General features: G+C 48.2%; 1 protein-coding gene across 1 annotated transcript; it reads left to right on the forward strand.

The window, feature by feature from the left end:
- The first annotated feature begins 401 nt into the window (after nt 1-401).
- Nucleotides 402-37198, forward strand: LOC137531602 (galectin-1-like). Its single transcript, XM_068251546.1, has 5 exons — nt 402-465; nt 5728-5877; nt 18417-18496; nt 23643-23814; nt 35209-37198. Exons 2-5 carry the CDS (start codon nt 5866-5868, stop codon nt 35350-35352), a joined length of 408 nt encoding a protein of 135 aa, XP_068107647.1. The 5' UTR covers nt 402-465; nt 5728-5865; the 3' UTR covers nt 35353-37198.
- Nucleotides 37199-72089: the final 34891 nt, after the last annotated feature.

Genomic DNA, 72089 nt, shown 5'->3' on the forward strand with positions numbered 1-72089 from the left:
AATGTTTAATAGCACAGCCCCCTTAAAAGCTGAAAACACCAATTTGCAGGGAATGTTAAGACAAAAATTGTGAACAAGAGGAAAAATTTTTTTTTCAAAAAGACCTTATAGTTTTTGAGAAAATCGATTTTGAATATTCTTCTTCTGATGAGCCGGTTCTTTTTGTATTGAATTAAATGAATCGATTCATGATTGCCGGCGCCATGCTCCGCGGCTGCACAGTACGCTTTGCCGCTAGCGCGACTGCGCAGCCTATTGCCCGCCTCCCGCCGCGTATCATGCTCCCCAAGTGCAAAGCGTACTGCGCAGCCGCGGAGCATGGCGGCGGCCATCTTAGAGGTGGAATCGATGCGACCCGTTCGGTGGGGTCGGGCCAAGCCATAGGGGAACGGAAAGACCTGCATTGATGGCGGAACGGAGCGGAGGATGGGCAGGACGTCCTCCGTGGATTCTGCTAATAAAAAGGTACAGTGTGATTTTCTTAATTTTTGCCTCGGAAGTCCTTTAAAACGATAAATATAGTTTTAAACAAATATCGGGCAGAAGGGGGCGCCATTATTTAGCCGGCGCCATTTTTCACTGGACGCGTTTACAGCTGTTTCCAACTGCCAAAAAACATGCAGCAGCTACATCACCTGCCAACAGTAAAATGTTCACTGGAGTTCCTCTTTAACAGCACTGTGGAACAGCTGTACACATGCTGTTTTCTTGGCAAAGACAGACGCAAACTATTTTCTCAGGCAACTATTATCTAGCGTCTGTACAAGGCCTGGCTTCACTTTACATAACCTGCCGGAGGACAACACTACATATTACTGCTAACAAAGAAGTTTTTTTAGGACAGAGTCTCCCTCAGGGTGATTGTATTATCTCTGAATCTGTCCATCAAGCAATTGCTCTTCAGTTAAGAGTCCAAATAACCCGGGGGCATTAGTTATGATGCTGACTAAAGACCGAGTATATTTCTCACAACCTAAAAGATAAATATAGGAAGAAAACTCGAGTCAGGGCCCGTTTCCACTATCACGAATCCGCATGCGTTGCCCGCATGCAGATTCGCACAGCCAATACAAGTGAATGGGACTGTTTCCACTTGTCAGTTTTGCTGTGCGTTTTTCTGTGCAGGATTTTTCTGCACGGCAGAGCCCTCAGAATTCGCTTGCATGTGGAATGCAGGCGAATCGCACGCAATGTATTTAATAGGGAAATCGCATGCGTTTTCCCCATGCGTTTTTTGCTGCGAATTCGCACGCGATTTCGCATAGGTACCCATGTTAATTAACACAGGCAGTGACATGGTTAAAATCGCATTACCCTAACCTATGCGAAATCGCATGCAAAATTGCGGCAAAAAACGCATGCGGAATCGCACCCGCAGGCGATTTCGCCTGCGGTGATTTGCCGGCGATTCCGCTACGCTATAGTGGAAACGGGCCCTAAGAGTAAAGCTCTATACATACTAATAATACAAGAGACAAGAATCCCCATTGAAGGTCTGCTACTTCTTAAAGAGACACTGAAGCGAAAAAAAATATATGGTATAATGCATTGGTTGTGTACTATGAATAATTTCTAGAAGATTAGCAGCAAAAAAAATATTCTCATACTTTTATTTTCAGGTATATAGTGTTTTTTCTAACATTGCATCATTCTATAATATGTGCAGATTACACAACACTCAGCACTCAAAATGATTCTTTCAGAGCAGTCTGTGAAGTAATGACCTCTCCTCTGGCAGAGAAAAAGTAAACAGTTCACTTACAGTTGAGATAATAAAAGTCAGATAACAGCCCTCTCCACGACTAACTTAGTCGGAGAGCTTAATGGCTTGTTTGCATAGAGATAACAACTGGAGTTTCTCAACTCTTCCTGTACAGGAAAAAATTAGACTGATGTATCTGATCTTAATGTTTTATTTCTTAGCTGTACTACACATACAAATCATAATATCATCATTTTTTTTCCGCTTCAGTGTCTCTTTAAAAAAAACCTGAACTGAAAATTAAAAGACAAAATAACCATACACAAGTAATACTTACCTCCTGTGTAGTCTACTCCTCAATCTATTTTTCCTCTCCTGTGTCCTGTTTGTCCACTGTGATCAATGGAATTCTCCGACCTCCATTTTGAAAATGGCCATTACCCCATAACAGCTTCCTGGTCAGCACACTGTTAAACTGTAACATCGCCCACTTGAGCTATAGGGAAACATGAACACATCAGTTCTCCTCTCAGCTGTAACTGACAGCAACTGATATATAACTGACAGCAACTGATATATTTCAGTTCTGACAAAATGTTGTCAGAACTGGAAGGGATCACTGTAAGAAGAAAATGGTGAGCTTCTGAGAGGAACTGATGGCAAGGTAACTATGTAATGTTCATTTCAAGTTACCTCGTGTTTATTTTAAATAATTTTACTCAGTACAGGTTCCCTTTAAGTGCATCTTAATTAGCCAATGTTATCACTTCAATGTAGTATAAGAACTTACCAACACAGTCTTATAGCATTCAAAACTTGTCCGTCCTACTACATGGAAGTAATAAAATTGGCCAATCAAGATTGGATGTGTGTACGCACCTAAGATAAATCAAATTACATCTGTATTTAAATAGCCAAATAGAATCCTAGCAAATTAAAATTACAAGGGCACAAATATAGAATCCGTCACTAGAGATGGCCCGAATTGTTCGCTGGCGAGCACTATTCGGCGAAGATCAGGAATTCGTGGCGCTATTCGACCGGACAGATAATCGACCGCAAAAATGCATCGTGTGTACCTAGCATAATATTATGATTGTAGTTTATTCTTTCTTAGCAATCTATCCAAATCGTGGACAAAAAACATGGGCACAATGACCAGACTTCCACTTCACATACAAAGACTGCCTGACACGTGTTTCACGACCAAAAGCCGCTTCCTCAAAGGCACATTGTGTACAAACATCCGTAGAATAGTGAACAATACCACCACGATCTGGAGTTTCAAATGGAGACTGCACTCAGCGGCGATGTCTGCACTCACATGAGTGTGCAGACATGAGTGTGCAGACATCGCCGCTGAGTGCAGTCTCTATTTGAAACTCCAGATCGTGGTGGTATCTTTTGCTATTTTACGGATGTTTGTAAACGGTGTGCCTCTGAGGAAGCGGCCTTTGGTCGCGAAAAACGTGTCAGGCAGTCTTTGTATGTGAAGTGGAAGTCTGTTCTTTGAGCCCATGTTTTTTGTCCACGATTTGGAGAGGTTGCTAAGAAAGAATAAACTACAAGAACTTTGGTTAAAAAAACAAAACAAAAAAAAAACAAAACACTGTTTTGCATGTCTGATATTTGTTATAATTTGATAGGGGTGAACCATACCACAAACTTTTTATCCTGTTTATGATATAATATTATAATGACAGATAAGCACCATTTGAAACTCTTATGCATTGCCTTATCTCTTGTTTTCTCCCGATTCATTTAGAGTGTAAGCTCTCAAGGGCAGGAGGCTATAGATCAATAATAATAATAAAAGGGGCTTGATTCACAAATCGGTGATAACCCAGTTATCACGCCTAAAAGACTTTAGGCGTGATAACCATTGCACCGCGCTGGTGAAAAGCCCCTTATCACACCTAGGGCTTGATTCACAAAGCGGTGCTAACAGTTAGCACGCTGGTGAAAAGCCCTTTATCATGCCTAAACTCAGTTTAGGCATGATAAGTTTAGGCATGCTAAGTTTAGATAAGTGTAGATAGCGTGCAAAGTCCCGCACGCAAAGCAGCGCCATTAAACTCTATGCAAAGTGCACTAGACTTTGCTAGCGCAAAACTTTTGATCAGCTGTGCACTGCGGTGCTAACGCAGTTGGGGCTTGATTCACAAAGCGGTGCTAACAGTTAGCACCCTGGTGAAAAGCCTTTTATCATGCCTAAACTCAGTTTAGGCATGATAAGTTTAGGTGTGATAAGTTTAGGTGTGATAAGTTTAGGCATGATAAGTTTAGGTGTGATAAGTTTAGGCATGCTAAGTTTAAGCGCCAACTGCGTTAGCACCGCAGTGCACAGCTGATCAAAAGTTTTACGCTAGCAAAGACTGGTGCACTTTGTATAAAGTTTAATGGCGCTGCTTTGCGTGCGGGACTATGCAAGCGATCTAAACTTATCTAAACTTAGCATGCCTAAACTTATCACACCTAAACTTATCACACCTAAACTTATCACGCCTAAACTGGCTTTTCACCAGCATGGTGCAATGGTTATCATGCCTAAAGTCTTTTAGGCATGCTAACTGGGTTAGCACCGCTTTGTGAATCGAGCCCTTGGTGCTTAAACTTATCATGCCTAAACTTATCACACCTAAACTTATCATGCCTAAACTTATCACACCTTAACTTATCACACCTAAACTTATCATGCCTAAACTGAGTTTAGGCGTGATAAAGGGCTTTTCACCAGAGTGCTAACTGTTAGCACCGCTTTGTGAATCAGGCCCGATAAGTTTAGGTGTGATAAGTTTAGGCATGCTAAGTTTAAGCGCCAACTGCGTTAGCACCGCAGTGCACAGCTGATCAAAAGTTTTACGCTAGCAAAGACTGGTGCACTTTGTATAAAGTTTAATGGCGCTGCTTTGCGTGCGGGACTTTGCAAGCGATCTAAACTTATCTAAACTTAGCATGCCTAAACTTATCACACCTAAACTTATCACACCTAAACTTATCACGCCTAAACTGGCTTTTCACCAGCATGGTGCAATGGTTATCATGCCTAAAGTCTTTTAGGCATGCTAACTGGGTTAGCACCGCTTTGTGAATCGAGCCCTTAAACTCAGTTTGGGCGTAATAAGTTTAGGCGTGATACGTTTAGACAAGTTTAGATCGCGCGCAAAGTCCTGCGCGCAAAGCAGCCAGCACCATTAAACTCTATGCGATGTTTCACGCGCACCATACTTTGCTAGCGCAAAACTTTTGATCAGCTGTGCACTGCGGTGCTAACCCAGTTGGTGCTATAGTTATCACACCTAGGGCTCGATTCACAAAGCGGTGCTAACCCAGTTAGCATGCCTAAAAGACTTTAGGCATGATAACCATTGCACCATGCTGGTGAAAAGCCAGTTTAGGCGTGATAAGTTTAGGTGTAATAAGTTTAGGTGTGATAAGTTTAGGCATGCTAAGTTTAGATAAGTTTAGATCGCGCACAAAGTCCCGCACGCAAAGCAGCGCCATTAAACTTTATACAAAGTGCACCAGTCTTTGCTAGCGTAAAACTTTTGATCAGCTGTGCACTGCGGTGCTAACGCAGTTGGCGCATAAACTTAGCATGCCTAAACTTATCACACCTAAACTTATCATGCCTAAACTTATCACACCTAAACTTATCACACCTAAACTTATCATGCCTAAACTGAGTTTAGGCATGATAAAGGGCTTTTCACCAGGGTGCTAACTGTTAGCACCGCTTTGTGAATCAAGCCCCTAAAGACATGATTGACAGGATACTTATTAGCAGCAGAAAAATGTATGTCAGATCTGTTGCTGCGATGAAATGGTATAAAATAAAATAAAAAAAAATAAAAAAAAAACAAGAAAAAGTGCATATGAAGTACTACCTGACTATAAAATAATTTTGAATACAGTTATCCTGGTGACAGTCCATCGCTGCCCTCATGCCATGTACCCGGAAAAACTAGTCTTAGCAAATCCCATGAGATTTAATTCATCTTACATCTTTTTTATTACATGCACAGACTTCTGCAAGCCTAGAAAGGGCTGGGAGAGCCAGGCCACACCTTTATTTCCTGATTGGCTGCAGCAAGAGCAGCCTGCTCTATATATGAAGGGTGAATTCTGCAGCTGTTCTGAAGCTCCTGTGACTGACAAGGACAATGGCATTTGAGGTAAGCATGAGCAGCAATAGATGCTGATGGCATTGGGGGATAATGTGGATATAATTATGGGTGTGGTTAATGGTTGGTATAATGTTGCTGGGTGTGGGAAGTGGTGGGTATAATGTTGCTGGGTGTGGGAAGTGGTGGGTATAATGTTGCTGGGTGTGGGTAGTGGTTGGTATAATGTTGCTGGGTGTGGGAAGTGGTGGTATAATGTTGCTGGGTGGGGGTAGTGGTGGGTATAATGTTGCAGGGTGTGGGTAGTGGTGGGTATAATGTTGCTGGGTGTGGTTAGTGGTGGGTATAATGTTGCTGGGTGTGAGTAGTGGTGGGTATAATGTTGCTGGGTGTAGGTAGTGGTGGGTATAATGTTGCTGGGTGTGGGTAGTGGTGAGTATAATGTTGCTGGGTGTGAGTAGTGGTGGTATAATGTTGCTGGGTGTGGGTAGTGGTGGATATAATGTTGCTGGGTGTGGGTAGTGGTGGGTATAGTGTTGCTGGGTGTGGGTAATGGTGGGTATAATGTCGCTGGGTGGGGGTAGTGGTGGGTATAATGTTGCTGGGTGTGGGAAGTGGTGGGTATAATGTTGCTGGGTGTGGGAAGTGGTGGGTATAATGTTGCTGGGTGTGGGTAGTGGTGGATATAATGTTGCTGGGTGTGGGTAGTGGTGGGTATAATGTTGCTGGGTGTGGGTAATGGTGGGTATAATGTCGCTGGGTGGGGGTAGTGGTGGGTATAATGTTGCTGGGTGTGGGAAGTGGTGGGTATAATGTTGCTGGGTGTGGGAAGTGGTGGGTATAATGTTGCTGGGTGTGGGTAGTGGTGGGTATAATGTTGCTGGGTGTGAGTAGTGGTGGTATAATGTTGCTGGGTGGGGGTAGTGGTGAGTATAATGTTGCTGGGTGTGGGTAGTGGTGGGTATAATGTCGCTGGGTGGGGGTAGTGGTGGGTATAATGTTGCTGGGTGTGGGAAGTGGTGGGTATAATGTTGCTGGGTGTGGGAAGTGGTGGGTATAATGTTGCAGAGTGTGGGTAGTGGTGGGTATAATGTTGCTGGGTGTGGGTAGTGGTGGGTATAATGTTGCTGGGTGTGGGAAGTGGTGGGTATAATGTTGCTGGGTGGGGGTAGTGGTGGGTATAATGTTGCAGGGTGTGGGTAGTGGTGGGTATAATGTTGCTGGGTGTGGGAAGTGGTGGGTATAATGTTGCTGGGTGGGGGTAGTGGTAGGTATAATGTTGCTGGGTGTGGGAAGTGGTGGGTATAATGTTGCTGGGTGTGGCTAGTGGTGGGTATAATGTTGCTGGGTGTGGGTAGTGGTGTGTATAATGTCGCTGGGTGGGGGAAGTGGTGGGTATAATGTTGCTGGGTGTGGGTAGTGGTGGGTATAATGTTGCTGGGTGGGGGTAGTGGTGGGTATAATGTTGCTGGGTGTGGGTAGTGGTGGGTATAATGTCGCTGGGTGGGGGTAGTGGTGGGTATAATGTTGCTAGGAGAGGGTAGTGGTGGGTATAATGCTGCTGGGAGAGGGTAGTGGTGGTATATTGTTGCTGGGTGAGGGTAGTGGTGGGTATAATGTTGCTGGGTGGGGGTAGTGGTGGGTATAATGTTGCTGGGTGTGGGTAGTGGTGGGTATAATGTTGCTGGGTGTGGGTAGTGGTGGGTATAATGTTGCTGGGTGGGGGTAGTGGTGGGTATAATGTTGCTGGGTGTGGGTAGTGGTAAGTATAATGTTGCTGGGTGGGAGTAGTAATGGGTATAATGTTGCTGGGTAAGGTTAGTGGTGGGTATAATGTTGCTGGTAGGGGGTAGTGGTGGGTATAATGCTGCTGGGAGAGGGTAGTGGTAGTATAATGTTGCTGGGTGGTGGGTATAATAATGCTGGGTGTGGGTAGTGCTGGGCATATTGTTGCTGGGAGTGGGTAGTGGTGAGTATAATGTTGCTGGGTATGGGTAGTGGTGGGTATAATGTTGCTGGGTGAGGGTAGTGGTGGGTATAATGTTGCTGGGTGAGGGTAGTGGTGGGTATAATGTTGCTAGGTGTGGGTAGTGGTGGGTATAATGTTGCTGGGTGGGGGTAGTGGTGGGTATAATGTTGCTGGGTGTGGGTAGTGGTGGGTATAATGTTGCTAGGTGTGGGTAGTGGTGGGTATAATGTTGCTGGGTGTGGGTAGTGGGTGATATAATGTTGCTTGGTGTGGGTAGTGGTGGGTATAATGTTGCTTGGTGTGGGTAGTGTTGGGTATAATGTCGCTGGGTGGGGGAAGTGGTGGGTATAATGTTGCTGGGTGTGGGTAGTGGTGGGTATAATGTTGCTGGGTGGGGGTAGTGGTGGGTATAATGTTGCTGGGTGAGGTTAGTGGTGGGTATAATGTTGCTGGGAGGGGGTAGTGGTGGGTATAATGCTGCTCGGAGAGGGTAGTGGTGGTATAATGTTGCTGGGTGAGGGTAGTGGTGGGTATAATGTTGCTGGGTGGGGGTAGTGGTGGGTATAATTTTGCTGGGTGTGGGTAGTGGTGGGTATAATGTTGCTGGGTGGGGGTAGTGATGGGTATAATGTTGCTGGGTGTGGCTAGTGGTGGGTATAATGTTGCTAGGTGTGGGTAGTGGTGGGTATAATGTTGCTGGGTGTGGGTAGTGGTGGGTATTATGTTGCTAGGTGTGGGTAGTAGTGGGTATAATGTTGCTAGGTGTGGGTAGTGGTGGGTATAATGTTGCTGGGTGTGGGTAGTGGTGGACATAATGTTGCTGGGTGTGGGTAGTGGTGGATATAATGTTGCTGGGTGAGGGTAGTGGTGGGTATAATGTTGCTGGGTGTGGGTAGTGGTGAGTATAATGTTTCTGGGTGGGGGTAGTGGTGGGTATAATGTTGCTGGGTGTGGCTAGTGGTGGGTATAATGTTGCTGGGTGTGGGTAGTGGTGTGTATAATGTCGCTGGGTGGGGGAAGTGGTGGGTATAATGTTGCTGGGTGGGGGTAGTGGTGGGTATAATGTTGCTGGGTGTGGGTAGTGGTGGGTATAATGTTGCTGGGTGGGGTAGTGGTGGGTATAATGTTGCAGGGTGGGGGTAGTGGTGGGTATAATGTTGCTGGGTGTGGGTAGTGGTGGATATAATGTTGCTGGGTGAGGGTAGTGGTGGGTATAATGTTGCTGGGTGTGGGTAGTGGTGAGTATAATGTTGCTAGGTGGGGGTAGTGGTGGGTATAATGTTGCTGGGTGGGGGTAGTGGTGGGTATAATGTTGCTGGGTGTGGGGGTAGTGGTGGGTATAATGTTGCTGGGTGGGGCTAGTGGTGGGTATAATACTGCTGGGTGGGGGTAGTGGTGGGTATAATGTTGCTGGGTGGGGGAGTGGTGGGTATAATGTTGCTGGGTGGGGGTAGTGGTGGGTATAATGTTGCTGGGTGGGGGTAGTGGTGGGTATAATGTTGCTGGGAGAGGGGTAGTAGTGGGTATAATGTTGATGAGTGTGGGTAGTGGTGGGTATAATGTTGCTGGGTGGGGCTAGTGGTGGGTATAATACTGCTGGGTGTGAGTAGTGGTGGGTATAATGTTGCTGGGTGGGGGTAGTGGTGGGTATAATGTTGCTGGGTGTGGGTAGTGGTGGGTATAATGTTGCTGGGTGTGGGTAGTGGTGGGTATAATGTTGCTGGGTGGGGGTAGTGGTGGGTATAATTTTGCTTGATGTGGGTAGTGGTGGGTATAATGTTGCTGGGTGTAGGTAGTGGTGGGTATAATGTTGCTGGGTGGGGGTAGTGGTGGGTATAATTTTGCTGGGTGTAGGTGGTGGTGGGTATAATGCTGCTGTTTGTGGCTAGTAGTGGGTATAATGTTGCTTGGTGGGGGTAGTGGTGGGTATAATGTTGCTGGGTGTGGGTAGTGGTGGGTATAATGTTGCTGGGTGGGGGTAGTGGTGGTTATAATGTTGCTGGGTGTGGGTAGTGGTGGGTATAATGTTGCTGGGTGGGGGTAGTGATGGGTTTAATGTTGCTGGGTGAGGTTAGTGGTGGGTATAATGTTGCTGGGTGGAGGTAGTGGTGGGTATAATTTTGCTTGATGTGGGTAGTGGTGGGTATAATGTTGCTGAGTGTGGGTAGTGGTGGGTATAATGTTGCTGGGTGGGGGTAGTGGTGGGTATAATTTTGCTGGATGTAGGTGGTGGTGGGTATAATGCTGCTGTTTGTGGCTAGTAGTGGGTATAATGTTGCTGGGTGGGGGTAGTGGTGGGTATAATGTTGCTGGGTGTGGGTAGTAGTGGGTATAATGTAGCTGGGTGTGCTGGTGGATATAGTGTTGCTGGGTATGGGTAGTGGTGGGTATAATGTTACTGGGTGTAGGTAGTGGTGGGTATAATGTTGCTGGGTGGGGGTAGTGGTGGGTATAATGTTGCTGGGTGGTGGTAGTGGTGGGTATATTGTTGCTGGGTGTCTGTAGTGGTGGGTATAATGTTGCTGGGTGGGGGTAGTGATGGGTATAATGTTGCTGGGTGAGGTTAGTGGTGGGTATAATGTTGTTGGGTGGGGGTAGTGGTGGGTATAATGCTGCTGGGAGAGGGTAGTCGTGGTATAATGTTGCTCTGTGGGGGTAGTGGTGGGTATAATGTTGCGGGGTGGTGGTAGTGGTGGGTATAATGTTGCTGGGTGGGGGTAGTGGTGGGTATAATGTTGCTGGGTGGGGGTAGTGGTGGGTATAATGTTGCTGGGTGTGGGTAGTGGTGGGTATAATTTTGCTGGGTGTAGGTGGTGGTGGGTATAATGCTGCTGTTTGTGGCTAGTAGTGGGTATAATGTTGCTTGGTGGGGGTAGTGGTGGGTATAATGTTGCTGGGTGTGGGTAGTGGTGGGTATAATGTTGCTGGGTGGGGGTAGTGGTGGTTATAATGTTGCTGGGTGTGGGTAGTGGTGAGTATAATGTTGCTGGGTGGGGGTAGTGATGGGTTTAATGTTGCTGGGTGAGGTTAGTGGTGGGTATAATGTTGCTGGGTGGAGGTAGTGGTGGGTATAATTTTGCTTGATGTGGGTAGTGGTGGGTATAATGTTGCTGAGTGTGGGTAGTGGTGGGTATAATGTTGCTGGGTGGGGGTAGTGGTGGGTATAATTTTGCTGGATGTAGGTGGTGGTGGGTATAATGCTGCTGTTTGTGGCTAGTAGTGGGTATAATGTTGCTGGGTGGGGGTAGTGGTGGGTATAATGTTGCTGGGTGTGGGTAGTGGTGGGTATAATGTAGCTGGGTGTGCTGGTGGATATAGTGTTGCTGGGTGTGGGTAGTGGTGGGTATAATGTTACTGGGTGTAGGTAGTGGTGGGTATAAAGTTGCTGGGTGGGGGTAGTGGTGGGTATAATGTTGCTGGGTGGTGGTAGTGGTGGGTATATTGTTGCTGGGTGTGGGTAGTGGTGGGTATAATGTTGCTGGGTGGGGGTAGTGATGGGTATAATGTTGCTGGGTGAGGTTAGTGGTGGGTATAATGTTGCTGGGTGGGGGTAGTGGTGGGTATAATGCTGCTGGGAGAGGGTAGTCGTGGTATAATGTTGCTCTGTGGGGGTAGTGGTGGGTATAATGTTGCGGGGTGGTGGTAGTGGTGGGTATAATGTTGCTGGGTGCTGGAAGTGGTGGGTATAATGTTGCTGGGTGGGGGTAGTGGTGGGTATAATGTTGCTGGGTGTGGGTAGTGGTGGGTATAATGTTCCTTGGAGAGGGTAGTGGTGAGTATAATGTTGCTGAGTGTGGGTAGTGGTGAGTATAATGTTGCTGGGTGTGGCTAGTGGTGGGTATAATGATGCTTGGAGTGGGTAGTGGTGTGTATACTCTTTCTGGGTGGGAGTTGTGGTGGGCATAATGTTGCTGGGTGGGGGTAATGGTGGGCATAATGTTGCTGGGTGGGGGTATGGGTGGGTATAATGTTCCTGGGAGAGGGTAGTGGTGAGTATAATGTTGCTGGGTGTGGCTAGTGGTGGGTATAATGCTGCTGGGAGAGGGTAGTGGTGGGTATACTTTTGCTAGGTGGGAGTAGTGGTGGGCATAATGTTGCTGGGTGGGAGTAGTGGTGGGCATAATGTTGCTGGGTGGAGGTAGGGGTGGGTATAATGTTCCTGGGAGAGGGTAGTGGTGGGTATAGTTTTGCTGGGTGTGGCTGGGTGTGGCTGGCTAGTGGTGGCTATAATGCTGCTGGGAAAGGGTAGTGGGGAGTATAACATTGCAGGGTGTGTATTAGTGGGTATAATACGTCTGTGTGTTAAGTGTTGGGTATAATGTTGATGGGTGTAATAGTGGTAGGTGTAGTGTAACAATGTGTGGGTAGCAATGTGTATAATTCTGTTGGCTGTGAGTACTAAAGTGGAAGTTGTAAAGTTTTTCGATGTTGGTGGCAGCCAAGGGAAGTGGGCACTCTGGCTACCTATATGGGAAGTGAGGGGACACCCTGGTTACGTATATGGAAGAGGGCACCCTGACTACCTATATAGTGTGGGTGTGAGCACTCTGGACAGAGGCGTATCTAGAGGGGTGCAGGCATGGCTCTTGCCATGGGCGCCATAGCACCAAGGGCGCCATGCCTGCCACTGTGCTGCAACGCTATGCCTGCCCCTGTGACTCAGATTTCAGATCAGATTAATTCTCTTATCTGGGGAACATGGCTACTTAATTTATATATGTAGGGTGCACTTGGCTTAGTGTTAGAAAAGAGGACAGAGAGGGAATAAGAAGAGATATTTCCAAAAAAGTAACTTCAGCAATATCCCAAGCAAAAAAACATAGGCAACCATAACACATGGACGCGAAAAAGGATGCTGTTTTTAGATGGGAGGGGGGGCGCAATCTCAGTGTTTGCCATAGGCCCTATATTACCCAGATACGCCCCTGACTCTGGATACCTACATACAGTGGGGGGTGCAATTTTTTACACCTTTGCCCTGGGAGCTAAGTAGCTTAGAAACTGCCATGCCTGGAACCCAAGAGTTCCTCAAGGACATGCAGGGGTTCCCTGGCATTTTTCTTCTTCGTGGTGAATTGCCTCAGCTGGCAGGTTGAGAAAGATTCAAAAGTATGTCCCTAACTTCTCAATGTCCTCTCCACTTATTTTGTTCCCCCATCCTGAATTCTAGTATAATGTTGTTCGGTGTAAGTAGTGGAGGTTGTAAGGTTGCTGGGTATGGGTAGTATGGGATATAATCAGAGGCGTAGCTAGGGTTTTCAGCTCCCGGGGACAAAGACAGTTATTGCGCTTTCCTCTGGACAAAATGGGCATGGCCACACAACAGAATGTGGTCAGGGTCATGGGTTGAGCCAAAAGTTATTTAGATATATGTGCCCCCTCACCCCATTCAGATAGCCAGATGTGCCCCTGTAACGATTGCAGAATAGTTTCCGTGGTCAGCGCACAAGATGCGCGCTGACACGGCGGAAATCCTCCACAAGCGTATAATTAACCACTTCGCATCCAGACCTTGTTTTCAACATATTGACCAGAGCAGTTTTGACAGTTTAGCTATGTCCCTATTTAATCAGAAATAACTTTGTCCCTACTTATGACACAGAAATGAAATATATATTGTTTTTTTCAAGACAAACTAGGCTTTCATAGTATGCCATTTTTTCCCTCAAACAATTTTGCTTTCTATGAATTTTAATGGTAAAACAAAGAAAAAAATAGAAAAAACATGTATTTCTCAGTTTTACCAATTCCCGTTTAAAAATAAAAAGTGCTACTGTAGATAAAAAACACACATTTTGTTTGGCTGTTTCTACTGTTTATCACAAAACTTAGATTATGTTCCTGTCACAATTTATGGTGAAGATATTTGATTCTGAAATAATGCTACAGAGTGTGTTTTTCACTATGAATGAGAAAATAAAAGTATTTTTAATGGTAAAAATCAATGTCATTAGCTCAGGAAACTTATATTCCCGTTCACCAATTAGTCCTGCATCAGATAGTGCCAGAAATGTGCACAGGAGCAAGCCCAATCCTGCACAATACTGCTTCAATACAGGTCAGTAGGTTCTACTGACCTGTGGCTTAGATGAAGTCCCAGAGGACGTATATCTACTGACCTGTGGACGAAGTGGTTAAGGTAGAACCCAGGTTAGGTGCTATGCACCTGTAGAGGGCAATTCCCACCAGCAGATGTAGCTGTGGAGTGCAGACGAGCACAGCTTCTACATGGCCACAGATGCCAGATGGGAATTGTACAGATAAAGGCAAAGTTGGGAACGATAGCCCTCTAAGAGAGAGAGAGCACAGAGACAGACTAAATGTGTACCCACCAAACTAGTCGCCACCCAGCGACGGTGAACACACATCAGCAGAAACAAAGTATGAACGCAATCGCGAGAGAGGCGATTGTCAGAAGTGACACAAGACCGAATCAAGACAGAGCACAAGAGTAGCAAAGGCACAGCAAACAACAATGAGAGATAAGGAAAATAACAAACGCTAGCTAAACGCGAACACCGCACTCATTCGCAACAGCGAACGCGTTTACGGCGCGGTCTCCGCACGATAAGCGCAACAGAGACAAGCACGCCACCCTAACTAACCAATGACACACAAACCCGAAATAGAGAACGCGAGCGCTTGCTTACGGTTACCTCACCGAGCCTACAGCAAGCGTTCGTATCAGACAAGACAGAGAGAAGGAGCAGCCAGCAGCAACCGCAGCTCTGGCCTACACTCCCAGAAAGAGTTCAGAAGGAACCACCGCTGCTACCGCTAGAGCGAGTGCGATCCAGACAGACAAACGAACAGAAACAGGAATAGGTCAGATAAGATCCATCGCTCTTCCGCCAGAGCGAGTGCGATCCGGGTTCAGGGACAGGAGAGGAAGGATCCACTGCTCTTTCCGCCAGAGCAAGTGTGAACCAAGTACAGGAACAGGCTTAGCAGGATCCACTGCTCTTTCCGCCAGAGCAAGTGTGATCCGAGTATAGGAATAGGCTTAGCAGGATCCATTGCTCTTTCCGCCAGAGCAAGTGCAATCCAGGCAGATAAACAGATGGGGCTACCAGTAGCAACCACTGCTCTGGTTAGCACCCCAGACAGACAGAACGATTTCCTGTCGACCACCGCTGGCGACAGAACAATCGCAGCAAAGAGGCAACACAGACAAAACAGATAAAGCAACCTGACTTGCACTAGAGGAGCTGCCTAGTGCAGTCCCAAGAATAACTCTAAGATAACTTTAGCAAACAAACAGGGCTGATACTCTAGGAGAGTTCATCAGTAACAAACCATGAAGGATGACCAGCAAAGGATTCTGGGAGAACCTGGCTTTTATAATGCCAGCCTTCAGAGGAGGCAGCTAGGCGATTTGCATAACAAATGTATGCAAATCCCTCAGCAGCAGAGCAGGTCAGGAACTTACAAAGAAAAGACAGGTCTCTCTTCCAGAGACCTGCAGCCCACAGACTAGAGGAATGGTCAAACAGCTGTCTGCCTGTGCAGCCAGCTGAGCAGATCATTACAGCCCCCCTTTAAATAGCCAAATGTATGCCCCTTTAGTTAGCCAAATGTGCTCCCTTCACCGTTTAGATAGCCAGATGTGCCCCCTTTAGATGGCCTTATTCTGCTGCTGTTAACACTTCTGCAGAGGAAGGGAGAGAAGCAGGAGCACTTCAGGCAGCCAGCGAGCCACCTCCCGTGCTGAGCGCCCTCACAGTGCTGCGCCCAGGGACATATGCCCCCCTGTGCCCACCCATAGCTACTCCTCTGGATATAATATAGCAAGGTGTGAGTATAATGTTGTTAGATGTAAGTAGTGGGGGGTGTAATGTTGCTGGGTGTGGGTAGTGGGAGATATAATATAGCAAGGCATTCATAGCTCTCAACTGTCCCTCTTTTAGAGGGACTGTCCCTTTTTAGGATCCAAATTCCACTGTCCCTCTTTTTTCCTTATTTGTCCCTCTTTCAGGGCTCGTATAGATTTTTGCAAATATATGTATTTTTCTACTGAACAATGTGTTTAACTGACTCTAAACTTTATTCCTATCATTTAAATGTATATATTTCTAATTTTCAAATGTTAAAATGAAAGAAAACTACTGATGATAGAAAGGACCAGCGTGGTCTGAATGCTAAAACTACATCTTTTGCTCATGAATTATTTGTGATATTTATGATAAGGGGTGTGGTTAGGATGTGGCAGGGGCATGTCTTAAAGGACACACAAGGTGGCATGCGACATGATGAGATAGACACACAAATTACTAGGCTGTGTTTTTTTCTTTCTCTGTCTGAAAAAGTTAAACAACAGGTATGCAAGTGACAGTTTCTGGCGGGTCAGGACCGGGTTGGACTGGGTCAGACTATAGCATAACCCCTTACTGATAAGTAATTACATCCATAAAATACTTTCCTGTCAGTAAATGGCTTCTAAGAGCAGGAAAGAGATAAAAAGTGTCAATAATTTATAAATTTGAGCTCTGGCACACTTCAATGAAGATGTCATTGAGCAGAGACAATGAAACAGTAAATACGTAAAAACTAGATTTTGTAACGATCGGAGACAGATACGGAATCCAATGAACAGGCAGGGTTGGCAACGGAGAATCAGAATAGCAAGGTACAGAATCAGGAGGCAAATACAGAGTCCAGGAATGAGCAGAGTTTGGCAACAGGATATCAGAAATAGCAAGGTACAGAATCAGAGTTCAGGAGGATAGTCAGGCAAGCAGAAGGTCATAACAAATAATACAGTTCAATTCCTAACGCTAAGGTGTGAGCTCCGTGATCATCAACACCTTTGGAAACTATTCTAGAACACAGATACTGACAAGGTCTGAGTGCTACCACGTAGTGATCGCAACGCCAGACACCAGAGAACTGACCAGCACCCAGTATATATACATCAGCGCTTCCAGCGCCTCCCCTAAGTGCTGGACCAATGAAAAGTGGTGGAAATGTCAGCTGACCTTCTTCTGGCTGTCATATAAACTCTGCCTCTCAGCGCGCGCGCGTCATTCTGAACCTGTGTGGACTATCAGTCCCAGCCACACCAGTCACGCTTTGCAATGTCTCTCCTGGCCTGCACGCGGGGTGAGCCGCACCGCTATCAGCAAATGCGGTGGCCTCCCCGCACCTGGTCAGACTGTCAGTAGCAGGCCTGTGCGCGCAAACCGCCACGTCAGACACGACGGTTTCTCCGCGTTCCGCTTTGCCAGCCGTGGAAACAGCCGCCTCATCCTGCGTCCATGCGGCGGCTTTTCCGCGTTTCTTCACAGATTTAAAATATAAAATAAAACTGTGGGTTATCTAAAAAAAGGTCATTTTTAGGAGAAAGAGGATAGATACAATTGTTTTTCTCATCAGTTTATTTTCACCTCGGATGTCCTTTAACCTTCTTGGCGGTATGGACGAGCTTAGCTCGTCCATGACCGCTAGAGGGCGCCGCTCAGTCCCTGCTGGGACGATTTTAATAAATTTTTTAGCTGGGGGGGACGATCGTCGCCGAGGCGCCGCTACCCGTTGCGTAAGGCCCCCCCTCCCGAGACCCCTGCGCAGCCTGGCCAATCAGTGCCTGGCAGCGCTGCGGGGTGGATCGGGACTCCCGATGACGTCACGACGTTGCCATGACGACGGGGGAAGCCCTCCAAGAAATCCCGTTCAGAGCGGGATTTCCGGATGGGCTAATGCGCCAGAAGCGATCGGAAAGGTGAGTAAGATGCCGTCGGGAGGGGGGAATCATGTAGCTAGCGCTAGGCTAGCTACATGGTTTAAAAAAAAAAAAATACTGCTGCGCTGCCACCCTGACGATCTTAATAGAACGCCAGGGTGGTTAAAGTGTCTCTCTTTCTTATCTCAAATGTTGGGAAGTATGCAAGGTGTTGTTTGATTTAAGTGGCAGATGGTGTAATGTTGTTCAGTGTGGGTAGTGTTGGATATAATATAGCATGGTGTGGGTATAATAATGTTGTTTGGTATAAGTAGTGGGGGGTGTAATGTTGCTAGGTGTGGGTAGTGGTGGATATAATATAGCAGGATGTCGGATTCGGCATATTGTGGTTTGATGTATGGGCAGCACGGTGGCGTAGTAGTAGTTAGCGCCCTTGCCTTGCAGTGCTGGGTCCCTGGTTCGAATCCCAGCCAGGTCAACATCCGCAAGGAGTTTGTATGTTCTCCCCGTGTCCGCGTGGGTTTCCTCCGGACACTCCAGTTTCCTCCCACATCCCAAAAACATACAGATAAGTTAATTGGCTTCCCCCTAAATTGGCCCTAGACTACCATACATACACTACACGATACATACGACTAAGGTAGGGAATAGATTGTGAGCTCCTCTGAGGGACAGTTAGTGACAAGACTATATTCTCTGTACAGTGCTGCATAAGATGTCGGCGCTATATAAATACTAAATAATAATAAAAAAATAATAATAATGTAAGTGGTGGAGGGTGTGCACAAAAGTTATATCCCTCTAAGGTCGGAATCTGGATTTGAAATAAATTTGTTAGATAATACTAATGGTCAATACTTTTGCCAGTGCCCTTGCTTCACTGTTGTACTGCATCATATTAAACAACATGCAAGGATAATAATTCTCACCTTCTATCTTCAACAGGGCGCGGTCGTGACCAATCTCCACCTGAAACCCAGACAGGGTGTAAGAGTGAAGGGGTTCATTGCTGAGGACTGTAAAGTGTACGTTTGCCATATACTTTTATACAGGTTACAGAAATCTCGATTTTTTTGTTTTTTATTAAACAACAACAAACAACATTTGCAAAGCGCTTGAGCAGGGCTCAGACCAGTATTTGGTTGATTGGTAAATTGTGGTACAGAGGAAGAATTCTACAAATCTGCAAATGCCAGGTTAAACACGCGGCTTTTCAGTCTAGATGTGAACAACTCCAGGGATGGGGCTGTCTTTGCTGGGTGTGGTAGGGAGTTCCAAAGGGTAAGGGCAGCATGACAGAAAGCTCTGGCTCCAAAGATTTTGAGGAGCACTCTGGGGGTGACCAAGTTTATGGATCCTGTTGATCTGAGGTTGGGAGAGGTGTGGTGAAGTTTCAGCAAGTCCTTCATGTGTCCAGCAAACAGCTTTAAACAGTACTCTCTCATCTTTTTACTCTACAGTGGGTTGCAAAAGTATTCGGCCCCCTTTAGGTTTTCCACATTTTGTCATATTACTGCCACAAACATGAATCAATTTTATTGGAATTCCACATGAAAGATCAACACAAAGTGGTGTACACATGAGAAGTGGAACAAAAATCATACATGATTCCAAACATTTTTTACAAATAAATAACTGCAAAGTGGTGTGTGCATAATTATTCGGCCCCCTTTGATCTGAGTGCAGTCAGTTCCCTATAGACATTGCCTGATGAGTGCTAATGACTAAATAGAGTGCACCTGTGTATAATCTAATGTCAGTACAAATACAGCTGCTCTGTGAAGGCCTCAGAGGTTGTCTAAGAGAATATTGGGAGCAACAACACTGTGAAGTCCATAGAACACACAAGACAGGTCCAAGACAGGTCAGGGATCAAGTTATTGAGAAATTTAAAGCAGGCTTAGGCTACAAAAAGATTTCCAAAGCCTTGAACATCCCAAGGAGCACTGTTCAAGCGATCATTCAGAAATGGAAGGAGTATGGCACAACTGTCAACCTACCAAGACAAGGCCGTCCACCTAAACTCACAGGCCGAACAAGGAGAGCGCTCATCAGAAATGCAGTCAAGAGGCCCATAGTGACTCTGGATGAGCTGCAGAGATCTACAGCTCAGGTGGGAGACTCTGTCCATAGGTCAACTATTAGTCATGCACTGTACAAAGTTGGCCTTTATGGAAGAGTGGCAAGAAGAAAGGCATTGTTAACAAAAAGCATAAGAAGTCCTGTTTGCAGTTTGCCACAAGCCATGTGGGGGACACAGCAACCATGTGGAAGAAGGTGCTCTGGTCAGATGAGACCAAAATGGAACTTTTTGGCCAAAATGCAAAACACTATGTGTGGCAGAAAACTAACACTGCACATCACTCTGAACACACCATCCCCACTGTCAAAAATGGTGGTGGCAGCATCATGCTCTGGGTTTGCTTCTCTTCAGCAGGGACAGGGAAGCTGGTCAGAGTTGATAGAAAGATGGATGGAGCCAAATACAGGGCAATCTTGGAAGAAAACCTCTTGGAGTCTGCAAAAGACATGAGACTGGGGTGGAGGTTCACCTTCCAGCAGGACAACGACCCTAAACATAAAGCCAGGGCAACAATGGAATGGTTTAAAACGAAACATATCCATGTGTTAGAACGGCTAAGCCAAAGTCCAGATCTAAATCCAATCGAGAATCTGTGGCAAGATCTTAAAACTGCTGTTCACAAACGCTGTCCATCTAATCTGACTGAGCTGGAGCTGTTTTGCAAAGAAGAATGGGCAAGGATTTCAGTCTCTAGATGTGCAAAGCTGGTAGAGACAAATCTAATTTTTATCAGTATAAGCTGATGATAGGGAGGGGCTGATCTTTCTGATCAGTTTTTTATGAATGGTGTAGGATGGATTGTCAATTTCTTGATTTATAGACCTAAGCAATTTTTTCAGAATTTTGAATCTTTTTTTCCCCTAAATGGGTGTCATAACAGGAAACAGTAAATTCAGGCACATGAGGCAAGTGGACAAAAAGGGCGATGCCATAGACTGCCATATTAATTATCGTTTGACGGGCGCCCACTGGGCAAAAAGGGCGCCCGCGTAAAATAACGTTTTATCATTACATTTTTTGCTAATTTATGTTTTCCACATTTCCCCACGATCATTGTCGTTAACATATTAAAATTTTATCTCTTACTGTTTGTAAAACATTATTATTCACAAAATAAAGCAATCAGTACGTAACGTAAGTTGTAATATATTTTATCCTTTACTGTTTTTAAAACATTATTCTCCACACAATAAAGCGATCACTAAGGGGGGTCTTAGGTTTAGGCACGACCAGGGGGTCTTAGGTTTAGGCACCATCAGGGGGGGTCTTAGGTTTAGGCACCATCAGGGGGGCATCTTAGGTTTAGGCACCACCAGGGGGGTCTTAGGTTTAGGCACCACCAGGGGGGGTCTAGGGGTTAGGGGTAGGTACAGGGAGGGTTCTGTACGAGAGTAGGGTTAGGTATAGTTTTAGTAAAATTTTAGTAATATTTACTAATGTTTTTCCACACTTATTACGAACTTAGTTATATTTAAATCATCGTTATAAACAATATTTTCAGATTTTATTATAAGAAGAAACAATAAATGAATGTTATTCACAATAATATACAATTGCAACGATTAAACATATATTATCGTTTTTTTTAAGAAACGTAATTATAAGTTTCACTTTTGAAACAGGGAAGATTAACGTTTTCACAGTTGCCGATTTCATACACATTATTTAATGATTTATACATTTGTAAAACATTATTTTTAAACGAAATACAGCACAATATTTTTTATAAACGCTATTGGTGCTTATCGTTTACACCCCGCACCCTTTTTTCCCGACACCCTTTTTTGACGCACATGTCATAACAGGTGTTGGCTACATTGGTCAGATTTCTCAAATATTACAATCAAAAAAATTGATTGTTATTCTCGAATTGAAAAGAAATACAAAATTTGTATGGTGTGTGGCCACTAGCAATGAGCAAGAAATGTTGTGCTGACCTTAGCAATTAATATCAAAGCTCCATATGTGCTATCGTCACCAAAATTGCTACGTATGTTAAGGGGAATTGGGCAAGTCAAAAAATTTTTTTTGCAAAAAGACCTTGTAGTTTTTGTGAAATAAGTGTTAGCACTAGCATTGTTACAGAGTCTAGCCCAAGATGCTGGCTTACTGAACAGGAACAGCTGAAATTCAATCCAAGGTCACCTGTGTCAAAGGCAGAGCCCAGAACCATTACATTATCCAGCCACTGTTCTATATTATAAATGCTTTTCAAAAATTCCTTGATGCTTTTTAAGGGGCCCTGAGCACTCGTTAAAAATGAAATTGTGACTTACTTGGGTCTTCCTCCAGCCCCCCGTAGGCCGCAAGGTCCCCTGGTGTTCGCCTGGCTCCTCTCCCGGTCCCGGCTGGCAGCTCTGTTATGGTACAACCTCAGCCTGAAGTTGTCAGGCCTGCTTCCTGATTTGCCGATCTGCGACATCACCCCGGCCAGCATGAGAGTCCTACGCATGCGCAGTTCAATATTAGAGATGGTGCATAGCCAGTTGGTGTGATGACCCGGGTCGGCAAAGCAGGCCTGAGTTGTCATGTCATTTTTTTTTTCATTTCAATACTTAATATAATTGACCATGACAACTTCAAGTACCCCCTGAGCCCAACTTAAAGGGGAACTTCAGCCTAAACAAACATACTGTTACTAAGTTACATTAGTTATGTTAATTAGAATAGATAGGTAATATAATCTTTTACCCACCCTGTTTTAGAAGAACAGGCAAATGTGTGTGATTCATGGGGGCTGCCATCTTTGTCATGGGGGCAGCCATCTTTTTGGTTGAAAGGAGGTGACAGGGAGCATGAGACACAGTTCCAACTGTCCTGTGTCCTGATAAGCTGCACACACTAAGCTTCAAATGTCAAATTCAAAATGTCAAAAAAAAAATTGCGCTAAAACAGCAGAACGAGGACAACAACAACAGAAATCCCATCATGCTTTGCACAGCATAAGGGGAAAACTACCCGGGCAGTTTTCTTCTGTGCAGCTAAAAATGAGGCTTGTATAAGAGAAACAAAGTTCAGATGCTGTGAAACTGTTAAAGAAACACCAGGCCTTTTCAGTGCTGCTGAGTCGATTTTTAGTCTGGAGGTTCACTTTAAGCACCCTGTGGGGTACAGGTACCATGTGTTGAGAGCCTAGGTTCTACAGTACAGATCTGTCATATGCGAAGATAAGATCGGTAAAGTATGAGGTGTTCTTGTGCATCGCACTCTGAAGGTGTCACTGTGCAGGAGACAGTTGTCATTTATGACTGAAGTGATGATCAGGGCCAGGCCGAGGCAGAGGCGAGAGAGGCTCCAGCCTCAGGGCGTAGTGTAGGCAGGGGCGCACAACTCCCTCAGCTTTCTTTCCCCTATTGTGCTTGAAGCAGAGAGAAATGAGAAGGGGATACATGGCAGTGACTGCAAGCCATATACTTAGAGATTAAGGTGTTGGGAGTCCTGGGCCGCCTTTTAGTCTAATAGCAATCAGTGTGTGACGGCTGGGGTGGGAGGGTGGGAGGGGTGGAGGGGCGCACTTTGGTGACCCGCCTTCGGTGCTGGAAGACCTTGTCCCGGCTCTGGTGATGATAAATTGGCTATGTTATTAAAGTTTAGGTTTATTTGATGTCTGATCAGTATCATGTCAGAGGCAGGCATCACAGGAGCCTATAGGCACAGATGTCCTGGCACCCTAGACTTCTCCCTCCATCAACCTACAAACACCCACCGAAACGCACTGCAAGTGTGCTGGCTGTCCCAGCTATCACTTCTCCCTTTCTTCCCATGCCCATCAAAGATATCTACGGGTGTTCCTTCACATTAGGTAGCCAGAGGTAGTGAGATCTTGTCAGTGGAATGCCGAGAGGCGAGAGCTGGGTGAGTAACCTCTCATTTATGCTCTTCTTGGGGCTGTGCATAGGGAAGGAGAGAGAGAGGCCCTAATGGAGAGGAGTAAGCCACCTTTCCATCATCAGGCATGTGCCTACAGTGCCTTATGGTAAATCCGGCCCTGGTCTGAGGCATAGCTGCTTTTATGTTTCACATAATGGAGCATATGAGGGATGGACATAATTGACTCAGTGCAGTGACTGCTCATTCTTTATTTTCAGTTTTTCCATAAATTTGGGGAAAGATGCTAACAGCTTTGCCGTACACTGTAATCCTCGATTCGACCATTGCGGAGACATCAAAAAATTAATCCTCAATTCACTGCAGGATGGTGTTTGGGGCGCAGAACTGAAGAAAGATGCCTTCCCCTTCCAGCAGGGGGCAGAGACTTCGGTAAGTTTACACGCTGGAAAAATAAAGTATGAGGGGAGTGAGAACTTTGTTTACAATACAGCCAGGACTGTCTCCCAGAGGCTCTCAGTGTTGATGATACTGGCAGATGCTGTTTACTCCTATCTGTTATTGCCTGATGAAGCGGGTCTGTACCCCGCGAAATGCATTGCACTTTGGAGTATCCAATAAAATAGTTTTGACTTACATTACCAGTACATACTACACTATATTGGGCACTTGGTGTTCTCTCTTTTTCTCGTCACTACACAAACAGCTGTTTGCGGTGCGTTACACAGTGAGTTTGGTCTGTCAGTGTGAAGCAGTACACTAATTACACTACCTGATTGATATATACACATGCAAGATGTTTTAAAGCACTTTAGGCCTCCAATTTAGCATGCAATGTGATTTCTGCCCTTAAACCACTGCTGTGCATCAAATCCAGATTTTTCCCCGGGACTTTTGGCGTGTATCACACTCCGCCATGCCCCCCTCCAGGTGTTAGACCCCTTGAAACATCTGTTCCATTACTTTTCTGGCCATCATAAATGTTTCTAGCTTTCAAAGTTCGCCTCCCTGTGAAATGGGGCTCTGGCTGGGAGAGTGGTACATAGTACATAGGATTAGTAAACAGGGGCCCTGGAACGAAGAACCCTGGCTGTGAGAGTGGTAGATAGGAGATCTGGCTGGGAGAGTGGTAGATGGGGCCCCTGGCTGGGAGAGTGGTAGATGTTGGCTGTGGCTGGGAGAGTGGTAGATGGGGGGCCTTGGCTGAGAGAGTAGTAGATGGGGGCTCTGGCTGGGAGAGTGGTAGATGGGGCCCCTGGCTGGGAGAGTGGTAGATGTGGGCTCTGGCTGAGAGAGTAGTAGATGGGGGCTCTGGCTGAGAGAGTGGTAGATGTGGGCCCTGGCTGGGAGAGCAGTAGATGGGGCCCCTGGCTGGTAGAGTGGTAGATGGGGCCCCTGGCTGGTAGAGTAGTAGATGGGGGGCCCTGGCTGGGAGAGTGGTAGATGGGGCCCTGGCTGGGAGAGTGGTAGATAGGAGCCCTGGCTGGGAGAGTGGTAGATTAGGCCTCTGGCTGAGAGAGTAGTAGATAGGGGGCCCTGGCTGGGAGAGCGATAGATGGGGGGCCCTGGCTGAGAGAGTAGTAGATAGGAGCCCTGGCTGGGAGAGTGGTAATAATGCCAGCATTTGTATACTGCGCTCTGAGCTGCACATTTCCATCCTGAGTGTGACTTGGGAATACCGGCAAGGACGGTAACACGGTCCCGAGTTTCAGCGGGTGCAGGGTGAACTGACTTTTGGCTTCACACTGTGCCCAAATTTGCCTTGGCTTGGACACTAGTAGATAAATATGAGATGTTGGCCTTTTTATCTATTCCCTGCACTCAGAAGCTGTTGAAATCCAGGAAAGAGTATTAAGGGTTTAATCAGGGCCGGATTTACCACGGCACTGTAGACACGCGCCTTCAGGCGCCTGATGATGAAGGAGCAGCTCACGCTGCCTTCCTCCTTCCCTATGCAGAATCCTCAGCAGAGCGTGAATGAGAGTTTTGTCACTTGGCTTTCGGCATTCCACCTTCAGTCGGGGCACCACTAGCTGGCTACCTAATGCTAAGGGACACCTGTAGCTACCTAGGACTGGTAAGGGAGAAGTAACAGCTAGTCCAGCCAGCACACTTACGGTGCGATTCAGCAGGGGTTTGTGGGTTTCTGGAGGGTGAAGTTTAGGGTGCCAGGACATCTGTGCCAATAGGCTCTTGTGATGTAAAGTCGGGCCTAGGTATAATTCATTATCAGTGAGGGTTATGCTATAGTCTGCTATAGTCCGACTACATACCTCCCAACATTTCAATGTCCCAAAACGGGACAATTAGGCCACACCCCTGGCCACGCCCCCAACCCCCTAGTCACGCCCACCCCAGGAAAAAAAAAGTTGTTTTTTTTTAAATTGTTAAATTACTCCCAAATGGGAGGGTGCCAGGGTGGTGGTGGTGGTGAGGAGAAGGAGGAGAGGGTGGCCAGGCAGAGAGAGGGGGGAAAAAAAGCCGGTATGCGGCATGGATGGCCGCCGCCATCATTATCCTTCTCCCTCCTCCTAATATGTCCCCCAGTGTCCCCTTCCCTCCACACAGTAATATGGGCAGCGGAGCGGGCAGTAAGTCTTACCACTGCCTCTCCGCTGCGTACCGGGATCTCCTCTGATCTTCTCGCTTCCTGTGACGTCACAGGAAGCAGGAAGATCAGAGGAGATCCCGGTACGCAGCGGAGAGGCAGTGGTACTGGTAAGACCAGAGCCGGGACAAGGTCCTCCAGCGCCCAAGGCTGAGACACCAAAGTGCGCCCCTCCATCCCTCCACCCCAGCCATCACACACTGATTGCTATTAGACTAAGAGGCACCCCAGGGCCCCCAACACCTTAATCTCTAGTTATCTGGCTTGTAGTCACTTCCATGTATCTCCTTTTCTTATTTCTTTCTGCTTCAAACACAATTAGGAATGACAGCTGAATGAATTTTGCGCCCCCTCCTACACTGCGCCCTGAGGCTGGAGCCTCTCCAGCCTATGCCTCGGCCCGGCCCTGGGTAAGACTTACTGCCCGCTCCGCTGCCCATATTACTGTGCGGGGGGAAGGGGACACTGGGGGACATATTAGGAGGAGGGAGAAGGATAATGATGGCGGCGGCGGCGGCCATCCATGCCGCATACCGGGCGGGCTGGTGCCTCGATCGGCTTTTTTCCCCCTCACTCCCCAGCGGCCGGGACCAGGGGGGGGGCAGCGCGGGACAGCGGGACGGCCCCCCAAAATCGGGACCGTCCCGCCGAAAACGGGGCGGTTGGGGGCCCTGCGACTAGGTCCGAATGACCATCTCTTATTCTCACACTAAACTTTCCTTCTTTGACTCCTAATGGAGAAGACACAAAACATTTATATTGCGCTTTTCTCCCGGCAGACTCAAAGCACCAGAGCTGCAGCTACTTAAAGAGACACTGAAGCAAAAAAAAGATGATATAATGAATTGGTTGTGTAGTACGGATAATTACTACACGGTTAGTAGCAAAGAAAATATTCTCATATTTTTATTTCAGTTATATAGTGTTTTTATATAACATTGCATCATTCTCTAATACAGTGGGATCAGAAAGTTTGGGCAACCTTGTTAATCGTCATCAAAAGGAGAACAGAGGCGCCAGCAGGGTAAAAGTGGATAAAACCTTTAAAATTTGCTTGGAGAAAGCAGTGAACTTACCTCCATAAAGCAGACACGAAAGACTGTTTGTATAATAGTAATCACATTTATTATATAGTACCCCAAACATGCAACGCGTTTCGCAGGCCACGCCTGCTTCATCAGGCAATAAACGTGGGGACAAACAGAATTTCAGCAGTAGCAGGAGTAGCGCCTCTTCTGATCTACAGAGAGTGACTTCTTAATCCTGAGTGAGGACAGGTCTAATCTCCTCACCCGCCTACACAGTGGTTGCCTTTGTGGTAACCCACGTTTGTGAGTATACTCTTCTCACTAATAATTATCTTTACTATATTTATGCTGAGCATACTACACTATATTGGGCTCTCGGTTTCTCGAACTTTGTTAATCGACATGATTTTCCTGTATAAATCGATGGTTGTTACGATAAAAAATGTCAGTTAAATATATCATATAGGAGACACACACAGTGATATTTGATAAATGTGCTATAATTGTTTAACCTCCTTGCCGGTTATCCCGAGCTCAGCTCAGGGCAACCTGCGCAGGACGATTTCTCAGGCCCCGCTGGGCCGATTTGCATAATTTTTTTCCCCTACATGCAGCTAGCACTTTGCTAGCTGCGTGTAGTACACGATCGCCGCCGCTACCCTCCGATTCGCCGCTACCCGCCGTGCCGAGCCGCCCCCCCCCCCCCGACCCCTGCGCAGCCTGGCCAATCAGTGCCAGGCAGCGCTGAGGGGTGGATCGGGACTCCCTGTGACGTCATGATGTCGGTGACGTCATCCCGCCCCGTCGCCATGGCGACCGGGGAGGCCCTGCAGGAAATCCCGTTCTCAACGGGATTTCCTGCTTACTCTGATCGCCGAAGGCCCTGGGCTCGCTACATGATTTAAAAGAAAGAAAAAAAGTTCTGCGCTGCCTCCTTGCCGGCGGGAATTAGACCGGCAAGGAGGTTAAATAAAATTAGGCAGGTGCATAAATTTGGGCACCACAAAAAATAAATGAAATCAATATTTAGTAGATCCTCTTTTTACAGAAATTACAGCCTCTAAACGCTTCCTGTAGGTTCCAATTAGAGATGGCCCGAACCTCCGATTTTCGGTTCGCGAACTTCCGCGAAAGGTTCAGTTCGTGCAAACTTTCACGAACCGCAATAGACTTCAATGGGGAGGTGAACTTTGAAAACTAGAAAAACTTATGCTGGCCACAAAAGTGATGGAAAAGATGTTTCAAGGGGTCTAACATCTGAGTTTTTGCATGGATGAGTGGGATAGACGCCAAAAGTGCCGGGGAAACATTTGGATTTGACGTAAAGCAGCGTTTTAAGGGCAGAAATCACATTGAATGCTAAACTGCAGGCCTGAAGTGCTTTAAAACATCTTGCATGTGTATACATCAATCAGGGAGTGTAATTAGAGTACTGCCTCAAACTGACACACCAAACTCACTGTGTAACGCACCGCAACCAGCTGTTTGCGTATTGATGGCCGTGCTGGACTGGTGCGCACCGTGGTGAGAGTGTAGGTGATGGCGGCTTTCCAACCCATATGGTCGCCGGGCTGTGGTAGCTCAATAATAGAACAATAATGACTGTCCAGCTGAACAAATTTGGTCTGTCCACAATGAAGCAACGACCTTATTATCTTCTTGTATGTAGGTAGGCATAGGTAGGTGCCCCAGTATAGGTAGATAGGCATAGGTAGGTGCCCCAGTAGTTAGCTAGGCATAGGTAGGAGTCCCAGTATAGGTAGGTAGGCATAGGTAGGTGTCCCAGTATAGGTAGATAGGCATAGGTAGGTGCCCCAGTAGTTAGCTAGGCATAGGTAGGAGTCCCAGTAGTTAGCTAGGCACAGGTAGGAGTCCCAGTATAGGTAGGTAGGCATAGGTAGGTGCCCCAGTATAGCTAGATAGGCATAGGTAGGTGACCCAGTAGTTAGCTAGGCATAGGTAGGAGTCCCAGTATCGGTAGGTAGGCATTGGTAGGTGTCCCAGTATAGGTAGATAGGCATAGGTAGGTGCCACAGTAGTTAGCTAGGCATAGGTAGGAGTCCCAGTAGTTATCTAGGCATAGGTAGAAGTCCCAGTATAGGTAGGTAGGCATAGGTAGGTGTCCCAGTATAGGTAGATCGGCATAGGTAGGTGCCCCAGTAGTTAGCTAGGCATAGGTAGGAGACCCAGTATAGGTAGGTAGGCATAGGTAGGTGCCCTAGTATAGGTAGGTAGGTAGGCATAGGTAGGTGTCCCCGTATAGGTAAGTAGGTGTCCCAGTAGTTAGGTAGGCATAGGTAGGTGTCCCAGTATAGATAGTTAGGCATGGCCTGGCTGGCACAGTAATAGCAATTACCAAGGTCCAGCTGCAACAGATATAATACAATACAATACAACAATAACATTTCTATAGCGCTTTTCTCCCGTAGGACTCAAAGCGCAGATAGGGCTGTATAATGCAGTGTCAGTGGGCAACAAAAAAAATCAGGAGAACATTAGTTCTCAAAAGAGCTGTTGAGGGGTGCTATTTTAGCAATAACAATCAGCCAGGAGCAAGCTAACAAGCCTACAAGAGCCTAACCAATCTTTCCCTATAAGAGTCTGCCAGCAGCTGTCCCTTCACTAATTAATGCAGGCACACGAGTGAGTGTAATGGCCAGCGCTGCCTCCCTTTTATAAGGGGGGGAGTGGCTCCAGGAGAGAGCGTAGCCTAATTGGCTACAATGTGCCTGCTGACTGTGATGTAGAGGGTCAAAGTTGACCCTAATGGTGCACTATGGGGGTGAACCGAACTTCTGGAAAAATTCGCGTTACATGGCGAACGCGAACCACTGGAAGTTCGCCTGGAACCGTTCACCGGCAAACCGTTTGGGCCATCTCTAGTTCCAATGAGAGTCTGGATTCTGTTTGAGGGTATTTTGGACCATTGCTCTTTACAAAATATCTCTAGTTCATTCAGGTTTGATGGCTTCCGAGCATGGACCTCTGTAACTCACACCACAGATTTCCAATTATATTCAGGTCTGGGGACTAAGACGGCCATTCCAGAACGTTGTACTTGTTCCTCTGCATGAATGCCTAAGTAGATTTTGAGCAGTGTTTAGGACCGTTGTCTTGCTGAAAGATCCAGCCCCGGCTTCAGCTTTGTCACTGATTCTTGGACATTGGTCTCCAGAATCGGCTGATACTGAGTGGAATCCATGCGTCCCTCAACTTTGACAAGATTCCCAGTCCCTGCACTGGCCACACAGCCATACAGCATGATGGAACCACCACCATTTTTCACTGTAGGTAGCAGGTGTTTTTCTTCCTCCGTGCCTTTTCTATGCCCACGGCACAAACAGAGCCGCTTGAGGTATGCTAAAGCTTATTTGGACAAGCCAGCTTCATTTTGGAATAAGGTGCTGTGGACTGATAAAACTAAAATTGAGTTATTTGGGCATAACAAGGGGCGTTATGCATGGAGGAAAAACAACACAGCATTCCAAGAAAAACACCTGCTACCTACAGTAAAATATGGTGGTGGTTCCATCATGCTGTGGGGCTGTGTGGCCAGTGCAGGGACTGGGAATCTGTTGAGGGAAAGTCGTAGAGCTCAATGGCTTTTTGGCATAGATAACAACTGGAGTCTCTTATCTCTTCCTGTGCTGGAAACCACATTAGACTCATATCTCTGCTAATGTTTTATTTCTTAGCAGTACTACCCATACAAATCATTATATCATATTATTTTTTGTTTCAGTGTCTCTTTAAGGCACACACCACAAAAGAACTGGATCATTAGAAAGCCTTGCCCAGAGACTCCTTACTGTTTTATGTAATGGCTTGAGCAGGGATTCAAACCCTTGTAAAAGGCCTCAAATCCCACATCAAAGGCAACAAGCCTTAACCAGTACACTATCCAGATGACTCCACCTCATCTGCACTGCTAACACTAACCTCCCAATCTCCTCTTTTAACACAAACATCTCCCCTCTTCACACCTAACACTAACTTCCGCTATCTGAGTTTGGCTACAGTGTAGTTGAACTCATTACTGATGCGTTCACTCATCCTGCCGCTATATGATTTTGGCTACCGTATATCCAAACTCATTACTGATGCATTTACTTGACCCACATAATGTGAACACAGTTCTAGAGATGAGCGTAATGATGTAATTACGATTTCGCGAAATTTCGCGTAATTAGTGTAATTACGATTATGGGCGTAAGTACATAATCGTAATGAAGAAGGATTTCGCGAAATTTCGTGTAAGCGTAATTTTCGCGTAATTTTCGCATTACAGTGGGTATTATGAAATGAATGCGTATGGCCATGCTCCCAAGCGGAAAAGTTGACGCATGTATCAATGTTAGGTAGCCGCCGACTTTAAGGGTTAATAGCAAAGCCCCCTTAAATGCTAAGAGCCTCAAATTTGGAGAATATATTAAGGAGATCAGAAGGAATAAGAAGACATTTTTTTTTTTCAAAAAGACCTTATAGTTTTTGAGAAAATCGATGTTAAAGTTTCAAAGTAAAAATGTATACATTTAAAAACCCGCCGACTTTAACGGTTAATAGCAAAGCCTGCTTAAAGTTTAGGAACACCAAATTCCCAGGGTATATTAGGGGATCAGTGGGAATAAGAGGAATTTTTTTTTTTTTAAAAGACCTTATAGTTTTTGAGAAAATCGATTTTTAAGTTTCAAGGGCAAAAATGTCTTTTAAATGCGGAAAATGTCAGTTTTTTTTGCACAGGTAACAATAGTGTATTATTTTCATAGATTCCCCCAAGTGGGAAGAGTTTTACTTACTTCGTTCTGAGTGTGGGAAATATAAAAAAAAAACGACGTGGGGTCCCCCCTCCCAGACCTCTTTAACCCCTTGTCCCCCATGCAGGCTGGGATAGCCAGAATGCGGAGCACCGGCCGCGTGGGGCTCCGCACCCTGACTATACCAGCCCGCATGGTCCATGGATTGGGGGGTCTCGGAAGGGGAGGAGCAGCCAAGCTTTCCCCTCCCCCTCCGAGCCCTTGTCCAATCCAAGGACAAGGGGCTCTTCTCCACCTCCAATGGGCGGTGGAGGTGGAGGCCGCGATTTCCTGGGGGGGGGGGAGGGGTTCATGGTGGAATCTGGGAGTCCCCTTTAAAAAGGGGTCCCCCAGATGCCCACCCCCCCTCCCAGGAGAAATGAGTATAGAGGTACTTGTACCCCTTACCCATTTCCTTTAAGAGTTAAAAGTAAATAAACACACAAACACTTAGAAAAAGTATTTTAATTGAACAAAAAACATAACCACGAAAAAAGTCCTTTAATATTCTTAATTAACCATTAATACTTACCTGTCCCTTTAAATAAATGATCCCTCGCAATATCCTCGGAAATGTTCTATCAGTTACAATGTAACAAAGTTATTTACAATGTAACAACTTTGTTACATTGTAACTACGCCGCACCCGACGTCACTCGCCGCTCAGCCGCCGCAGCATACACTTACGCGTCCGTGCAGGACGCTAAGTCCCCGCCGGCTCCCGCTGTCCACCCCGCCCACATCTGTCACCCACATGTCACCCACATGTGGGTGACATGTGGGTGACATGTGGGAGAGGCGGGGAGGGCAGCGGGGCCGGCGGGGACTTAGCATCCTGCACGGACCCGACAGAGCTCTGAGCTATATAGCTCAGAGCTCTCTAAGCATCTTTGTATTTGGGCTCCAAGGAGCCCCATTGGTCCTTAGCAGACCAATGGGGTTCCTTCTGATTTAAAGGAACCCCATTGGTCTGCTTAGAGAGCTCTGAGCTATATAGCTCAGAGCTCTGTCGGGTCCGTGCAGGACGCGTATGCGGCGGCTGAGCGGCGAGTGACGTCGGGTGCGGCGTAGTTACAATGTAACAAAGTTGTTACATTGTAAATAACTTTGTTACATTGTAACTGATAGAACATTTCCGAGGATATTGCGAGGGATCATTTATTTAAAGGGACAGGTAAGTATTAATGGTTAATTTAGAATATTAAAGGACTTTTTTCGTGGTTATGTTTTTTGTTCAATTAAAATACTTTTTCTAAGTGCTTGTGTGTTTATTTACTTTTAACTCTTAAAGGAAATGGGTAAGGGGTACAAGTACCTCTATACTCATTTCTCCTGGAAGGGGGGGTGGGCATCTGGGGGACCCCTTTTTAAAGGGGACTCCCAGATTCCACCATGAACCCCTCCCCCCCCCCAGGAAATCGCGGCCTCCACCTCCACCGCCCATCGGAGGTGGAGAAGAGCCCCTTGTCCTTGGATTGGACAAAGGCTCGGAGGGGGAGGGGAAAGCTTGGCTGCCCCTCCCCTTCCGAGACCCCCCAATCCATGGACCATGCGGGCTGGTATAGTCAGGGTGCGGAGCACCACGCGGCCGGTGCTCCGCATTCTGGCTATCCCAGCCTGCATGGGGGACAAGGGGTTAAAGAGGTCTGGGAGGGGGGACCCCACGTCGTTTTTTTTTATATTTCCCACACTCAGAACGAAGTAAGTAAAACTCTTCCCACTTGGGGGAATCTGTGAAAATAATACACTATTGTTACCTGTGCAAAAAAAACTGACATTTTCCGCATTTAAAAGACATTTTTGCCCTTGAAACTTAAAAATCGATTTTCTCAAAAACTATAAGGTCTTTTTGAAAAAAAAATTTTTCCTCTTATTCCCACTGATCCCCTTAATATACCCTGGTAATTTGGTGTTCCTAAACTTTAAGCAGGCTTTGCTATTAACCGTTAAAGTCGGCGGGTTTTTAAATGTATACATTTTTCCTTTGAAACTTTAACATCGATTTTCTCAAAAACTATAAGGTCTTTTTGAAAAAAAAAAATTCCTCTTATTCCTTCTGATCTCCTTAATATATTCTCCAAATTTGAGGCTCTTAGCATTTAAGGGGGCTTTGCTATTAACCCTTAAAGTCGGCGGCTTTTTTATATCATACGGAGCGTTACGGTTTAACGCGAAATTACGGTATGGTTTAATGCGAAATTACGGCATGAACGAAACGCGAAATTACGCGTTGAAAATTACGCTTACGGTATTTTCAATTATGATTTTAATGGCAATTACGCTACCGTAATTTCGCATCGTAATCGCAAATTTCGCATGCGTAATTATAGTAATGCGAAATTACGAAAATTTCGGCTCAACTCTACACAGTTCCCATTCATTGATCTAAGTCCCCCTGTGAATGACCGCAGCCGTCTGTTCAGACGGCTCTGCCATTCACAAATTCCAGCAGCACAGTCCTTCCGGTTTCCGTACTAATAGTACGCAAACTGAATTCACCACCGAGGACATCTTGTGGCCAAATTGTAAAATTACATCCCTTTTTTACAATAAATGATCCCTAGTTACCTTTTTTTTTCTTTTTAAATTAACCCCTGACCTCCCACACTCCCCTAAAGTTACCAATTTTATTTTATTTTATTTTTTTTGCAAATAAAAATTAAACAAAATTTACAAATTAAAAAATACATAAATACTTACCTTACGGACTGAACTTTTTTAATATGTACGTAAAAAGGCTATATTACAATGACTTTTATGGGCTTGTAATTGGGGATAGACCCAAAGCTGAAAAAATGCACCTTTATTTCCAAATAAAATATTGGTGCCTTACATTGTACTAGGGAAAAATTTTAAACGTTGCAATAACCGGGACAAATGAGCAAATAAAATATGTGGGTATTAATTATGTTAGCATTTATTATTTTAAAACTGTAATGGCCGAAAACTGAGAAATAATGAATTTTTTACATTTTTTTCTTATTATTCCCGTTAAAACAGAGTTAGAATAAAATGATTCTTAGCAAAAAGTACCCATAAAGAAAGCCTAATCAGTGGCGGAAAAAACAAGATATAGATTGTTTCGTTGTGATAAGTAGTAATAAAGCTATAGGCGAATGAATGGAAGGAGCGCTGACAAGGGAAAATTGCTCTGGTTTTTTAAGGGGAAAAACCCTTCAAGGTGAAGTGGTTAAAAAGTTCTTGCCATAGAAGCATGCCTTTATGACTGCAATTCTTCAAATGGTAAGTAAGGTTAATGAACTACGGTGTCAGCAACTCCTACTGTGTTCCTGAAAAGTCCAGGTTTGTTGGAACATTTACATTCTCCTATGCTTGTGGTGTCCAGTGAAGAACCGTAGTTACTAAATCTGTGTCTCTATGTCTCCTCTGTCTTTAGGTTTTCTTTAGGTACCTGGAGGACAACATTATTGTATGTTTGTCATCAGGAGAACAATTCACATTTCCATTACGCTTCCCATCGGAAGAGATCTCATATGTGTCCCTGGTGGGTCTCCAGCTCACAAGCCTCTCAGTAGAATAAAAATGAAACCAGCAGCAAAGACAGATCTTCTTCTCATCTGTTGACCTCACTCTCACCTATGTGGCAGCCTCTAACTGGAGAATGCTGCTGAAAAATGGCCATGAAGACCAGTGAAAGCAGACACATTAACATGTTTTTTAAAGTTAGATACTTACTTTGGTAGTTGAAAGCCTCTGGACAGAGCGGGGACAAGATCCTCCAGCGCCCAATGCTGAGACCCCAAAGTGCACCCCTCCATCCCTCCCACCCCAGCCATCACACACTGAGTGCTATTAGACTAAGAGGCTCCCCAGGGCTCCCAACACCTTAATCTCTAGTTATCTAGCTTGCAGTCACTGCCATGTATCCCCTTTTCTTATTTCTCCCTGCTTCAAACACAATAGGGGAATGATAGCTAAGGGAGCTGCACTGCACGGAACTGAACTTTCCGCATTTCCGATCTGAAATTGGAAAACTGAAATGGGATTTCCGTGGAAGTCCCATTTACCGCAACTCAGTAATTTTAGCCCAATCACAGAACTTGGAAGCATTGGACCAATCAGAGAAGGCCTATTTTTTAGACCACTCACAAAACTTGCATGCTACCAAGTATTTCTGAGTTTTGTCATTGGTTTAAAATTTCTGTGGTATTCCGATTACTGCGGCAAAATTCTGCATTCTCTGATTGGTCCAATACTTCTGAGTCAACTCCAAAGAATTTGGCCAGTCGGAATGCAAAAAAAATGACAAAAAAGACTCCTCAGAAAAACGGAACTCAGAAAATCCTAAATAGGCATTGGTGGAAATCAGAATTTCCACAGAATACGAAATCGGCATTTCTGGCCATCTGTAGCTAGCTTCTCTGGCAGCCCGTAGCTCCTGTAAAGGTTCCCTCTAAATACATTTGACTTGCGCCAGTCAAATAAGTTTCTTCTAATAGCTCTAGGCCAGGCATGGGCAAACTTGGCCCTCCAGCTGTTAGGAACTACAAGCCCCACAATGCATTGCAGGAGTCTGACAGCCACAGTCATGACTCGTAAAGGCAAATGCATTGTGGGACTTGTAGTTCCGTAACAGCTGGAAGGCCGAGTTTGCCCATGCCTGCTCTAGGCTGTGCATGAGTGCATCCTGACCGGCCATGCACAAGTGAGGTCCACCCAGTAGATCCAAGCTCAGTATCTCATGCACAGAAAAGAGCTGTGCACAAGATGCTGGGCTTCACTTTACAGGGCATGTGGGGACCTTCTTCTCACAAGTCCAGTCAGGATGCACTCATCCACAGTAACTTTTTGACTACTTTGCTGAAAAAGGGGGCTGTAGAAGTCAATTAACACGCAATAGACAATATCATTGCAATACAAGGAATGATATTCCTATGGGGCAGGATCCGACAGAGAAATGCTCAGCATGCTGTGCGCTAACAGGGTAATGTATGCATTTACAGTGACAGTGAGGCATACTTTCATTGTTCTACATGCCACACCTTACATTCGCAACACACGTCTTTTTGCAGCATTGCAATAGCTTCCATAGTCAGATTTATAACTTCCCATAGGCCAAGTGTGTTGTGACTCCCCTTCCTTGTGCAGCACCACCCCTCCCCTTCCATGTCCAGCCCCCTTTTCCATGTGTAACATCCATGTGCTGCAGCGCCACTCTTTCATGAACAGCTCCCTTGGACATTAGCTTTCCTTTTTCTTCTGTTGCTTCCCACTTGCAGCCACCTCTTTCATATGTATCAACTTCTTTGTCATGACCAGGTGCCCCATTGGGCTTCAGCCACCCAAGGCCCGGGCCTCATTGGCCTTTCCAGAAATCTGGCCCTGGTGGCATCACAATGCAACTTGCACAGTGTAAAAAGGCCCTAAGAGGGTCTAGGATGCCTCTGTACCAACCAGTGGCTTTCCTCTACTTTAGTATCTCTTTCCACTACAAGTATCTACTTTAAAAAGAATTAACAATATAATTTGGCTAAAGCCAAATTAAATGTATGGCAAATTGCTGTAAGGCTCATTTTCCACTGCAAACCAAGTTTGCAAATGCATTGCAAAGTGATCATGCATTTTTTTTGTTCTATTTACACCTTATAGATAAAACTGTAGCACTGTATGGACCATCACTGACAATAATTGCGCCAGACTCTTCCCCCTCATACATGAATGCCAAAGGAGAAAACCTCTTCATTCGTTGTATCCACCTGTAGGGTGCACTTGATGTGCAGCGATATAAACAACAAAAGAAGGGCCTCCTTATTGGTGTCTGGTTTCCTTTTACTAATTTCACAAAAGCACAGTAAAGGTATCACTTACATGAAGAGGGTCACAGTCCACTTAGGACCCTCCCAGGCAAATGTCGCTTCCCACTCCTGTGGTAATATCCCTACTGTGTCACAGCAACTGTACGATCACTGCCTGCTCTTTTCCCGGCCAGTTTCGGCTTTCGCCGTCATCTGGTGTAGAGGAGGGTGGAGAAGTGTCTAAATTTATAGTCTTCAAATATTTTTACCTGCTCCTATAGTATTGCTCTGTCCACTTCAGCTGTTTCGGCATCTGGCATCTCACTTCCATTCGTGTCACAATGCGTTCCACACATTTGGAAGCGCCTCTTGTCTGCAGCATTGTGTGGAGTGGAGTCCCCATCAAAACCAGTGAGAGGATTTCCTTTCTCCTTCCCATCACAACACAAAAACAGATACTCACCTAAGGAGAGGAAAGGCCTATAGAGCCTTCCTGTTCCCCTCCTGGTCCCATCGTTCCAGCCCTGGCTCCCCAGTGAGCAGTCTCCAAACGATGTGTCAGAGACTGCTCTCTCTACCACTGCCCGAGGCTTCAGCAGTCTTCAGTAGTCTGAGTGCTCCTGAAGAAGGGCCATTCTGTACTGCGCACGTGGGAGCATTCATTTCCATAAGTACGGATTTTGAACCCACGTCTCCTCTGTCTATTGTGCATACAAATTAAGGTTGTGATATTGGGCGCCTCTCTTGTAATTTTTCTGCTTATTGTTCTTTTACAATGTCAACAACAATGTGTAGGCATCATTTTCTGCATTGTGATTTATTGTACTTATGTGAGCTTTTCAATAAAATTCTAAATGACAAAAAAAAAAACAGTGGGAGACAGATTCCGTGCGCTCCACCTTCACACACCTGTGAGTAGTGTTGGGCGAACAGTGTTCGCCACTGTTCGGGTTCTGCAGAACATCACCCTGTTCGGGTGATGTTCGAGTTCGGCCGAACACCTGACGGTGCTCGGCCAAACCGTTCGGCCACATGGCCGAACTAAGAGCGCATGGCCGAACGTTCCCCGAACGTTCGGCTAGCGCTGTGATTGGCCGAACGGGTCACGTGGTTCGGACCCGAACGCGCTCTGATTGGCCGAACGGTCACGTGGTTCGGGTAAATAAATACCCGAACCACGTCATATCTCCGCCATTTGTCTGTGGGTTTAGCTTTGGGTAGGCAGGCAGGGTAGTTCGCGCTCCAGCCACGCTAGCCAGGGTCCCCCCTGTCATTGTGTCACTGCTGGGAACAGTAGTACACCGCTTGCTCAGCCACACTATATAGCATTCTGTTTACTGCCACTCTGTGTACCTCGCTCAGCCACACTATATAGCATTCTGTTTACTGCCACTCTGTGTCTGCTGGGAATAGTAGTACACCGCTTGCTCAGCCACACTATATAGCATTCTGTTTACTGCCACTCTGTGTACCTCGCTCAGCCACACTATATAGCATTCTGTTTACTGCCACTCTGTGTCTGCTGGGAATAGTGGTACACCGCTCGCTCAGCCACACTATATAGCATTCTGTTCACTGTTCTGTGTCTGTTTGGAATAGTGGTACACCGCTCGCTCAGCCACACTATATAGCATTCTGTTTACTGTTCTGTGTCTGCTGGGAATAGTGGTACACCGCTCGCTCAGCCACACTATATAGCATTCTGTTTACTGTTCTGTGTCTGCTGGGAATAGTGGTACACCGCTCGCTCAGCCACACTATATAGCATTCTGTTTACTGTTCTGTGTCTGCTGGGAACAGTAGTACACCGCTCGCTCAGCCAGAGTATATAGCATTGTGTTTACTGCCACTCTGTGTACACCGCTCAGCCAGACTATATACCATTGTTTACTGACACTCTGTGTACACCGCTCAGCCAGACTATATACCATTGTTTACTGACACTCTGTGTACACCGCTCAGCCAGACTATATACCATTGTTTACTGCCACTCTGATTCTGCTGGGAACAGTAGTACACCGCTCGCTCAGCCAGACTATATAGCATTGTGTTTACTGCCACTCTGTGTACACCGCTCAGCCAGACTATTTACCATTGTTTACTGACACTCTGTGTACACCGCTCAGGCAGACTATATACCATTGTTTACTGAAACTCTGTGTACACCGCTCAGCCAGACTATATACCATTGTTTACTGCCACTCTGATTCTGCTGGGAACAGTAGTACACCGCTCGCTCAGCCAGACTATATACCATTGTTTACTGACACTATATAGCAGACTATATAGCATTGTGTGTACACCGCTCAGCCAGACTATATACCATTGTTTACTGACACTCTGTGTACACCGCTCAGCCAGACTATATACCATTGTTTACTGCCACTCTGATTCTGCTGGGAACAGTAGTACACCGCTCGCTCAGCCAGACTATATACCATTGTTTACTGACACTCTGTGTACACCGCTCAGCCAGACTATATACCATTGTTTACTGCCACTCTGATTCTGCTGGGAACAGTAGTACACCGCTCGCTCAGCCAGACTATATACCATTGTTTACTGCCACTCTGATTCTGCTGGGAACAGTAGTACACCGCTCGCTCAGCCAGACTATATACCATTGTTTACTGACACTCTGTGTACACCGCTCAGCCAGACTATATACCATTGTTTACTGCCACTCTGATTCTGCTGGGAACAGTAGTACACCGCTCGCTCAGCCAGACTATATAGCATTGTGTTTACTGCCACTCTGTGTACACCGCTCAGCCACACTATATAGCATTGCGTACTCTGCCAGTCAGTGTGTATATTGCTGGGATCAGTAATACTCCACTCACCGTCAACCACTATATGAGCTCAACATGAGTTCCCCAGAGACCTCCGCTGTGAGCAGCACTCCCAACAACAGCAACAGCCAACGCCCCACGCAAGCTATAACATCCACCCCAGCAGCCAGTGGTCAGCAGCAGCCCTCCCCGGAGGAGAACGTTGTGTCCATCAGTCCGTCGCCAGAGCGATTAATGAGGGCTGCCATTGAGGAGATGATGGGGCCTGATGTGGAGGAGGAGGTCTGGCTCAGGCCAGCATCCCAAGTTAATGTTGAGGACGATGAGGGGTCTGTGTCTGGGGATGTTGGGGTGGCAGAGGTGGTGGGTGGGTCAGACTCAGGAGAAGAGTTGTATGATGAGGATGATGATCGGGACCATCTGTATGTGCCTCAGAGTCCGACCCCGGAAAACATGTTGTATCGTGTGTTTAGGTACTAAAATCTGCGTTCCCTCCCAGTAGTGTTGGGCGAACAGTGTTTGCCACTGTTTGGGTTCTGCAGAACATCACCCTGTTCGGGGTGACTATATAGCAGACTATATAGCATTGTGTTTAATGCCACTCTGTGTACACGGCTCAGCCACACTATATAGCATTGTGTTTACTTCCACTCTGTGTCTGCTGGGAACAGTAGTACACCGCTCACCCGCCACTGTATAGCATTGTGCTCTGTGTCACTGCTGACAATAGTGGTACACCGCTCACCCACCACTGTATAGCATTTCTGTACTGCCACTGTACTGCTGCCAGTCAGCGTGTACTTTAAGGATAAGTGAAATGAGGAAGAAATCCGGTGAAAGAGGGAGGGGCAAGGGAAGAGGTGTTTCCCCTGACGGTTCACGTACAGGCCACAGGGGAGCACCCAAGAAAACCCACTCAATACTGCCCATGTTGTCCAGGACAACAACCCTCACAGATCCAAAAGAACAGGACCAGATAATTACTTGGATGACCTCTCAAGCGTCCAGCAGTGGGTTAAGCAGCACCAGCACATCACGCACGAGGTCCGAGTCCTCAGCCAGTTAAAGTCTGGGCTTTCTTTGAAGACTGCACTGAGGATGTTACCATGGCGATTTGCAAGGTGTGCAAGACCCGCCTGAGCAGGGGGAAAAGTATTAACAACCTCTCCACCACCAGCATGAGCCGCCACATTCTATCCAAACATCCCACTCTGTGGGCAAACGCGGCAGGACAGGGTACCACCAGCAACACTGCCTCCCTTGGGTTCACCAGACTCACCACCAGACCCGCCTCAGCAGCAGCAGTAGCCCAGCCATTGCGTGGTTCACAACATTCACAAACATCAGACGATGCTGACACTGTCACTTTCCGGACTAGTGCTCTTGAGGTCTCCCAGTGTTCATCAAACACAACAACCAACAGCCCTTCGGTGTGCAGCGCTACGGTTGAGTTGTCTGTCTCTGAGATGTTTGAGCACAAGAGGAAATTGCCAGCAAATGACCCCCGGGCCGTGGCAGTAACAGCCAGCCAGCATAGCCAAGCTTCTGGCCTGCGAAATGCTGCCATATCGAGTGGTGGAGACAAACAGCTTCAAGGGCATGATGTCAGTGGCCATCCCACGTTACGTGGTTCCCAGCCGCTACCACTTTGCGCGCTCTGCAGTGCCTGAGTTGCATGAGCACGTGGTCAGCTAAATAACCCGAAGCTTGAAGAATGCCGTTGCCTGCAAGGTTCACCTCACCACTGACACCTGGACGAGTGCGTTCGGCCAGGGTCGATACATCTCCCTTACCGCGCACTGGGTGAACCTTGTGGAGCCTGGCAGCGATTCCTCACCTGCTACGGCGCGGGTGTTGCCCACGCCGCAAACAGCTGGATAACAACAGCAGCACCTACCTCTCTGACTCCTTCTCCTCCAACGCATCTCAAAGCTGTACCTCATCCGGAAATGCTAACCCAGCACCAGCAGCAGTAGGATCGTGGAAGCAGTGCAGCACAGCTGTTGGCATGCGTCAGCAAGCGTTGCTGAAGCTGATCTGCCTTGGGGATAAGCAGCACACAGGGGAGGAAATTTGGAGGGGAATAAAGGAACAGACGGATTTGTGGCTGGCACCGCTGGACCTGAAACCGGGCATGAAGCTAGACACCTGGCACGAACTGGCAATGTACGCAATAGAGGTGCTGGCTTGCCCGGCAGCCAGCGTTATGTCGGAACGCTGTTTCAGTGCTGCCGGAGGCATCATCACAGATCGGCGTATCCGCCTCTCCACAGAAAATGCAGACCGTCTGACTCAAATTAAAATGAATCAATCCTGGATTGGAAACGACTACGCAACACTCCTGGACCCCAACCAAGTAACATGACCGATGAACATCTGGGATGGTTTAGCGTTTCCGGTCCCTGTTTATTGAACCTCTCATCTGTATTACATTTATGACTGCATGGCGGCAAAAAGCATTGCTGCTATATCCGCACGCTTTTTGTCCTCATGCAAGGCCTGGGTTGTTGTGTCTCACAAAGCGTGGCCTTCTCCTCCTGCGCCTCCTCCTGTTCCATCACGTGTGCTGCTGCTGCTGCTGCTGGGTTACCGTTGCCGGTCCCTGTTTATGGAACCTCTTATCTTTATTACATTTATGACTACATGGCGGTACAAAGCATGCTATCCGCACGCTTTTTGTCCTCATGCAAGGCCTGGGTTGTTGTGTCTCACAAAGCGTGGCCTTCTCCTCCTGCGCCTCCTCCTGTTCCATCACGTGTGCTGCTGCTGCTGCTGCTGCTGCTGGGTTACCGTTGCCGGTCCCTGTTTATGGAACCTCTTATCTTTATTACATTTATGACTACATGGCGGTACAAAGCATGCTATCCGCACGCTTTTTGTCCTCATGCAAGGCCTGGGTTGTTGTGTCTCACAAAGCGTGGCCTTCTCCTCCTGCGCCTCCTCCTGTTCCATCACGTGTGCTGCTGCTGCTGCTGCTGCTGGGTTAGCGTTGCCGCGTGGTCCCTGTTTATTGAACCTCTTATCTTTATTACATTTATGACTACATGGCGGTACAAAGCATGCTATCCGCACGCTTTTTGTCCTCATGCAAGGCCTGGGTTGTTGTGTCTCACAAAGCGTGGCCTTCTCCTCCTGCGCCTCCTCCTGTTCCATCACGTGTGCTGCTGCTGGGTTAGCGTTGCCGCGTGGTCCCTGTTTATTGAACCACTTATCTTTATTACATTTATGACTGCATGGTGGTACAAAGCATGCTATCCGCACGCTTCTTGTCCTCATGCAAGGCCTGGGTTGTTGTGTCTCAAAGCGTGGCCTTCTCCTCCTGCGCCACCCTCCTCCTGTTCCATCACGTGTGCTGCTGCTGGGTTAGCATTACCGGTCCCTTTTCCTGGAACCTCTTATATGTATTACATTTATGACTGCATGCCGACAAAAAGCATGTTACCTGTGCAAAGAAAACAGACATTTCCCGCATTTAAAAGACAGTTTTCCCTTTGAAACTTTAAAATCGATTTTCTCAAAAACTATAAGCTCTTTTTGCTAAATTTTTTTTCCTCTTGTACCCACTCCCAAGGTGCACATACCCTGTAAATTTGGGGTATGTAGCATGTAAGGAGGCTTTACAAACCACAAAAGTTCGGGTCCCCATTGACTTCCATTATGTTCGGAGTTCGGGTCGAACACCCGAACATCGCGGCCATGTTCGGCCTGTTCGGCCCGAACCCGAACATCTAGATGTTCGCCCAACACTACCTGTGAGTGCCCTCCACTGGCCATACATGTGGTGGAGAGTAATATCCATGTGTGCTGGGAATTCTAAGTTGCCCCAATTACAGTGCATTCAAACAGAGTAGGTGGGCTGTAGTCATTATAAAGATGTACAAAACAGGGGTGCTCGGATACCCCTTTTCAAAATCCGAATTGATCCGGATACCCAGGTATCCGGATTGGATATCCGAATCCGAACTTTCAGATATCCGTGTTCATGCGGATATCCGAACGCATTATCCGGGCTATCCGGGTGGATTCGGATATCCGGATAGAAAAATGGAAGTGCTCTTTAAATTGCTTTAACGTTTTTTAGGGTAAATGAGGCATGTAGCATCATTATTTTTTAAAGGGGAACACTAATTGATGATGTGGGGACTTAAAATCCCCCCCCCCAAAAAAAAATGGCTGTCAATTAACATTAGGCCTAGGTTCCAGACATCGGTCGTGCAGCCCACATTGTGTCCAACCGCACAACTGGGACATGGCAGTTTTCAGCCAAGACACTTCCAAAAAATTATGCAGCAATTGTGTTTTGGGTTAAATATAGGTGGTATCAGTGGCCTGTGGCACCCTGGCCTGGCGGTGGGAGCTGCACAGGCTGCAGGGCAATGCAGCAGCAGCAGCATGTGTAACGTGTGCCAGGAGCATGTCAGACGTGGCACTTGCCAAGTGATACGTGGTACTTGTCAAGTGACATGTGCCAAGTGACACGTGCCAAGTGACACGTGCCAAGTAACACATGCCAAGTGACACATGCCAAGTGCCGAGTGACAGTAAGACAGCAGAGGAGAAGACACTAGTGCACACTAACTGTCACACTGGCACTGCTAACAGCACAGCAGTTCTGTAGAAAGCGAACACAGTAGTACTACTACTCTAACAACTACTAGCACTGACTGCAATACTACAGTACTAACTACACAATAACACAGTAATCCTATCCCCTAATCCCTATCCTATACCTAAGGCTAATAGCTGGCCATCAGGCAGCAGCTGGCCTGGTCTTTGCACAGCACACACACTGACACATAGCAGCTGCCTGCAGCACACACTCTGACTGTCATACCATGACATCAATCAAGCTAATTAACGATTTAACAATAGTGTAGTGATAGTAGTGAAGGGGTTAATCACGGAAACAGCTTTAGGTTTATAACTGTGTACAGCCCTTGCTAGGCCACCAGCACTGGAGCACATCTCTCAGTGAGCATTCAGCAAGCTAGGACGATATGTCTCATCATGGCAGCCCTCCTTATTATACAGGGGGGCTGGCCAGTGTTCCTTTCTGTGATTGGGTGCCAGGGTTTAGGCTGGGAGCCCTCTGATTGGCTCAATGAGGTCAGGTGGGGCTGGCCAGGGTTCCCCTCTGTGATAGGTTGCTAGGGCTTCTGCCGGGAGCCCTCTGATTGGCTCCAGGCCTTCAGTTCCTTAGTTACAGTATTTCGGATCCGGATATCCGCAATATCCGCGTTATGTGGCCAAATAAGTTCAGAGTAAACTGCCACCACCGCGGTTACCATGGGACCGTGGAGCCCACTAACTGACTAGTCCTGCGAATAAAACGGTTAAACACACGGTATTCTGTCTAGCCAACAACAAACAAACAGTAGCGTATCTTCAGAGACCCGGGATCAGTTCTGTGTGTGCTGATAAGCAGGGTAGCGGACAGTGAATGACTTGGAGAAAGTCGTTTATTCACGCAATATAAATAATCAATATATACAGACAATTATTAAAATCACAATTATTAAGACAGTAATAGCCAGTATGAAATAAAAAGGGAGAAAATACTTATGGTTTGTGGAAATATGTCCTTTGTGGGAAAATCAGAAAGTTCAAGCAAAACGGTTTCAATCAAAGTTCAGCAGAATTCTTTGTTCCAGGTTACAGAAGATGCCAATCAAGATGGCCGCTAGCACATGTTCCTTTTTTTCAGATGGGTCAGCAAGATGGCCACCAGCCCTATGTCCTCTGAGCTGGCAGCAGGATGTTCTCATATGGATGGAATGGGAGGACTTCCTTCCCAGGCAGCTCATTCACTTTTAATGGAGCTGAGATCAGAGGCGGGCTTCCAGAGTCGGCCCCCAGGCCGGACTAGGGTAATCACATCTGGGCAGGGGCTTTAGCAACCTCATAATCCTGACATGTTCCCTAGGCAGACCTGCGCGGCCGGCACACAAATAATAATTACATATTCTCGATCCCCAGAACCTACCGGTTAATATGATATCAAACTTGGGCATGTTTGCATGCCCGGCTAAAAAACGGTGGAATTCCCCGAGTTCTGATTCTGCCAGTGGCCCCAATTTAATATCAAAATACTCACAAGATCCGGACCAGCAGAAGGATATAACTCCCACAGCTCTCCGATATATGGTACTTCTAAAACATGCATAAAGATCATAACTCTATGTTTCCCTATCTTGGCTGAATGGTTCCGCTAAGTCTGCCCCCTGCTGGGATTAGCTTCCTTGGCTCTGAAAAGACTCCTGGTTTGTTAATTAACATCTGAGTGTTACCCCTCTGGCTTCATTAGCAAGTCACAGGGCACAGGCTTCATGAAAAGAACTCTGCTAACTACTCCCCTGAAGACAGCAGAGACTCCCCAGGCTGGACTGCCTGGTGTCCACAGACATGAGATTCTGATTGGGGCAGCGCAACGACAACCGAGGCAGGAAGTCGATTGCGGCTGCGTTTTCTGCGCACTGACGGCTCGTCCGTCACACCTCCCCTTTCCGATGCTGTGTAGGGGGTTGTCACCAAGACATCCTCCGTAGCAGCCATTGGCGCTGTTGGGTCTAGTTCCCCCTGACACCGGGACAGCCCATCAGCGTGTTGGTGTCGGCTGCCGGGACGGCGGGGAACCCCATTGGCGCCTGCGGCTCGGTTCACCTGGACAGGTCGCTGTCCGCTACCCTCAGGGTTAACCCGACATGGACCGTTCTGGACAGGGCGTTTGCGCCACTGCAGTCGGACGTGGTGTCTGCCGGGACTGCTGACAACGGGCAGTGGGTTGGTTAGGTCAACAGCCAGCCCACGCAGGGTTCCCCTGCTAAGTGGCTGTGGACCTAAGGGAACCCCGCGGGAATCCCTGGACCTTCCCAGCTCCTGACAGACGGCACATGCTCTGCAGCAGTTTGCTACATCCCTGTTCATCCGGGGCCAATAAAACTGTTTCCGAATACCGGCAAGTGTCTTGCGGACCCCTGAGTGCCCTGTCAGAGGATTACCATGTGCGGATTTCAGCACATGTCCCCTGAACGCACTCGGGACCACAAGCCATTTGGTATTCGCGTGGGATCTACCTGTAGGGGGCTGTACAGACTCACTGTACAGTCTCCCACCTTCCCAGTACACCTTGAAAGCGGCCCCGTCCGCGAGGGGCTCAGCGGCTTGCTGTCAGGCTTGGGTCACTTTGTAGTGCGGCTGAGAATACGGCGCTGTCAGTTTCAGCCAACTGGCTCATGTCACACGAGGCCAGCGGCTGAAAGGTCTCATCCCTGCGGTCAGAGGAGGGGGAGGAGGCCGGAACCCCCTCCACCTGTTCTGAGCTCGGGTTCTGAGCAGTGCAGCTGCGCGGTACTGCTAGCACAGGTACACTGTCAGAATGGCACAGACGGACATTACTCAAATCATCATTGCATGCAGTAATGACATTGACAGGTATAGACATTTTTTCATTACAGACAGGTTGTACAGGAAACTCAGGTACAGTTACAGCATCATCACAACAGACAGTCTGTACCTCAAACTCAGGTGCCTTTGAAGCAGGCACTATTGAACCTGGTACCCTTGAACTGGGCACATTCAACCCACCTCCCCCTGGTGCTCCCCCAAGTGTATAAAGTACCTGGTGGTGGGTGGAGAGTCCGTCTCCTTCCGTGAGCGACAAGGCGGGCGTGGCAGGTTCATAGTAGGACACAAGCTTGCCCAAATCAGTCCCCAGCAACACAGGGACTGGGAGATCCTTCATAACCCCAACAACCCTTTCTTGGATTCCTCCTACTCCCCAATCCAGCTTCACTCTTGCGGGGGCTATGTGAAAAGGGGTGCCCTCTACTCCAGTAAGGGCAAGGGATCGGCTGGAGCTGATGCTCTCCTTTGGCACAAGGTGTGAGTGAACTAACGTGATGTCAGCTCCAGTGTCTCGGAATCCGGTGACAACTTTGCCGTTCACTCTAACAAGTTGCTGCTGGTCGGTTCGGTCGCAGATTTCCTTTCCGCGGGCAAACAGGACAAAATCTGATGATCCAGGCTGTGGTTCGCTGGCGGGTTGCCTCTGCTGTGGGTGAGGTGCAGGTGATGCAGATGATCCAGGTGCTGGTGGTGTCTGTCTCCGCTCCGGACAGTCGAATTTCATGTGTCCGGGCTGGCGGCAGTAGTGACAGGTGACCTCTCCAGGGGCTGCAGCCCTGGGTGCAGAAGCTGTGCTGGATGGCCTCTGTGGCTGACGGCTCACAGGGGCAGGAGGGTCTGCCGAGGTATTGGGCTGACCTCCTCTCCAGCTGGATGGGACAGTTCTGCGGGTATCAGCCACCCGGGTAGTTGCAAAAGTCTCAGCAAGGTCTGCAGCGACAGTGGCTGAAGCCGGCCTGCGTTCTAACACAAACTGTCGTACATCAGCAGGGCAAATGTTCAGAAATTGTTCGAGGACTATCAAGTCCTCCAGGACGCCATAAGACCCTTTGGTGAGGCCTAGTGTCCACTAGAGATGGGCGAACAGTTTGGCTGTGTTAGCCGAACTGTTCGGGCTGCCCAATCTGTCATTTATCTATGCCTCTTACTACTTCCGGGTCGCAATGACCCGGAGTAGTACGTCTGCGCTGCCCGGCGGAGCGCGTCCTAGCGACGCGCTCCCGTTGCCGGGCACTTTCTGCGCATGTGCGTGACGTCACTCATGACGTCACGCACATGCGCAGAAAGTGCCCGGCAACGGGAGCGCGTCGCTAGGACGCGCTCCGCCGGGCAGCGCAGACGTACTACTCCGGGTCATTGCGACCCGGAAGTAGTAAGAGGCATAGATAAATGACAGATTGGGCAGCCCGAACAGTTCGGCTAACACAGCCAAACTGTTCGCCCACCTCTAGTGTCCACTGGCGGAGTGTGGTGAGCAAGCTGCTGACCACATCTCGGTACGAATCAGAAGACTTTTTCTGCCAGGCCCTGAACTTTTTGCGATAGGCTTCTGGCGTCAGCTGGTACTTAGTAATGATAGCGTCTTTTATAGCAGCATAATCATTATCCTTTTCCGCAGGCAATTCTGCGAAAGCATCAAGCGCTTTGTAGCGCAGCAGAGGTGTCAGATGTCTGGCCCACTGGTCTTGGGACAGACGATACTGACGGCATGCTTTTTCAAAAGACCGCAAAAACAAGTCAATGTCTGTGTCTTTCTCATTATTAGCAAATTTAAATTTTGCACTTACGGGTGGTGCAGCTCCTTCAGCAGGGAGGCTGGGCGGTGAACTCCGGCTGGCCTGTTGCACTTTTGCCATGTTTAGCTCATGCTGTCGTTGGCGCTCCCGTTCTCGCTCAGCGGCATCCCTCTCCGCGTGGCGTTCTGCGGCTGCAGCAGCAGCGGCTTGCCGCTCCCGTTTCTCTCGCTTTTGCTCCGCCATGTACTGCAGGTACTTGTCCAGGTCAGTCTCCATCAGCTTTCGTAATGCCTGCTGCATTACCGGGTCAGCACCCCTGGACAGTTCAGTACTGGCCAGTTCCGGGCGAGTATTTTCAGAAACTCTGGGGTTGGGGTCCATACTGACAGTCTCTGGCGTATCTGTTAGTGCAGGGCCCTCAGGATGCACAACCTCTGTACGGTCAGGATTCTCAGTCTCTGGTTCCCCTAGACTGTCAGATGGGCTGGTATCCACTTCAGCGGACACTCCCGGCTCCCGCAGTTGCTGGGCATCCCATCTGGACAAGTCTGCTATCAGGTCCCGTTTGTTCTTGCGGAGGATGCCAATGCCCCTCTCTTCGCAAAGATTTTCCAGGTCTGCTAGGCACATGTTCTGGTAGTTCCCGGACATTTCCATGCCAAATAAAATAAAACTTTTGGGGAGGGGTACTGGCTACACAGTCTCTCTGTATATATAAAAAATATATTGCCTTCCAGCTACACCAACGAATTAGTTCGTTTCTTGATAGCGCTAGCGCTATCTTAGATACTTTCAGCACAACACAGGTCCCAACCGCTGCCTAACACTGTCACAGGAGCCCTAGTGGCTGACCGCACTTAGCCTTCTAAACGTTGCCAGCGCACAGATCGTGCGAACTCTGGTCGCAGTCAATGCGCAGGAACCGTTAAGAATTAGCCGCAGACAACTCAGAAGGGAGCCTGTGAGACACGGGTGATTTCGACTTCACCCACTGGTTCAGAGTAAACTGCCACCACCGCGGTTACCATGGGACCGTGGAGCCCACTAACTGACTAGTCCTGCGAATAAAACGGTTAAACACACGGTATTCTGTCTAGCCAACAACAAACAAACAGTAGCGTATCTTCAGAGACCCGGGATCAGTTCTGTGTGTGCTGATAAGCAGGGTAGCGGACAGTGAATGACTTGGAGAAAGTCGTTTATTCACGCAATATAAATAATCAATATATACAGACAATTATTAAAATCACAATTATTAAGACAGTAATAGCCAGTATGAAATAAAAAGGGAGAAAATACTTATGGTTTGTGGAAATATGTCCTTTGTGGGAAAATCAGAAAGTTCAAGCAAAACGGTTTCAATCAAAGTTCAGCAGAATTCTTTGTTCCAGGTTACAGAAGATGCCAATCAAGATGGCCGCTAGCACATGTTCCTTTTTTTCAGATGGGTCAGCAAGATGGCCACCAGCCCTATGTCCTCTGAGCTGGCAGCAGGATGTTCTCATATGGATGGAATGGGAGGACTTCCTTCCCAGGCAGCTCATTCACTTTTAATGGAGCTGAGATCAGAGGCGGGCTTCCAGAGTCGGCCCCCAGGCCGGACTAGGGTAATCACATCTGGGCAGGGGCTTTAGCAACCTCATAATCCTGACATGTTCCCTAGGCAGACCTGCGCGGCCGGCACACAAATAATAATTACATATTCTCGATCCCCAGAACCTACCGATTAATATGATATCAAACTTGGGCATGTTTGCATGCCCGGCTAAAAAACGGTGGAATTCCCCGAGTTCTGATTCTGCCAGTGGCCCCAATTTAATATCAAAATACTCACAAGATCCGGACCAGCAGAAGGATATAACTCCCACAGCTCTCCGATGTATGGTACTTCTAAAACATGCATAAAGATCATAACTCTATGTTTCCCTATCTTGGCTGAATGGTTCCGCTAAGTCTGCCCCCTGCTGGGATTAGCTTCCTTGGCTCTGAAAAGACTCCTGGTTTGTTAATTAACATCTGAGTGTTACCCCTCTGGCTTCATTAGCAAGTCACAGGGCACAGGCTTCATGAAAAGAACTCTGCTAACTACTCCCCTGAAGACAGCAGAGACTCCCCAGGCTGGACTGCCTGGTGTCCACAGACATGAGATTCTGATTGGGGCAGCGCAACGACAACCGAGGCAGGAAGTCGATTGCGGCTGTGTTTTCTGCGCACTGACGGCTCGTCCGTCACAGTCTCGCTACATGAAAAAAATTTTTTTTTAAAACGGCTTTGCTGCCCCCTGGCGGATTTTCATAAACCGCCAGGAGGGTTAAAGGAGTTGTCAGGCATATTTGAATAAAATAAACCCTACTTACCGGGGGTTTCCTTCAGCCCCAAGCTCCCAGGACCTCCCTCCCTGCAGCTCTGCCCGCAGCCGTTTGCCGGAGCTCCGACCCGGTCCCCGGCGATGACGTCAGAGCGACCTGGAGGTCGCTCTGTACTGCGCCTGCGCTATCGCTGCTTTCAATCACCGCCACGTGGGTCGGAGCGGACTGCGCAGGCGCAGAACTACTACCACCTGCGCAGTCCGCTCCGCCCCACGTGGCGGTGATCGACAGCGCCGATCACGCAGGCGCAGTACAGAGCGACCTCCAGGTCGCTCTGACGTCATCGCCGGGGACCGGGTCGGAGCTCCGGCAAACGGCTGCGGGCAAGGCTGCGGCGAGGGAGGTCCTGGGAGCTTGGGGCTGGAGGAAGCCCCCGGTAAGTAGCGTTTATTTTATTCAAATATGCCTGACAACTCCTTTAAGGGTGCCATACATCAGCAACTTGGCAGTGTATTTTTGGTGAAATGCTGTCAGATCACATATATTTTTGGGGGGATACACTACAGCAGAGCTGAAAGTATCCCAGCAGACCTTTAACACCACTGCTAAAGTCATGTATATTTGGCCCCACCCATGACCACGCCCACAGTCTGCTGCATGACCACGCCCATTTTTCGGCAGGTTTTTTTTTATGCCCCCTGCAAATTTCTGTCTGCCCCCTTATATGTGCCTGTCTGGAACCGGCCCTACCCACTTCACAACACCCCACACAATGTGACATGTGGCCTCTACACCCTTCCCAGCACCCCCACAATGTGACACGTGGCCTCTACCCCGTCCCAAACATCCCCACAAAGTGATATGTGGCCCCTACCCCCTTTCCAACACCCCCACATTGTGACATCTGGCCTCTACCCCCTCCCCAGCACCCCCACAATGTGACATGTGGCCTCTACCCCCTCCCCAACACCCCCACAAAGTGATATGCGCCCTCTACCCCCTTCCCTACACCTTCACATTGTGACATGTGGCCTCTACCCCCTTCCCAACACTCCCACAAAGTGATATGTGCCCTCTACCCCCTTCCCAACACCCTCACATTGTGACATGTGGCCTCTACCCCCTCCCCAACACCCCCACAATGTGACATGTAGCCTCTACCCCCTTCCCAACACCCCCACAATGTGACATGTGGCCTCAACCTCCTTCCCAACACCCCTACAATGTGACATGTGGCCTCTACCCCCTTCCTAATACCCCCACAAAGTGATATGTGGCCTCTACCCCCTTCCCAACACCCCCACAATGTGACATGTGGCCTCTACCCCCTTCCCAACACCCGCACAATGTGACATGTAGCCTCTACCCCCTTCCCAACACCCCCACAATGTGACATGTGGCCTCTACCCCCTTCCCCCCACACACACACACACACACAATGTGACATGGCCTCAATCCCTCTAACAATGTCATATGTGGCCTCGATTCCCCGCTGGTCAACTCACTCAGCTTGTGTTCCCCTCGATTGACCCCCCCCCTGGCTCGTTTGACGATTGATTCCCCACCAGGCAACTCCCTCAACATGTGGCCTCAATTCCCCAAGGCCCCCACCCCTGAAAATGTCCGATGTGGCATCAATCCCCTTTCCCCCTGTCCGCTTCCCCGCAAGGCAACTCACTCAAAATGGAATCGAGCGCGCGCTCTTGTACTGTGCCCCGCCTGGCAGCTGTGTCTCTGCTGATGTGTCAATTGCCATGGAGACGCAACGCATTGTACAGAGGAAATCTGCGACTCTGTCACAGGGGACAAATCGGACAGCACATGGGAAATTACATTGGGAGAGCCCGGTGGGCAAAAGAGACGCACTCAAGTGGCTAAAGAGCCACATGCGGTTCGAGAGCTGCAGATTCCGTCCACTGGTCTAGATAAATCTCTATCCATTCACACGTCTGATGAAATCCTGATTGGATGAAACGCGTCACGTGCTACGTAATGGTGATGCTCCTCGGCCGGTAGGCGTGGCTTTTCCCCCCGTGCCTCCGTAACCTTCCTCCCAACGGCGCAGTGTACAAGGTCCTGGGTCGGGTCGCATAAGGCAATCCACGCCGCACCCCGCAACCTACGGAGGAGAGAGCTGCTGCACCACGAGTCCCGTTGGGGAAGTGAGGAATTGCACGGCAGCCGGGTCCCCTAGGCTGCACACATGAGTGGACCAACATTTATACATATGGTTGGCTTGAAGCTGCTTGACGCTGGGGAGGTTTGACACAGAATGTGTCAGTAATGGCTGCGTAAGTGTTTACACAGAGGCGTGCTTGTCTGCACACGGGGGGAATCCGAAGAACTCCACTCATATGAGGCTGATCAGCGGTGCACCATAAATTTACAGTTCAAATTGGGCCTGAAGAAAATTAAGCATGCTGGAATCCCTGCGTTATAGGAAGTGCACTCCTATTAGGGACACATGTTATTAAAGGATGGAAGAGAGAGGGAAAAGCATGGCCTGTAGCGTTTGCAGCGTAGCCAGATAAAGCGTAGGGCCCACATGATAGGGCTAGCTTGGCAGGCAGAGGGTTAAGTGGCTTGTAGGGGCGGGCTAATGTTGTGGCCGGGAGCGCGCCCCTGAAGGTGACGCGCGGTGGAGGGAGCGGGGAAGTGACGCGCTAGGAGGAAGTGACGTCAGCGGGGAAGGGCAGACACACAGGAGACAGTGAGGCAGACGGACGTGTTTTCGCCGCTGCCTGTAAAGTAAGTTCGCCATGGGGGACAGTGTAGAGGAGCTCCTGCGGACAGTCAGGAGCGAGGCAGAGGCGCGCGGGCCACAGTGGGTGGCCATCCAGATGGCAGCAATGTCGGCAGGTGGAGCGGCTCCCCGCACCAGCGCGCGTGTCACCCGCCCCCCAGACAGACTCAGCCCAGATCCAACCCCTCGGGCAAACAGGCGGCCTGGCAGCCCCATGCAGACCCCGCCGGCACCCTCCTCCAAGCGGCCACCAAAACAGGGGCAGGGCCCGGCAGGAGCGCCAGCAGCGTCCAGTACAGGGGACTCTGAGCAGCCGGGACCACATGACATGCCTGCGGACAGGGAGCCTCACAAGGGGTCAACAGGAGACGCGCAGCAGCCTGGGCCATCGGGACTCAGGGCATCCGCCACCCATCATAGGGCAGATGAACAACAGGGCCCCTCAATATCCCCAGGGTCCGCTGTTCACCACGGAGGCGCGGCTGTGCCTTACCAGGCTCAGGCCAAACGCCCGCACAGCAAAGGAAAAGGAAAAGGGAAGAAGGTGTCCCAGCCACATGGACAGGCGCAGCGAAAAAGTCGCAGTTCGAATAGCAGGGGCAAGGGCGGCTCGCGCAGCTCGGCCGTGCGGAGCCAGCAATCTTCATCCGGCAGCAGATCTTCAAGCAGGCGAGGTGGTTCGGCCCCTGCCAATGGCGCCAGTCATTCCGGACGTGGCAATGAGTCGCCTGAGGACGAAGTGTCGTCGCATTCCGAGGAGGAGGCTGGAGGGTCTTCGGATCGATCCAGGGATTCGGCTGGTCGGGACGGACGTCTGGTGCAGCCAGGTGAGGCAAATTTCACTACTACACTTCCTGCTACCTTTAATGCTGGGGTTACAAGCGGCTTGGTACCGACCGCTTCTATGGGTTTGGTTACACCACAAATACCGAATGATAGTGCCATGGCTCCGGCATTATCTTTCGTGAACACGTTATTGCTGGGATTCGGGACGCGTTACAAGGGAGAGTGGGGGGTGGGGTGGCTAATATAGCTTCCCCGGCGGCGGCATGGGGTGCACCTGCGGTTTCGACCGCAATGGTGGGACCTGCGATGGTGCCTTCTCCCCAAGCGATACTTCCAATGACCCCGGTAGCATTACCGGCAGTCCCGGTGGTGAACCCCGTTGCGGCACCAGTAGAGGTTGCTATAGTGGCGGACAAAGAAAGTGACACGGTTAGGTTGTCAGACTCGGCGAAGGGTGAGGTATACCTTTGCTTGGAAGCCTCATTGGGCACACACTTAAAAAAAGAGGTAAAAGAAAAAATCTGGAAGGGCGAATATGTCGAGATTTTTTCTTTATTGCAACTTTCCAAATTTAATTTAGATCGGGGTAAGCCGGACGACAGCAAAAAAGAAGAAGAGGAGCGTAGGCGTTATAGGCTTATACCACGCACACATCAAAATTGGTCGCAAGCTTTCGCCATTCTAGCGAGTGTGATAGGCGAAAAACAGCCGGAATGGTGTTCGGCTTTGTTCGGCTATCAGGATAGTATCGGGGAAGCTTATAGGTCATACGGAGGCAATTCGTGGCTTCGCTATGACGAGGAGTTTCGTCAACGGAAGGCAGTGCGTCCGGAGATTCGCTGGGACCACAAGGATGTCATCTTATGGATGAAACTGATGATCCCAGCCAGCAAAAGTTCCCAGCCCTTTCAAGGGGGGGCCAGCAACTCCGGCAATTCGGGGCAGCTGGCCAACAAGCGCCCAGGAGTGTGTTGGAAGTACAACGACAGCTCCTGCAAGTTTGGAAGCTCCTGCCGTTTTAAGCACGAATGTGCTAACTGCGGAGGTGGGCATCCTGGGTCGAGGTGTTACAAACAGGGTAGGAGCAGGAGTGGGGAGCCTTCCGGAAAGAGGGAGGACCCCAGTAATTCTCAAAAGGATGGAGCAGTACCTAAATAGGTATCCGGACACGGATACGGCCGAATTTTTACGACAGGGTTTTTCGGAGGGCTTCCGTATTCCAAGTACGGGTACTGCTCGTTCTTTTCCACCTTTTCGAAATTTAAAATCTGTTTCTGGCTGTCCGGAGGTAGTCTCGGCCAAATTGGAGAAGGAGGTGCGTTTAGGCCGGATGGCGGGGCCTTTTAACTCCCCCCCTTTGAAGGATTTGATTGTTTCCCCTCTGGGTATAGTTCCCAAAAAAGAGCCGGGCTCTTTCCGCCTCATACACCACCTGTCGCATCCGAAGGGTAGATCTGTCAACGATGGAATTGATCCGGAGGATGCGGCAGTGGCGTATACGTCTTTCGATGTGGCTGTGCGGTGGGTTAGGCGATTGGGGCGTGGCGCGTTGCTCGCTAAAACGGACGTCGAGTCAGCTTTTCGGTTGCTCCCGGTCCATAGGGAGAGTTTTCATCTTTTGGGTTGTTTTTGGGAGGGCAAGTATTTCATTGATTGTTGTCTGCCGATGGGTTGCTCCATATCCTGCTCCTACTTCGAAAAGTTTAGTTCGTTTATCGAATGGGTGGTAAGAGAAGAGTCTGGGGTAGGGTCAGCAATACACTACTTGGACGACTTCTTGTTCATGGGTAGGGGCGATTCATCGGAGTGTGCATACCTGTTGGCAACTATGCGTCAGATTTGTGCAAGTTTTGGGATTCCCCTAGCAGAGGAGAAAACAGAAGGGCCTCAGACGGAGTTAAAATTTCTGGGTATTACAATTGATTCATTAGCAATGGAGTGCCGGTTGCCAGAGGAGAAGATTTTGGATTTGCAGGCTGTTATCCAGGATGCTTTGGCCCATAAAAAAATTACTTTGCGCATGCTCCAGACAGTGTTAGGAAAACTCAACTTTGCCTGCAGGATTATCCCCATGGGACGAATCCTATGTAGAAAGCTAGCAATGGCAACCGCTGGGGTTTCTTCCCCACATCATCGGGTGCGTTTGTGCAGAGAACATAAAGACGATCTGAGGATGTGGCAGCATTTCCTTTCTGATTTTAACGGCCGCTCGGTGTGGATGGAGGAGAGCATTCAGAATCATGACCTGGAGCTCTTCACCGACGTGTCGGGCGCACATGGGTATGGGGCATTTTTTGCAGGAAAGTGGAGCGCAGCTGAATGGCCGGAGGCCTGGAGGGAAGCGTGTTACACAAAGAATTTGTTGCTTCTCGAATTATTTCCTATAGTGGTGTCGGTGGAGTTATGGGGGGCTCATCTGGCCAACAAGAAAATCAAATTCAATTGTGACAATTTGGGGGTAGTAACGGCTATCAACCGAGTCTCAGCATCGTCTCCACCGGCCATCCGGCTGTTGCGACATCTGGTCCTAATCTGCCTGCGGCTTAATATGTTTATTTATGCAGCACACTTGCCCGGAACCGAGAATGACGTAGCGGATGCGCTTTCTCGATTTCAGTGGCATCGGTTCAGAAGCCTCGTTCCTGGAGCGGCGCAATCCGGAATTCCTTGCCCACAAGAATTGTGGGAGGTTCCTTTCGAACGGTAGAGCAATGGATGTCTCATGCTCTGGCTGAGGGAACATGGTCCGCATATTCAGCAGTTTGGGAGCAATGGGATAAGCTGTCCGCCCAGGCGGGACACTCACCGTCAGGGTCAAATAGATTGTGCCAGCTGTTCCAATTTTTGGTGGAGAATGGCGCGGCGGGGGTTTCGCCCTCGGCCATGGCCAAGAAGGTGTCGGCTTTGGCCTTTTTGTTTAAGCTACGGGGGGAAGTCGACATCACAAAAGATTTCCGGGTAAAATTGGCTTTGAGGGCAGGGGCGTCTGTGCCATTAGGCAACTATAAATTTTTGCCTATAGCGCAGTTGGTGGCAGTGGGCGCTCCTCTGTGCGTCAGTGTTTATTTATTTATTTTTTTTCCTTCTGCATTCAGCCAGCCAGGTCGGCGCCGGCTGTGACAGGCAGCTCAGCCTGTGCCCGGCGCCGCCTACTGGTCCGCCCCCTTCCTCGAGTCTTCTCCATTCAGAGCCTCCGAGTCCGAGCAGTTGCAAGCCTGCACGCACGTTAGTTTATATGTGCTGTGCAGACAGTGCGTGCTGGCTGCCGCCTACTGGTCCAACTCCGCCCCCTCTCCTTCTCAGACTGTGCTGATTGCTGAGCGTGCGATCGCAGCACGCTGATTTATTTACACACTCGGCGCCGCCCCTAACTCTGCCCCCCGCCTGGCTGTCACACGTGGGTAGAAGTCTAGAAGAAGTGACGCACCAGGGCGGCTGGCTGCTACATGCAGAGAGAGGCGACACCGGCTCACAGAGTCACAGTGAGTGCCCTCTGCTCTGCCTCTGCTGCTCGCAGCTATTGATCATTTTTTTATGCCCCCCTGGCTGGCCCTGGGAAGGAAGGAAGAGGAGCCGAGGGAGTTGCGCGCCACAAGGAGGTCGGGACCGGAGGTCGGGATAGGAGGAGATCGTGACAGGAGGAGATCGTGACAGGAGGAGATCGTGACAGGAGGAGATCGTGACAGGAGGAGATCGTGACAGGAGGAGATCGTGACAGGAGGAGATCGTGACAGGAGGAGATCGTGACAGGAGTTCTTCTGACTAGGTGAGTAAATGGGTTTTTCTTTTCAGATCTGCTTAAGGATTTGTGCATATTGGGGTCATTTCTGCTGTAGGATTGTGCATATTGGGTCATATCTGCTAACGATTTGTGCATATTGGGGTCATATCTGCTAACGATTTGTGCATATTGGGGTCATATCTGCTAACGATTTGTGCATATTGGGGTCATATCTGCTAACGATTTGTGCATATTGGGGTCATATCTGCTAACGATTTGTGCATATTGGGGTCATATCTGCTAACGATTTGTGCATATTGGGGTCATATCTGCTAACGATTTGTGCATATTGGGGTCATATCTGCTAACGATTTGTGCATATTGGGGTCATATCTGCATATTGGGGTCATATCTGCTAACGATTTGTGCATATTGGGGTCATATCTGCTAACGATTTGTGCATATTGGGGACATATCTGCTAACGATTTGTGCATATTGGGGACATATCTGCTAACGATTTGTGCATATTGGGGTCATATCTGCTAACGATTTGTGCATATTGGGGTCATATCTGCTAACGATTTGTGCATATTGGGGACATATCTGCTAACGATTTGTGCATATTGGGGTCATATCTGCTAACGATTTGTGCATATTGGGGTCATATCTGCTAACGATTTGTGCATATTGGGGACATATCTGCTAACGATTTGTGCATATTGGGGACATATCTGCTAACGATTTGTGCATATTGGGGTCATATCTGCTAACGATTTGTGCATATTGGGGTCATATCTGCTAACGATTTGTGCATATTGGGGTCATATCTGCTAACGATTTGTGCATATTGGGGTCATATCTGCTAACGATTTGTGCATATTGGGGTCATATCTGCATATTGGGGTCATATCTGCTAACGATTTGTGCATATTGGGGTCATATCTGCTAACGATTTGTGCATATTGGGGTCATATCTGCTAACGATTTGTGCATATTGGGGTCATATCTGTTTTATAATGGTTTTGCGGCTCCCAGTTTTTTTTCTCTTTTCGGAAATGGGCCCAAGTGGCTCTTTAATTCTTAAAGGTTGCAGACCCCTGGCATATAGCATCATGCCTGCTGCGTGTGGGTTTGGGCAGTCTCAGAGTCAGAGGGAGGGAGACATACATGCTGCACAGTGCACAGAGTGTGCGCACACAGTCTGCAGAGGGGAGACAGACCCTCATAGTGAGTGGCGAATGGCGTGCCCCCTCTTAATATTATATGCCCCCCTCTCCCCTGGCTGGCCCTGAGATTTCAGGGGGGGCGCCACAGGTTTTCTTGCCTGGAGTGACAAAGTGGCTAGAAACACCCCTGTTTGAGGGGATTCAGGTCTAGCCCAGTTAAGAGGGATGCACGTCGCCCAATCACGTTTGAGCTTCTTGCCTCTCTTGTGGCGGCATTGCCGGTAATTTGCAATTCACCGTTCGAGGCCTTTTTGTTCACAGCGGCATTCGTGCTGGCTTTCTTCGGAGCATTCCGGATTAGCGAGTTGGTGAGCCCTAATAAAGTAACAGCGTCGGGAATCCTATCGGATGAAGTTGTGCTGTTAAACGAAACTGTTGAAATTTTTCTGCGTCGTTCAAAGACGGACAAAGTCGGCAAGGGCCGTACTATTGTGTTGCACTGCATACCTGGCCATACCCTGTGCCCGGTAAGAGTGTTGGCTGGTTTTTCAAGGGCGCGTCCGAATGGATGCCCATCGTTTCTCTGTCATTTGGATGGGACCCCCTTGACGAAATATCAATTTGTGTCAGTTTTACGAAAAGGCCTCGAGAGGGTGGGGGCCCCCCCTTTAGAGTATGCATCACATTCTTTCCGTATCGGGGCCGCAACAGAGGCGGCCCGTTGGGGGTTGGATGACAGTATCATAAAAAAGATTGGTAGATGGGAATCGTCGAGATTTTTGTCTTATGTGCGACCACACTTGGTTTGAGTGTAAAAATTTTTATATTTTTTGTTGTTGTTGTTGTTGTTTTGTTATTACTGGTGATGGTTGGGTGTTGTGTGTCCCCCTCTTTTCTTTGTTTTACAGGCGATTCTTCGTGTCTGGTTTGGATCTTCGGGCACTCATATGTGGCTCATGGTGCTAGGAGGGCGCAGGTTCGAGCAGAAGGTCGGCAGTTGGGCTTTCCTCGGGATCAGGCTCGCATAAGATGGATCTGAGTGCCAGGAATGTTGTGGCATAGAGTGCTGCCTGAGTTTCGGCAGTTTGTGGCTTGGGACAAGGCTCCAGACATTTTAGTTTTGCATGTGGGGGGCAACGATTTGGCTGCTCAGACCACGCGGCAAATCATTAAAGATATCAAATCCGACTTCATGACAATCAGAATTGAGTGCCCGGCCACAATAGTAGTTTGGTCAGAAGTTATAGCTAGGAAAAGCTGGAGATTGGCAAGGTCTGTAGAGCGTGTTAACAGGGCTAGGAAGAAGTTAAACAGGGAAGTGTCCCGTTTTGTTATTAGCAACGGGGGGGGGGGGGGGTGGCGGTACGGCATATAGAATTGGAGACGGACACGGAGTCTTTTCTAGCAAGGGATGGGGTCCACCTTAGCGACATCGGGACGGACCTATGGACGTTAGCTTTGAGTGACGGTATTCAGAGGGCTCTGTATTTGCGGGCCTCCCGGGCGTAAGGTTTCACGCCCGAGTGGTTTGGCAGGGTGTAGGGCTCCGGAGATTGGTGCAATTAATGATGGTGGTGGCAATTAAAATCTTCCCAGCTCTGTTTTGAAGGTTCTTGAAGGGCGTCTGCTAAGAGAAACGGGGAGGAGCAAGCATGCAGCTGTCCCTGAGCCGGTCCATGCGGCGGGGGCCGGCATACTGCAGGCTGCATTGCAAAAGGTGGTTCGTCCTTAAGTTTTGTAAAAGTTTATCCCGGAGCTCTTGCCCTTAATATGTTTACATTGTTGGTGTTTTACTTAGTAAAGTTATATATATATATTTTATACAGAATTATTTTGTTATTATAATTAAGAGCTGCTTTGGCCTTAATAAATAATTCCATTCGTCAATAAGCAGTCCTGGTCTTTATTATTTAGTATTAATGGGAAGGGGGATATTTTGGGTACTCTTAGGCACTAAGCTATGCACATATCAAGCATGGCCTGTAGCGTTTGCAGCGTAGCCAGATAAAGCGTAGGGCCCACATGATAGGGCTAGCTTGGCAGGCAGAGGGTTAAGTGGCTTGTAGGGGCGGGCTAATGTTGTGGCCGGGAGCGCGCCCCTGAAGGTGACGCGCGGTGGAGGGAGCGGGGAAGTGACGCGCTAGGAGGAAGTGACGTCAGCGGGGAAGGGCAGACGCACAGGAGACAGTGAGGCAGACGGACGTGTTTTCCCACCCACCCTCCCTATTATTTATGTGTTTCTGGTTCTATATGTTGGTGGTGGTTTGTCATTGCAGCTGACAGGGTGTAGGGCTCCGGAGATTGGTGCAATTAATGATGGTGGTGGCAATTAAAATCTTCCCAGCTCTGTTTTGAAGGTTCTTGAAGGGCGTCTGCTAAGAGAAACGGGGAGGAGCAAGCATGCAGCTGTCCCTGAGCCGGTCCATGCGGCGGGGGCCGGCATACTGCAGGCTGCATTGCAAAAGGTGGTTCGTCCTTAAGTTTTGTAAAAGTTTATCCCGGAGCTCTTGCCCTTAATATGTTTACATTGTTGGTGTTTTACTTAGTAAAGTTATATATATATATTTTATACAGAATTATTTTGTTATTATAATTAAGGGCTGCTTTGGCCTTAATAAATAATTCCATTCGTCAATAAGCAGTCCTGGTCTTTATTATTTAGTATTAATGGGAAGGGGGATATTTTGGGTACTCTTAGGCACTAAGCTATGCACATATCAAGAGCGCCGGCACTGCTGTCATACACGTTTATTCCATATTCATTGGAAGGTAAAAACACATTTGTCCATACAAAAAAAGAATGAGACACATACCGTTGATAACAAATGGATGGTGCGGTGGGTGCAAGGGGTGGTGGTGCAGGGCCTTCTTGCACCCACCGCACCATCCATTTGTTATCAACGGTATGTGTCTCATTCTTTTTTTGTATGGACAAATGTGTTTTTACCTTCCAATGAATATGGAATAAACGTGTATGACAGCAGTGCCGGCGCTCTTTTCCCTCTCTCTTCCATGTTTGCAGACTGTTTAGGCCTGAGCACGCTGAGAATGCACAGCGGATGACACATACACCCTAACATTGGATCAAGCTGCCCTCCCCCTCCTCTTTTCCTGGATGGTAGACGGCTTGCTGTGCCAGCATCTCTTTCTCTCTATTTACCTCTTGAACAGCATGTTATTAAAGGACTTACGAGGCCAGGAATTCAGAAAAAAAAAGTTGGCTACCTGCTTCAGCTTGTCAGGCACAGAGGACGCCGTTCCGCCGGGTCCCCGCCACTTACTAGCCCTCCTAACGGTCCCCGACCGCGCGGCCCGGGTTGGGCTCTCCAGTCTGTACAAACATGGCGGCCGGTGCTGGCCGCGGCTGCGCAATACGCATAGCCGTGAGTGCGGCTGCGCAGCTCTAAGGCCAAACCCCCCGATCCACGTAACAGTAGCGTGGATCGGGGGTTGGCCTTAGAGCTGCGCAGCCGCTCTCGCGGCTATGCATACTGCGCAGCCGCGGCCAACTCCGGCCGCCATGTTTGTACAGGCTGGAGAGCCCGACCCGGGCCGCGCGGTAGGGGACCGTTAGGGGGGCTGGTGAGCGGCGGGGACCCGGCGGAACGGCACGGAGGGCGCGGACGGCGTCCTCCGTGCCCGACAAGCTGAAGCAGGTAGCTAACTTTTTTTTTTTCTGATTTCCTGGCCTCGTAAGTCCTTTAACCCAATTGTTCTGGTTTGGTTTTAGGGAGGGTGTTTTTACATTGGTATCAGGTCTGCATTCATTGCTATTCATTGCTATGTGCATTAATAAATTATAATCTTTTGCTATGAGCTCCCTTTTGGTTCACTTCATTTTATGAAATCTCTATCCATGTAATTGCCTCCCCAGTCTTTTCTCACCAGATCAATGAGATATTTGGATGGCTTTGATGCTTCTTTAAAATGGGCCGATACTGAGTGTTTTCCATACTCATTTTGAATATTTTTAACATGTTCATAACTTCTCTCCTCGAGTACCTGTGTTGTCAGACCCACATACAATAGTCCACATGGGCATTTGAAGAGATAAACCACCATTTTGGATTTGCAATTATAGAAGTGTCAACCACTTGAGGACCTCAGCACACTGCAGCTTAAACAGTGTGCTCCACGGCCATACAATTTACCACCCAAATGAATCTTGCCTCCTTTTCTTGCCACCAGCAGAGCTTTCTGTTGGTGGCACCTGATTGCTGCTGACATTTTTTTATTATCTTTATTCTTACTTTTTTAATATTTTTTTTTTATTAACATACATCTCCCTCCCTCCCGCCCTCCACCCGGAATCCAATCACTGATCCCCTCTCATAGGCATCAGCCTGTAAGAGGGGATCACATTGTGAGCCACTCGAGGGGACAGCTTTGTCACTAAGCTGTCCCCTGTACAGCACTGCGCTAGATCGCACAAAAAAAGTAATAGAGAATTTAACTTTTGGATTGCCTGGTTAGCATCCATACTACTTGTTTACCAGATAAAATTAAATAATTGATTTACACTTTAACTTACCTAACGGGTCCTATAGAGCCTTCCCGCTCCAGCGCTGACTCCCCCGGTAGCAGTATTCAACCAATTGGTCAAAACTGCTTTCTAAAACACATTTACCACATAATAATTCTTAGCTTAATTCTGGAAGGAGCAGTGACAGGTAAAAATGGCTTTGTTTTTTTAAGGGGAAAAACCATTGGAGGTAAAGTGGTTAAAATCTGTTATAAAAGCTATTGGTTGGTCTCTAGTCTCTCCATCTGGCACGTTATTTTTCCAAAAGATAACTTCTCTTCTATCGCTAGATTTCTCATCTCGTACAGCAATAATATCCGTTTCATCATAACCTTTTTCCCCAAAAGTTTGAATTACAATATTTATTTATTTGTTGTATTTATAAAGCGCCAACATATTACGCAGCGCTGGACAATATCTGATTGCAGTGGCGTAGCTACAAACCTCAGGGCCCCGATGCGGAGTTTGGACCTGCCCCCCCCCCCTACATTAAATAGCCAGGTATAGGTAACTAAGGTATAGGTAGCCAGGTTTAGGTGTTCCAGAATAGGTAACCCAGGAATAGGTGCTCCCAGTATAGGTAGCCAGGTAGGCATTAGATTGTGAGCTCCTCTGAGGGACAGTTAGTGACAAGACAATATACTCTGTACAGTGCTGAGAAAGATGTTGGTGTTATATAAATACTAAATAATAATAATAGGTGCTCCTAGTACAGATAGCCAGGAATAGGTGCCCCAGTATAGGTAGTCAGGAATAGGTGCCTCAGTATAGGTAGCCAAGAGTAGGTGCCTCAGTATAGGTAGCCAAGAGTAGGTGCCTCAGTATAGATAGCCAGGGAGAGAGACAGGGACACAGGAGAGACACAGGGAAAGAGACAGGGACACAGGGAGAGAGACGAGGACAGGGAGAGACAGGGACAGAGGGAGAGAGACAGCCACAGGGAGAGAGACAGGGACAGAGGGAGAGAGACAGCCACAGGGAGAGAGACAGGGACAGAGGCAGAGAGACAGGGACACGGAGAGAGACAGGGACATGGAGAGAGACAGGGACACAGGGAGAGAGACAGGGACAGAGAGACAGGGACACAGGGAGAGAGACAGGGACATGGAGAGAGACAGGGACACAGGGAGAGAGACAGGGACACAGGGAGAGAGACAGCCACAGAGAGAGAGACTGGGACTCAGGAAGAGAGGCAGCCACAGGGAGAGAGACTGGGACTCAGGAAGAGAGACAGCCACAGGGAGAGACACAGGGAAACCAGGAGAGAGACCGGGACACAGGGAGAGACACAGGGACACAAGGAGAGAGACAGCCACAGGGAGAGACATAGGGACACTGGGAGAGAGACAGCCAGGGAGAGAGACAGGGACACAGGGAGAGAGACAGCCACAGGGAGAGACACAGGGAAACTGGGGGAGAGACCGGGACACAGGGAGAGAGACGAGGACACAAGGAGAGAGACAGCCACAGGGAGAGACACAGGGACACAGGTAGGGAGACAGCCACAGGGAGAGAGAAAGGGACACAAGGAGAGAGACAGCCACAGGGAGAGACACGGACACAGGCAGGGAGACAGCCACAGGGAGAGAGAAAGGGACACAGGTGGGGGAGACAGCCATAGGGAGAGATAGGGAGGGACACGGGGGGGGGGGGGACAGGGAGGGACACAGGGGGGAGAGACAGGGACACGGGGGAGAGACAGCCATAGGGAGAGACAGGGACACGGGGGGGGGGGGAAGACACCATAGGGAGAGACAGGGACACAGGGGGGAGGGAAGACAGCCATAGGGAGAGACAGGGACACAGGGGGGGGGGAAGACAGTCATAGGGATAGACAGGGACAAGGGGGGCGGGGGAAACAGCCATAGGGAGAGAGACAGGGACAGGGGGGGTGGGGACAGCCATAGGGAGAGACAGGGGGGGGAGACAGCCATAGGGACTAGGGAGAGAGGCAATGCAGCCCGGACTTACAAAGCTCCAGACTCCTCGACCTCCCCACTGACTGTCTATGGCAGCAGATAGCAGGCGACAAACACGACTTTCCCACACTGACTCTGGCTGAATCTGCAGCTGAGCTCACTCGAGGGATGTGGGAGGAGCCAGGCCAGCCAGAGATCAGTGTAGGGCCAACTGGAGCGTGGAGGGGGCGGTCCGGAAGGTCAGGATGGAGCGAGTGACAGCAGCTGCAACAGCAGCTCAGAGATCAGAGCCAGCCCAGACAGCGTGACTTTGTTGTGTGTGTGACGTATAGCAGTCACACACACTGAAGTGGCCGCTGCTGTCTGAAGAGAGCGAGGGAGGGGAGATAATTGCTCTGGAGACCAGGCAGGCAGACAGTGCGTGGATGTGTCTGCACTGCACGCACTGTATCTGTCTGGGAGCCAAGCCCGCCAGAGCCGGCCAGGTTAATTAAGTGCCCTGCCGCTGCCAGTATACACACACACACATGCGGGGGCCCCTCCCCTCAGGCTGCAGGAGCCGGGCCCAGTCGCGGGTGCGACCGCTGCAACCTCGGGCCCTACGCCCATGTCTGATTGTTGTCTTTAACATCTGAGCAATTCTTAAAAATCTGCGCTTAGGGACTGATTTTAGCCAACAGAGATAATACCAGCTACTTTGAGGTCTGTTTGAAATAAGTCTCTGTTTTAAGGGGAACCTACACAAGAAGAAAATGCTAAACTGAACTTACCTGGAGCTCCCTCCATTTCTACTGCTGGCGGGTCTCTTAGTGTGCAACTTTGCTGGGAGTTGTGCAGCCCATCTGCACCAATCTCGCGCACGAGCCAACAGGCGCATGAGCAAAACAGGCTCATGGACAGGCCCTGCATGCGCAGTTGCGCACAACTCTCGGAAAAGTCATGTGCTAATGGAGCTGCCAGCAGTCAATGGAGGGAGCCCAGTCCAGAGGACTCAGAGGGACCTCACGGGGAGAGGAAGGCTGCAGGAAGCACCAGGTAAGTTCAGTTTGGCATTTTTTTCTGGTGTTCAGAGTCCCTTTAAAAGAACATTCTACATTAGAGGTTTAAGGTTCACACTCTCTTTGCTGTACTCACACGTAAATTACTTATTTTGCATTGTTTGTGTTGATATATGTGATACATTTCAGAAGAGACTCTTCATCACCCTCCCATGTAAAAATTACATCATCTATGTACCGCCTCCATAATTTTAAAAACTAAAATCTTTTAAAATGAATAGAATTCCTTGGCGATTAAGGCTCGTATGTTAAGTACTTTTGAGATACATTTTTTCATAAATTTCTGAGCATCAGTCAGGAATCAGTCAGGAATCAGTCAGGAAGTGAACTCTTTTACCCGGAAATGAATAAATACAATGTATTTATTCATAAAAGCACTCGGGAAATCTCTATACAAGGCGCTTTTTCAAGAGCTTTGCAATTTCCCTATACCTTCCATTGAGCCAAAGCACTCAGAAAATGATACAGGTATCGCTTTTGGAAGCAGAACGCAATCGGACCACTCATATGTGAACACTCTCATAGGGAATCATTGCACAAGCGCTTTTAGGGCGATTTCTAAAATCGCCAGCGCTTAAAAAATACGCAAGCGCTCATAGTGTAAACAAGCCCTTAATGCGTTGGTATGCGTTAGTGTGCGTTAGTACGTATTGCTACGCGTTTTTTCCATAGCAATGCATTGTGAAAAAGCTTTCAGTTAAACCGCGTATAGTGGGAACTGTGTCATAGCAAAACATTGGCATTACTTTGAAAATCAGCTTTCTTTCAGTTATTACTGAGAGCAACTGATTAAGTGTAAAAGGGGCCTAATGGCCCATACTCACGGGCAACATTTGTGGCCTGTCGCCAGGACACGTGAGCATGTGCGCGACAGGCCGGCGTCAGCTCGTCGCCAGGTCCCTCCGCGTACACACGCGGAAGAGGGATTCAGCTGTGCGACGGAAGCTGTCGCCGATGTTCCTCCCCCTCACCGGAAGCGCCATGCATTTTCTATTATGTTGCTGTCGCTAGTCCGCATACTCACGCGGACTAGCGACAGTTGCGGCGAAGTTGCGGTGGCAACAGTCGCCGGGCGATTGACCGCGCCAATCGCCTGGCGACAGCAGCGACGAGCGACTGTTCAGGGTGTGCGCCCGTGTTGCGCCTCATACTCACGGGTGACCTGTTGCCGCAACACGCGCGCGCCGTGTGTTGCGGCGACAATTGTAGCCCGTGAGTATGGGCCATAAGATCACCTAATATCGCTGTCTGGCAAGGGAGAACACAGACCATCTGGGGGAGGGGGGGACAATGTCAATTTTATACTGTTGGCAACTTGGCAAGTGTGTCAGGATTTTACCTTAAAGAGAACCCGAGACAAGGTTCTAACAATGAAATCCCCATACAGAGGCTGGGTCGGCTTATAGAGTCCAGCCTCTGTTGCTATTTAGATTCCCCCTAACTGCCCCCTGCTTTCAGCGAGACCCCATAATTCACAGCCGCGCTGCCGACACTGAGCGTGTCAGCAGCGGCTGAGTTTACTTTTGTAATGCCATTCTCCGCTCTTCCCCGCCTCCTGCATCGCTCCGGTCCCCGCCCACGTCCCTTCCCTCCACGCTGATTGGAGGGAAGGGACGCGGGCGGGGACCGGAGCTCTGCAGGTGGCGGGGGAGAGCGGAAACTGACGTCACAAAGTAAACACAGCCGCACAGCGCGGCTGTGAATTGTGGGATCTCACTGAGCGCAAGGGGAAGTTAGGGGGAATCTAAATAGCAACAGAGGCTGGGCTATATAAGCAGACCCAGCCTCTGTATTGGGGATTTCATTGTTAGAACCTCGCCTCGGGTTCTCTTTAAACAACATAATACATTTTTTTGAACAAAAAAATATTGATCATTGTGTTGAACGAACAAAACATTCTAAAAAGTGTCTTTCTCCTCTAAGCAGCAACTCAAGGTAGCCATACACTGGTCGATTTGCCATTACATCAACCAGCTGACAGATCCCTATCTGATCGAATCTGATCAGAGAGGGATCGTATGGCTGCCTTTACTGCAAACAGATTGTGAATCGATTTCAGCCTGAAACCGATCACAATCTGTGGAGCCGCCGCTGCCGCCTGTTCCCCCCCCCCCCCCCCCCCCCTGATCATACATTACCTGACGCTGGCTCCCAGGCATCTTCTCCGCATCTTCTCCAAGCTGCACCCGCTCCATCCCGGCGCTTCCTGTGTCACTCCGTGACCAGGAAGTTCAAATAGAGCGCCCTCTATTTGAACTTCCTGGTCACTGCAGTGACAGGAAGCGCCGGGATGGAGCGGGTGCAGCGCGGAGAAGATGCGGAGAAGACGCCCGGGAGCCAGCGTCAGGTAATGTATACCTGATCGGATCGGCCGCCGCTAGCGACGCGCTCCCTACCCGCGGGCGATCGAGGGTAATTTCCCGCACGGCGCGATCGACGGACCGATCCAATTTCGGGAGGAAATCGGATCGGCGGGTGCGTTTAGCGCGAACGATTGGCAGCAGATTCGATCCCAGGATTCTAACAAACATAAGATCAGTCTTTTAGCAAAGAGAAATGAGAAAAAGGTCTTTTTTTAAACACCTTAACATCTCAAAGAACATGTTTACCTTTGATAAATGAATATCATTTTTAATGAAAGTCAGATTACTGCCTGTTCTATAATATCAAATAATTTACGTTGGTTCGTGATGACTTTGGATGGGGAGACCCTCTGATAACACTCTCAGTGGCTCAGAATCTTCTGACACATGTATGTTTATTGTTCCACACTGAGTAGATGAAAGTGAAGTCCGCTCAACCCTGATATATAGGAGCAGGGCAGGAACCAGGCAACTCATTCCCCAACGGTAGACAGTAGACAGTAAAAAGGTGAAGTTCCGCTCAATGCTCCAAAAATATCAAAATCTTTATTGAATACAGGTTACATAGCTCAAAGACATAACAACCACATTCTCCCCCTTGTCCGAGGGTTTAACAATCAACCGATCGTTAGATTGGAATTTATCGAGAGCTGCTTGCTCTTCATTTGACAGATTAGTATTAGGATTGTGTTCAAGCCACATATTGCGCACATCCTCTTCAACCAGAGAGACAAATGTATGCACAGTCGGACAAACGGAGGATGGCGGAAAGGAGGTGGAACGTTTTTTAAGTTGATTATTAATTAGGGCACTAGTGCCCAACTTCGCTTCAGTTTCATCAGACCAATTGTAATTTTCCTCACTCAGTTTAATCAAGTCCATTAGAGCCCTATAATCTCAATTAGACCAGTCCTTCCAATCAGAGATAATACCCCAAGAGGGGTTGAGTCTTTCTTTTTATGCAAAGTCCTTAGTGTAAGGTTACGCCCGAAAAGATGTCCAGAGTACTATTCAGGCAATTTGCTGAAGTTTATTTAGATTTATGTTAATTTTGATTACAGAGGTTTGCCTCTCCTCCACTGCGCCCGCAATCTGACCCGCCCACCACTCTCTGATTGGCCTGCCCGGACTTCTGATGCAGCGCCCCCCTCTTGGAGCGCACGTTTCCACGTCTGGCTCGGCCATCTGGGACACATAGCATGTCATTGGGCGGCAGCCAATGGCTGCGTACACTGGCTAGGCCTTGTGGATAAGGAGGCGGAGCACGGCGGGCGGCTTGGGACGCGGCAAAGGATCGGACCTATGTTTTTTTTTAACAATTTACTTTTTGTTGAGTTTTCCAACAGAAACAGGTACAACAAAGTGTCGCGCATCTGCGTGACACTGAAACTGAATAACATTGGTACAGCTTATATCAATAAACATAAGAATACGAGATATCATAGGGGTGCTTACATAACCTTGATTGTATAGCAGTAGAGAAGTAAAAAAAAACCAACTTAGTATCTAGTATTGCATATTGTTAAATTCACATATGATAATGTCTATATGACTGGATAGTCAGTGAGAAACTGAGCCACACCAATGTTGGAGATGAGAGGAAAATTAGGAAGAAAGAGAAAGGAAGAAAAAGGAAGAGAGGAAGAGAAGAAGTCTCCGGAGCCTGCCCCCATCCTCCCAGAACAGCTCAAATATCATCATGTTTATCGTTGCATAGAGACATATAGGGTAGGGGAGGGGGTTATTATTTTAGTCTTCTGGACCAGTCGGAAGGGCTTCGACATTATTGTACCAAGGGGCCCATATTTTGTCATATCTTTGAGGACAGTTACGACTTTTGTACGTTAAACGATATAGGGGTAGAGCTTTCATTATGATAGATTTCCAAAAATTGAAAGAAGGGGGTTTATCTGACTTCCATGTGCGGAGTATTTCTTTACGCGCGTAAAAGCACAGTATTCTGACTAGATATTGAGAGTGTTTGCCTGGTGGGATATCGTCC

This window comes from Hyperolius riggenbachi, chromosome 9, assembly GCF_040937935.1.
Source record: "Hyperolius riggenbachi isolate aHypRig1 chromosome 9, aHypRig1.pri, whole genome shotgun sequence".
NCBI lineage: Eukaryota > Metazoa > Chordata > Amphibia > Anura > Hyperoliidae > Hyperolius > Hyperolius riggenbachi.

Excerpts from the sequence above, each read along its gene's own strand:
- LOC137531602 (XM_068251546.1), top strand. Across the intron at positions 18,497-23,642 it reads ATTGCTGAGGACTGTAAAGT|TTTTTCCATAAATTTGGGGA; the intron begins GTACGTTTGCCA and ends CTTTATTTTCAG. Across the intron at positions 23,815-35,208 it reads AGCAGGGGGCAGAGACTTCG|GTTTTCTTTAGGTACCTGGA; the intron begins GTAAGTTTACAC and ends CTCTGTCTTTAG.